The sequence below is a fragment of the Etheostoma spectabile genome, chromosome 1 (genome assembly GCF_008692095.1).
Source record: "Etheostoma spectabile isolate EspeVRDwgs_2016 chromosome 1, UIUC_Espe_1.0, whole genome shotgun sequence".
Classification (NCBI taxonomy): Eukaryota; Metazoa; Chordata; class Actinopteri; order Perciformes; family Percidae; genus Etheostoma; species Etheostoma spectabile.
Window position 1 is genome coordinate 3,232,914 of NC_045733.1, and position 72,089 is coordinate 3,305,002.

At 38.7% G+C, this 72,089-nt stretch overlaps 2 long non-coding RNA genes across 2 annotated transcripts; one reads left to right on the forward strand and one right to left on the reverse strand.

The window, feature by feature from the left end:
* Window positions 1-507: 507 nt before the first annotated feature.
* Window positions 508-22,947, forward strand: LOC116688559 (uncharacterized). The gene is made up of 4 exons (XR_004331806.1): window positions 508-517; window positions 16,466-16,478; window positions 19,071-19,073; window positions 22,826-22,947. It is a non-coding gene; the product is annotated as an uncharacterized LOC116688559 (long non-coding RNA).
* Window positions 22,948-56,276: 33,329 nt separating this feature from the next.
* On the reverse strand, window positions 56,277-62,046 carry LOC116688921 (uncharacterized). Its single transcript, XR_004331889.1, has 3 exons — window positions 61,840-62,046; window positions 56,790-56,793; window positions 56,277-56,287 (listed from the first exon to the last, which is right to left on the reverse strand). It is a non-coding gene; the product is annotated as an uncharacterized LOC116688921 (long non-coding RNA).
* Window positions 62,047-72,089: the final 10,043 nt, after the last annotated feature.

Here is a 72,089-nt window from a genome sequence, read left to right on the forward strand (position 1 = left end):
TCCAGCATTCAAATTCACACAAATTATGCAAGGCAAAAATTATCTTTGCTTTCTGTCTGAACACACCTTTAGGAACTTGCTTTGGTGAGCTCATGGTAAAGGACAGGCAGAACAACAGTAAATACATCGTACTAGCAATAAAAAACATATTAATAATAACATTTAAACCTGTTAACATCTACCAGGTTGCTGGCGGTTACCTAACTTGCGTGAGTTCCGACATGTTACATAGTAAGCATTTAAACACAAAAGTTCAATGCTTTTGTCAATATGGACATAAACAGTACAACATTTAATTGGTACAATTCTCTGCAATTGTATCATTCAGTTCATTTTACTGAAATCATAAGTACCAAAGCATTATTCATAATCTTAGTGCTCATGCTATTGAAATAAGGACAAAGGCTGTCCTAAACGCTCAATTCCCGTCTATTCCTGGCTTATTTATATGCATCTATTCTATTAGTGTCTAAATATCAAAAAGATAGCATGTTTTTTTTTCAAATGAATTAATCCAGTTTATGAATATTGTCCTGTAGAGTTCATGCTAATTGTTTGCTAACTGTCTGCTAACTTCATTTGCCGATCTCGTCCAGTCTGATATTTCTCCTTTCCCTGTACCGTGTTGCAAGTTGTGTTTATTTTTTTTCAGGTTGCTGCCAACAAAATGAAACTATCCCCACCTTTTTTCTGTTTAGTTTTCACCCCAGGACGGCTTCCAATATCCAGCAAGCGCTCCCGCTGCGGAGCGTCAATACGCTGCGTCATCTCTCTGAGCAGCCATCTTAGAAAAAGCTGTCATTGGCTATCAACCCATCAATCGTGGCAATTGTAGCCAATCACATTCCCTTTCCAACGGTATATAGCATGATAGGAACATCCAATGGGAAAAAAAGGTTTTGTAAGTCATTTTAAGTTTGGTATTTTTTTTTTCTAATAGCATAGAAGTGAGTAAAAGCATTTAGCAAAATGTACAGAGGATGTAAATAATTAGAAGAGGAGAGCAGAATTGAGAAACAAAGGTGCATCAAGAAGCAGGAGAAGAGGAGAAAAAAGAGAAGAGCATGAGTGTAGACTGGAGAGGAAAGAAGAGCAGACAGTCCCTAGAATACCAAGCACTTCCCTGGTGAGAGAGAAAGAAGAGAGGAGGGGTTGCAGTGAAAGATGGAGAGCATTCACAGAATACCAAAGAGAGAATAAATGCTGGGAGGCTTTTCAAGTCATTTTCACATTAATTGCAAAGTCTTTGCTAGTGAATGTAGTTAGTGGTAACTAGTTGGTAGCTGTTTTTCTTTAATTAGTTGTTTTGTTAACATTGCTTCAAAGTAATTAAGAAAATAATAATCATATATTACTTTCTTACAGTTTGTCTGTAGGTTGAAGTATTTTAGATTGTTTACAGCTGGTGCCACAGCAAAAAAAAAGAATGAATAAGAAAAGTAATGAGAGGAAATATGCAGATGAATGAAAAGGGAAAACAAGAAATGAAAAGAGCGACGATAGTAACAAAAAGGAAGAAGACAAAGAGAAAAACGAGAGAACTGACTCAAAGAATCATGTTTGCTTGGCTGAACTTGTCCCTTTACCACACACACACACACCCACACACCCACCCACACACACACACACACACACACACACACACACACACACACACACACACACACACACACACACAAATTCAGAGACACATACAGTACCTCTCCCTAGGGTGGACTCACTGTCATGCACACTGAGACATACTGTATACATTGCAGACAAGCTACAGACAAGTATGTAAATATGTAAATAAGTGAAGCATCAAATTGTTTTGTGTTTAACTAAAGGATAAAAACAGAAAAAGGGGGTTGGAACAAAAACGTTTTGTTCTTCCTACTTATATATATATATATATATATATAATGTGTATATATACTGTATATATATACAGTGTATACATAAATATGTGTGTGTATATATATGTGTGTGTGTGTGTGTGTGTATATATATATATATAGAGAGAGAGAGAGAGAGAGAGATATCTTAAACTAAAACTGTTAGATTGTAGATAGACTGTTAGATTGGTACCACAGTGTAGCTGTAGACACCATGCTGGTTACATGATGCTACTGGAAGCACACTTACAAAACTAAATGCACACAGAAAGGGTCTGAATCAAAAATCCTTTCTTATCCTTAAAAAACAACAAATAACTCAAAATGTTGCCAAGCCTATATGTACAGTCAAGAAGATGAGACAATTTTGTGAGTGAAAGTTAAGTAATGCAAAAGTGACATATTTCATATAACAGTGAGTGGGCTCATAACACATTTTGCACCACACAACTGGAGAGCTGCAACATTAAAATGATTCAACTTGTTTCAGGTTTTTAAAACAGGCAGCAAAACAGAAGAAGTAATTTTTGGGATCTTTTGAAAAGAAGAAAAAAGTCAAAGCAAATTCATCTCTTACTGTAAGAACTTGATTGTTATACTTGCAGCAGGAACAGGTCACATGATTGAGCTTTGACCAGAAGTAATAGCTTTTCTTTATGATAAGCAGTGGAGAGGCTGCTGATTGTCGTGTGTGTGTGTGTGTGTGTGTGTGTGTGTGTGTGTGTGTGTGTGTGTGAGCGCACATTTTCTGCTCTTACTTTCATCTCTGTAAAAGATTTAACTACATTCTCATGACACAATTGAACTACGTTTGTACTTAAAGAGACCTTACTGAGTGAGAAGCAGTGAGACATTTTACAGAAGTAGTACTGAGGGATATTCATTTTAATGTGTTCTTCTTTAACCCTCAATATGTTATTGTATCCTACTCTGTCTACCCCGCTGCATGGCACATTTTACAAGTAGTGTAGGTATTTCGCCAACAGTGGAATATACCGGGGGAATGTCAAAGTGCTGTCCTGTTTTGGGGCTGTGGTTCCGTGTTGACCACAACATCAACCGGATAACAAAATAAGAAATTAAATAGAGGAGTTGATATGACCCCAACTGAGAATTTATAAAAACAAATCCCTCATTAGTTCTGTGCAGGAGTTGGACCTGTAGTGACATCAAAACTTCGCTTTTGTTGTCAAGCTAGTTTCATTGACACACCTCACTAAGGAAAATCCTGCTCATTTAATCTGCTGTAGCTGAGGACTAATTCAAAACCATAAATCCTGTCTTATTCATCATAACTGTTGTGGGATGTTGGTTTACAATGTATCGGTTTGTTTTTAAATAAGTCCTACAGTCTTTTGACTGATTATAACACTAGTTGAGCAGGTGAGGATGTGTAGTGCCTTGCTTCAGGACACTTCAACAACACATATAACTGTGGTTCAGATCAGAGCAGACAGCACTCCAATTCAAGTTAGGGCTGCACGATTATGGCCAAAATGATAATCACGATTATTTTGATCAAAATTTTGATCGCGATTATTCTCACGATTATTTGTTGATTTTAACCAAAACAAATGTTAACGTCACAGAGGCGTTTATAACTGCGAGAGGGAGTGTGATGGACGCTACTCACCGAGAGACGGCTGATCATTATGAACGGGTCCAGCAAGGGTCGAATGGCGGAAACACACGTTGTGTGTATGAAACGTCTGTATCGTCACTGCACTGCATTTTTATGAACTATGATATTCTGGCCATGGGTCACATCTCTGGCCCAGGTCCAGGTCCAGCAGCTCCGTCTCACACGCTGTTACTCTACCAACTGAAGTTAGTTGCATTCAATAACTTCTTCTGTGTTCTTCGCCGTGGCCGCCGCAATAGCAGAGTTATCCGCGGAAACACTGGTACAAATACAGGTTTGCCCCTCATATTTAACAATATACAGCTGTGTTAATAAAAAATTAAAACTGTAGCCAAATGTCAGAAGCGTGGACCAGCGGCCGCTGTGTGGCCGGGCTGCGCGGAGAGTAAGAGGAGAGATCTCACACGGGCACGGCTTTACAGACGAAATGGGTAATGTAACGCAAAATTAAACCATATCCATATAAACAACATTGCAGCGGATGCGAGGACATTAGCAACAGTGCGTCCTAGAGGAGCTAACAGCTAACAGACGCTACTAGCACCGACTGGCACTGCTCACTGCTGTTGTCTGAAAAACAACAGACGGGACAAATGTTGCGTTTACTGGTAAACTGGTAAACCTTGAGACCGACGTATAACGACTGCTATCTGTTGAGTTTTCCTCCCGTTACTCTGTCCTCTGTGACTGTCTACATCTAGAAACTAAGCTGCACGGGGTGCAGGGAATTACTCTGACTGGCTCATGATCAGACGGGTTGACGGAGCGGTAGATTGGCTTTGCAAAAAACCCGGAGCGTTCTATGAAATGACGTTTTAAAAAAATGAATCGCTCGATCACGCAAATTTGATCGTGGGAAGTCAAAATCGTGATCGCGATTAAAATTTGATTAATTGTGCAGCCCTAATTCAAGTGTTTGTATATGTGCAGCGATTTTTGGCAGAGGCCATTTCTCAATGTGCAAACTTGCAACACAGTTCCAATCTAAAAGTAGAAGTAAAAACATTTCTGGAGTAATATTCAGGAAGATAAGTGATGCAACTTTAAAAAAAGGGTTTTGCTCTAATCTTTCAGTTTAATCTCACAGATTTTTTTTTGAATGTATAGAAAAATTTTGACCTCAGTTTATAAAAGCAATGTATCCCCTTTTATGATCTCTGTGTTGTTTTAATCTGTTCTGTTTTTATCTGCCGTTTTTTCTTCTTCTGTAAAGCGCTTTGCTTGTTGAGATTAGTGCTATACAATGTTTATTATTATCATCATCATCCTCCTCATCATCATCATTATTGAAATGCAAACTATATATGATTATGTTCAATGAGATGGATTTTTTAAGGCTACAAACATTGTGACAAAAACCTCCTTATTAGAACTATTGTAGGCTTATGTAGATTTCAAACTTTGATAAACATCAAGACTTACTGAGAGATGTTGTGAGAGAAATATACATATTATGAAACTAAATTGTGTAAAGAAGGTAAATAGGATCTAAAAATGTAGGCCTAATAGAGAAAATCGGCCCATAAGAAGCTTATAAATGTTCACACACACACATACAGACTGAAGACACTCATGTTGTCTCACCCTTACTATCCACGTTAACGTTTTTATAGAGAGAGAGAGAGAGAGAAGGGGCAGGAGAGAAGAAAGTACTGGTAACCAGACATAAAATGCCTCATATTGACACAAAATAAAAAAATAAAATTAAATGTAATGATTGCTAAAATACCAGCAAGGCTACAGCCATAAACACAGACCGGCATTTGTGGAGTATCATGTGTGGAGTACATAGACAATTTAGTCATGATCACACTGAAAGTAATCACCTCACTGGTGTCTAGCAATGCATGTGAAGTACTTTGCATATTGTTGCTGTTTGATTCAAATCTTGTAACTTGTGTTAGGTCATTTTCATGCTTTCAAATTAGCGGAGTGAGTACTTTCTCATACAGAGTTGAGACAAATTTTCAGACCCTCAGGCGAATAAAACCCTCTAAAAACATTTAGTATTTTGCCAAAACTGCACTGTAATCCATCTTAAAACAAGGATGTTTTTCTTGGTGCACATAAATTGACATTTAAGAGATACATGAGTTTCACCTGACAACAGTGCTATCTTCCAGTGATTGTTTACTCCAAAGGAGAGTATAATTGCGCATAATCACTGCATGTATTTACACGGATCCAGCTTTACTTTCATGTTTGCTTAATCACCATACAATCACAGTAGTTTGTGCATGCTATTTTCTAATCAAGGCTGTCACTTTTTAACACCTTCTAGTTTGGTCATGGCGAATCCACATCTACTTCAAATTGCGGGTGGCAATAGTTCAGTCCTTAGGGATATGGCTTGGGAACTGAAGGGTTACTGGTTCAAGTCCCCCTGTTGACCAAGTATGGCGTTTTGGCTGGTAGACTGGTCTTACGTCTCTCCATTAGTGCATGTCCTGAGCATGCATGTGTATTCCAGGCCTGTGTGTAATAACTTACAACAGAGTGAAAAATTTAATTTCCACTTGTGGGATCAATAAAGTATGTCTTAATCTTAATTGAAGACAGAAATTTTTGATGGTGCTCAATGTACAGGTTGATATATTATTGTGGAAAATGTCTTGAAATAGACATTATCAGTACATAGATTTTGAAGAACCTGGCAAATGCTCTCCCTGCTCTTTTTTCCGTTTTTTTCTCTCCCAGCAATATTATCCACTTTGTTGTTTCAGGTTAGCTGGCTTGTACTGCTGTAGCTGAAAGGCAACCTTGTGCCCTTTAAGCTCCTGCTGTGTCTATTTGTGTTGAATAACTACAAATACAAAGGAAGAAAGTTTTGTGTATGATCACAGCTTATAGACACCAATCAGGACATTTATGTACTGTAATCACAGCTCAAAGCCAAATCATGATCATTGTTCATGTGTTATCTGGCTGTGTCAGGGACAATGGTACTGTATTTCTTTGTAATTCCTGCAATAAACAGATGACACATGTAGGTAGGGTTGTAGCGGGAGGTTTTACTTTAAAGAGCCATGAAAATGGCTTAATTGCACTCATCATTTGATTAATAATAGTCCCATAATTGTGCATGAGAGAAAATGAAAGTGAGATGAGCGAAATAGAGCAAAGAGGTCTACTTCTGTCTGCCTGCAGCCTTTTTGCTGCTCTTTCTGCCTTTCTCATATCTTTCATAAGCTACTCGTCATCCCTCTATAACACATCTCTTTCTCCATCCTATTTTTTCTTTCTTTCACTCTACTCCATCTTCAAGGGTCTCTTATGGGGTGAAGATAACTGGTTTGCTTTATTACAAGTCTTTCATGCTGTCAGTCCAAGGCCTATTTGCTTTTACAAATTGCGGCCCAGCTCATGAACTGAATGTACGGTAAAAGGTTGTCTTGTTTTGTAAAACCGGTTTGGGTTTGATTCAATTTAGAAGTATGTGTGCCTAGTTGCTAAATTCACTAATTACAGAATATGTTAATGCTTTTGTCTTGGTGTACACATTTGTGTCTCGGTTAGACAGTTACAGTATTTCAGGTCCAAAACACCAGAGCCCAGTTAAAAGACCAACCAAAGCTAATCTGTAATACTTGCGTATCATTAATTAAGCACACAGCCACAACACCCATTCCTTAGATTTTTAATCCTTACTACTTTGATCTGTTGCACAGGCTTACTCCAATCTCTCTTCTCCTCTTAGAGTGTTAGCATGCTAACATTTTAAACACTTAACAAAAAGTACAGCTGAGGCTGATGGGAATGTCATTTGTTTTGCAGGTATTTTGTCATAAACCTGTTGCTGTAGAGACATTTCACTCAAAATCACAAATCTCAACCTCATTGCGGCGCTAGACGAAAAGTCAGGTAATGACACATTCGTCCGCTGGGCACAATGAAAATCTCTACCGAATGTCATGGCAATCCATTCAATGCGTATTAAGATAGTTTGAACCAAAGAGCCATGCTGTTAGCTTGGTTAAAACATAGTCATAAAACACATTTTGAGAGAAAGTAAGTAGCCTCATGCAGCTGTTACTGCCCTTCACAACCAAAAAGCAAACTGTTATAGTTTGGAGAAGACATGTTGGTTTTGTGAGACAAGTGAGACAATGTATGTTTGAAATTAGTTGAGTTAAAATAGGATGTTTTTTTGCATTTGATGAGAAGTTGCCCTAACCCTTTCAGTGTGGGGAGTCCTAAAAAAGAAGATATCTGAAGCTATGCTGTCAAACCTAACTATCAAACTTGATTTTGGAGATTTTGTGTATTGCTGGGAGGTTGACCTTTCAATATCAGCAAGTTCTGCTATGTAACAGCTTAAGCTATTTTATCTCTGTCACAGTGGACCATTTTCAAAACGGAAGCTGATATTTAGGACTGATGAATTTTGAGAAGTTGCCTTAACCTTGTCAATGTAATTTGAAAACCTGGCATTCCTCTTGTGGCACATTATGACAACATGACATATTGTGACAAACATTGACTTTATTATTATTGTTGTATTATTGTTATTCTGACAGTGGCTCTGATGGTGGCATTTATTGAATTGAGGATATAAAGATTTAACTTTTCTTTCAGAGATGTGTAATTTTCAGTGTTGGGAGTAACGGTATGAAGGTAAATATGGTGCACAAGGTGAGAGCTTGCGTAACAAAAAATTCTGAACTTGTATGTTAAAATTTGCACTTGTAAAAAAAATGTGCACTTGTAAAAATAAAATTTGCACTTGCAAAAAACATTTGCAGACATGTGATCTGAATTTGAAGTCACACAAAGAAAAAAACACGAGAGCTTGTAAAAAAAAATCTGAACTTGTAAAAAATAAACTTGTAGAAAATAGTCACAAATGTGTAGATTGATATTTGCATGAACACAATGACAGCTGCAAGCGTGTAGTGCAACATTTACTCATGTACATTTTCACAACCACAACGCTCATTGATTTTTGCAACACTTCCTGCGATACATTTGGTGCAAAACTAATTTGTGCCTGTGGACTTAGTCTGTGGAGCTCTGAGCCAACAGGATGGGGGGGAAAGCAGGTTTCTATCGCCAAATGAGAGACAATTCTGTCTGGCTTATTTATGTAGCATGGGAGATTTTCCTCGCCACTGTCACACTGTTGCTTGTAGGAGGGAACTACTAGAACTGTTGGGTCCTTGTAAATTACGGAGTATGGTCTAGACCTACTCTTTCTGTAAAGTGTCTCAAGATAACTCTTTTTATGAATTGATACTATAAATAAAATTGAATTGAATATTAGAAGCACTTTTCACTTTTTAAGTGACAGCTGAGCATTACTGCGCAGCCTCCAACTGGGCTTGAAGATGTAGATATGACCTGACCAACCTGTCTGAAAGTTGTAAGTGTTCTGGTAGCTGTGCCAAAAGAAATCTCAATCATTCCAAATGGAGAGACGGAGCGCATACGTATATGTTAGGAGATAACACAGACACAGGCTAATTATTGCGAACTAAAATGCTAGTTAACAATAGTAATTAAATGTAAACAGCTAATGTAGCCAAAGTCGAAACTGCCTGCGAGCTTATCCTGTACTGTTTGGTAATTCCTCTATTATGCGACATTAAGTCGCGTGGTTGTGACACAATCGCCGTAACGTGAGATACAAGGTAATGGAGGCTTTTATACATTGTCATGTTTCTTTAGAAATAAGCAATGGACAAATAGAGTCTTTAAATGCTTCAGATGTAAAGTTATCCATTGTCAAAGTGACGTCAAAATGCATGGCAGTCAATGGAATGCTAACTACAGGTGATGGCTTGGCACCTTTTTGCATCAAAATGGTGCCATAGGAGGTATGCATTGTGGAGAGGCTGACCCCCTTGCATTCATCTTAAAGCTAGCAAGAGTACACAACAGGTAACGTCCGTGTAGACTATTTCAAAATAAAAGCACTTACTGTTAAACAAATAAAGTTGTGTACCTTTTAACATATAAGCTGTCAATCAAATCACTATAAATAATGTAAATAGTGAGTTTTGATCACACTATAATTGAACATTTCCTTTACAATTTATTAACTAAATAACATGAATTTGTGCAGGTATGAAGTGCTTTTATTAAATAAACATTTTACAACAATGCAGTACTTCAATACAACTGTAAGGTAGCCTACTTTTAATTGAGTATTTACATTTTTTCCTACTTGACTATTGTGCATTTTACTTATCTATTTTATAACTTTAGTTACTTTGTATATTTATATTAATTAAACAAAATATGAATAATGTATGATGTATTGAAGTGGATAAAGAGGAGACTTTATTGATCTGGTGGTGAAATTCAACTTGCATCATGTACTACCTTTCAGTGTAACAGGTGGTATGGCCCTAAGAGAAAGATGTAGAAATTGGTTTCATAGGTAGAGGATTAGATTTTTTTTTGTATCAAGAATAAAACGTAAGTTGTCATGATGAATCTCAAAACAAAAAAAAGTCAAATATTTACATTTTCTGTTAAAGTAGAATTCAATTTTTATGTTGATCTTGATCGCTATAAATATGCAAGTACTTTTGATTACACCAAGCTTCTTCCCTTGTGAAGAACTTTGTGAAGAACTCCGCTCTTCACTTTACACACACAATATGCACACTACTGTTTAGTTACCTTTTCCTGCTACAACTGAATTATCAGGAGACAGCATGAGGCAACGGCTAGCCTTCAGTGCCGTTATTAGCTGTTAGCTGCTAGTGATAAGTATGTTCAGCCAGGCTTTTGTGAAAATCATAACGCAGCAGTTCCGTGTGTATTTGTAGCTTATCCATGTTGTGATCGATCTGTTTTTGGTGAGTAGGAGGCTTGGCAGTGTCGATCTGTGTGCTAGTTCCCTTAGCCGGGCAGGCAGCCTTTGTCCCTGCATTCCTCGCCTCACGTAGCCGACAACAATTCCCGGAGCGCACGGTGGTGTGGAAAGAGGCACAAAGGCACTCTAAAACTTGCCCCGTTAATTTCCGTTTTAGCTCAGTGGAAGCTTGTACACGTAGCTGCAGCTACTCTGTATTGCCTGCACTAATTCAGATCAATTTTTTTCAATTAAAAATACTCATATTTATAGTGATCAAGATTAACATAAAAATTGGCCGGAATTCTCCTTTAAATTACCAAATAAATCCTGGATCATGGAATTGTAATTTCCCCATTGGGGATTAATAAACAGATTTAAATTAAATTAAAATTAAATTAAAATTAACACAGATGTCGTCAGTATGATTCACCTTTAAGAAAAGAAAACAAAGAGCAAAACAATGCTTCCCTAGCCATCATCCTCTTGTTACATCTGAACAATCACCTTTAGAGCAGCTTACGATACGCAGCCATTCAGCCAGGAGTCACATCCAGCTCTCGCAATGTCCTGTCCTTTATCAACCAGCTAGAGCCAGAACATAGTTTGATTTGGCAAGCACAGCCAGTTTCAGACAGAGTTGGAGATAAAGCAGTTTCTCGATGTTTGGCTCAACAACCTATATAAGTAGTATTAGCATCTCCATTGCCAAATATCTGTGCATGAAGTACAGTAAACCATAAGCATTATAATTATCTAACAGGTGTGCAATACAGGTCACTTCCTGCCTACACAAATGTCGCTTTCTCTCACCACCAATTACTCATGCACACACACACACACACACACACACACACACACACACACACACACACACCAACAAACATACACGCACAATTGCACACACACACACACACACACACACACACACACACACACACACACACACACACACACACACACACACACACACACATATATACATATATATAAAACATCCTACTCCAGGCCAAGAAATAGTCCTGTACATAACACCCAGCAAATGCCACTGTCTTTACACAGCTGAAACAAGCAAGATATTAGATAAAAGCAAAACAGTGAGCTTTAGAGGTGTTGGCAGGACGGTTTACCTTTGACAGAGCCAGGCTGGCTTTTCCACCCTGTTTTCAGTCTTTATGCTAAACTAAGGTAACCTCTTCTGGCTTTAGCATCATATTTATAATACCAACATGCAAGTGGTATCAGTCTTTTCATCTAACTGTTGGAAAGAAATTAAATGAATATGTATGTCTTAAAATGTCAAACTGTTTCTTTAACAACATACTTCATTATCATCATTTATTTTTTTCCGATTAGTTGACTAATCTAACAATTCATTTTTGAATTATTTTCCTATTGCTCAGTTATTAACAATTTACACAAAACAAATTTCAATAAGGTTCAAATCTCTATTTATTAAAATTGTTTAACACTACACTGTTCAAGTTGTAAAAATACTGTTACATAGTTACTTACATTAGCTGTTTATGTTTAATTACTAATGTTAACTAGCATTTATAACACAATAACACAAATTAACATTTCAAGTCATTTTCAGGAAGAATACACAAATAAATAACTTTTTCTCTCTCCTATCTAAGGAAATGATGAGCCTGAGTGACAATTTTTTAGTACATGGGCCATCATAACTGACCTTATAAAGAACTCATGAGATATCTAAAACAACCTGGCCTGGTTTTGCAATTATTGAAGACAATGCTACAGATGAAGGAGACGCAGGACAGTTTACCGCACACTCAAGTCAGTGAAGCACATACGTACTATACTATGGGGCGGCTGTGGATCAGTGGTAGAGCGGTTGCCTGCCAATCGGAAGGTTGGTGGTTCGATCCCTGCCCCTGCAGTCATTGTCGAAGTGTCCTTGGGCAAGACACTGAACCCCGAGTTGCCCCCGGTGCTGCGCATCGGAGTGTGAATGTGTATGAATGTTTATCTGATGAGCAGGCGGCACCTTGTACAGCAGCCCCGGCCACAGTGTATGAATGTGTGTGAATGGTGAATGTATCCTGTAGATGTAAAAAGCGCTTTGAGCAGTTGTTAAGACTGGAAAAGCGCTATATAAATACAGCACATTTACATTTACATTGATGAGCAGGTGGCACCTTGTACGGCAGCCCCGGCCACAGTGTATGAATGTGTGTGAATGGTGAATGTATCCTGTAGATGTAAAAGCGCTTTGAGCAGTTGTTAAAACTGGAAAAGCGCTATATAAATACAGCACATTTACATTTACATTTACTATATACGGGTGAGCTACGGGAGGCATAGATGAGCACAACTTCCGGTGCTTTGCTGCTGTTATCCTGACTCAGGGATCATTTTACAAAGTCTACAGACTAACACGTGGTTGTTGGCATTACGAGTAAAATACTCTCACACTTTAGAAGACCGTGTGCAAGCCTTTTTCTCAATGTGCTGTTGCGAGGAATCCATACTTGCGCTGTTGCGGCAGCCATGTTATTTTTAGACGCAACATATATTTACATAGTCGATAACTTTGACTATGTCGACAAGATGTCCCAGCCCTAAGCGTATATCATTTTTGACTCATCATTTAGAGTATGGTCTGGCACTGTTCATCTATTATGGGATAGGGGGAAAACGCGACGGTTCTCTTGCAATGTAGACATCCGGTAAGCCAGACTAGCATGTGACAAAAAGAAGATTAAAAGTGTTAATAACTAACTGTGAGCTACATGTTTAAAGTTGACATTCCCTCCCACTGCTGTGTACACTACTGAAAGGTGTAGTATTTTCAGCGCTACAGAGTGGCAGCTCTCCTGCCAGCTCTCCTGCCAGCAAGTTTATCTGATTACCTTAATAGAATTCACCACGATGAAATTTGAACTCTTTGCTGCATCTTCTCCTTGGCCAAAATTCACTCAAATGGCACTGGGGGTGTGATGCTCTGAATAAATGAACAGGATCACTGATAGCACTCTGTCAGAGTGTACTCAGTATTTAAAAACATATTTTAAAAAGTGAAGACCTGGAACACTTCAGGCCAAAAATAGATCCTTCTGTTTAAATGTGACCAACATAATTATATATCATTGTCCAGGCCCATAAAGAGTTGTTGTTTAATCAGCAGTTTTAATTGTCTGTACAGTGAATTTGAGTGTTTGACAACATGAAAATGGCTGTTTCTTGTTGAAAACACACCAGTTGGCACAGCAATTTTATTTCAGAGAAAAGCTCTTCTGAAAGAATGTAGCCATCCTGAAAAAAAACAGCCCCCACTCACTTGCCCTGTCTCCTTAATGCATCTGTCCTTCCTCACACCTTAAGGGACATACCCAGTCAGATACATTAACATGGCTGACTGCATGGATGCATTGCTCATTGATCAAAACACAGTCTCACACACAAGGTAGCATTAGGCAAAGACACAAATAAGTATTTCTCCTTCCCTCCTTTGCCTGGTCTCTCTCTCACTCTGTCTCCTTCATTTCAATCCAAAGCTGTTTCATAAAGCAGACAGTCCAGAAGACAGTGCTGACAGCACCAATAGAGGATCCATCAAAACCACCTAAAGGTGACAGATGGCTCAACTAGAAAGTGGATGATTTCTTTTGACCTACCCGTTCTTGTTCACATTAACAACTTGTCTACACAAAAAGAGTTTCAGCTGTGTATTCTGTCATACGTCTCGCACACATTTGATATAACAGATACGCTTCTATTTTAAGCTAACCCTCTTTCTACACCTGCTGCGTAACGGCTCACGTTTCACTCACACGTAAACGCAGCCTGAATATTGTTAAGCTAAAAGTCTTATTTCTTCCTGCATGTAACTTCAATAATTATGTGTTGGGCTCTGAGCTCTGCCAAAACAACCTTCACTCAATACTGTGCCTGAATGCACCCTGTGTAGATATGAGGGCACACTGAACTGCTGCAGCTAACATAAGATATGCGTTCTGTACAAACACGGTCTAAAGCTCAATCGTTTAAAAAAAAAAAAAAAAAAAAAAACTTCTTTCAGTTAATGTGTTCAATTTATTATTATTATTTTAATTTTAGAAAATGATTTCTTGATAATTCTTGTTGTTTTATTTCCTCACAAGCTCCCATGCACATACAGATCCTTAAAGGTCTCATGGCATGAAAATTTCAATTTATTAAATTAATTTAATAAGTTAAACATTAATATGCTCTCCTCCAGCCTGCCTATGGTCCCCCAGTGGCTAGAAATGGTGATAGATGTAAACTGAGCCCTGGGTATCCTGCTCTGCCTTTGAGAAAATGATTGCTCGGATCGGCCGATTTGGAATCTTGTTCTATGAGGTCATAAGGGGCAAGGTTACCTCCCTTTTCTCTGCTTTGCCCGCCTAGAGAATTTGGCCTGCCCATGAGAAAGAGACATCATGGCTTTCTCATGAGCAAACTGGCAGTTGGTCAAGGCCACACCACCACCTTCCACTTTGCCCAGACAACAAACAGACAACAAAACAAACAACAAAGTTAAGTGTCCTCTTAACAAGTAGTTCCCAACCTGGGTACCCCAGATACAAGATGATTGAACAAAAAAGAAAGACAAATTGATATTTCTGTTGCATAGAGTTCTCTAAATGATCTTTTGCTTTTCTTGGATTCTTTACCTTGGTTCTCTAAAAGTTTTTCAAATGAAAGAAGCTGAGAAGTAAAAATCACTCTTTGATTGAACTGCAGAATACAGATATGATACATATATTAAGATGAAGTAAACGCTGTATGTACTGTAAGTACATCAGGTTTTTTCATGCAGAACCAGACATTTGTAATGTACCTGCAGCCAACGAGAGGCAAAGCTTGGCCTAACAATCAAGCAACTACATTTACTGTTTCTCATTCCTCCTGACAGATTTTTTGACATTTTGGTGTGGTTCATCCAAGCATGGATTTACAAATTGTGAGACAAGAACACAGGAGTGTGTGTGTGTGTGTGTGTGTGTGTGTGTGTGTGTGTGGTGTGTGTGTGTGTGTGTGTGTGTGTGTGTGTTTGTGTGTGTGTGGTCATAAGTTGTGTCGCTTCCCGTCTGCAATACAGGTCACTTCCTGCCTACCCAAATGTCGCTTTCTCTCACCACCAATTACTCACTCATACACACACACACACGCACGCATGCACACACGCTTGCACACACGCTTGCACACACACACACACACACACACACACACACACACACACACACACCACACACACACACACACACACACACACACACATTCCCTTGTCTTGCCTGGGGCTGCAATGAGCATATCAGCAGTCAAATTCACTCCACAACTGGAGTGCAACAAAATCACTGACCACAACAGACTCACAAATACAACCACACACACATACACATTCACTAACACTCTCCTGCTGGTTAGCTTGTGGAGTTGTGGCCTGTGTTGACAGCTTTCCCTGTGAGAACTGAAATCAGTCAAGGATTATTCTGCTTCTGTGTGTGCGTGTGTGTGTGTGTGTGTGTGTGTGTGCGTGCGCGTGTGTGCGTGCGCACGTGTGCGTGCGATTGTGTGAGTGAGTGTATGTGTGTTGGGTTTCTGCATCTGTGCATGTGGTAACCAAACCAGCAGTTTGCCAGCAGTCGGTTGGTTGTTTTCTGCCTCCTCATGCAACAAATCCAATTCCAGGCAGTCAGCAAACCAGAGATGTCTATGTTAAAGAGTTCTAAAGTTCAAAAAGTAAAAGAAATTCAAGCCTTATTGTGGTAGAGAGGTTTGTGTGTCCCTATGAACCAGAGGGCTGTGTTGCCGGGAGCTTTGTGCTCCTGGTAGGGTCTCCCATGGCAATGTGGTCTCAGGTGAGGGGCCACATAAAGAATGGTTCAAAAAACCCCATGAAGCACTAAGAGGGAGATGGAGTTACCCTGCTCGGAGGGAGCCTGGGGCCCCCGTCTGGAGCCAGGCTCAGACAGAGGGCTCGTCGGCGAGCGCCTAGTGGCTGGATTTGCCACGGAGCCCGGCCGGGCACAGCCCGAAAAAGCTACGTGGCACCTATGTCTCCATCCCATGGGCCCACCACCTGTGGGAGGACACCGGTGGTCAGGGAAGCCGCGCAACTGAAGGATTCTTTCCGGAATATGCTATCCTGGAGGGATCCAGAGGCAGTTGCAAGGTACCAAAGGGCCTGAAGGGCTGCAGCCTCTGCCCGTGAAAGAGGCAATGGTTCAAAACGCCTCTTCAACATTGCATGGAGGTCTGGGATGGTGCTTAGAGAATGGCAGACCGGGGTGGTGGTTCCCATCTTCAAAAAAGGGGACCAGAGGGTGTGTGCCAATTACAAAAGTATCACACTTCTCAGCCTCCCTGGTAAAGTCTACTCCAAGGTGCTGGAAAGGAAGGTTTGGCCAATAGTCAAACCTTGGGTTGAAGAGGAACAATGTGTATTCTGTCCTGGTCTTGGAACAATGGATCAGATCTTCACTCTTGCAAGGATCCTGGAGGGAGCGTGGGAGTTTGCCCAACCAGTCTACATGGGTTTTGTGGATCTGGAGCAGGCATATGACCGGGTCCCCCGGGAGATACTGTGGGGGTGCGGGAACATGGGGGTCCCTTCTCAGGGCCATCCAATCTCTGTATGACCAAAGTGAGTGTCCGGGTTTTCGGCAGTAAGTTGGACTTGTTTCAGGTGAGGGTTTGTCTCTGCCAGGGCTGTGCTTTGTCACCAATCTTGTTTGTAATATCTATGGTAGTGATGGTCGAATGAAGCTTCATGAACCAGTGTCTTTATTTTCTGAGCCCACTAGATGGCGCTCTCTGTTCCAGAATTGGTTGAGAACATAGTGAATTAGAATGCCTTAGGCCTTTTTCTTAAAACCAAGAGCGCCATCTAGTGGGCTCAGAAAATAAAGACACTGGTTCATGAAGCTTCGTTTGGCCATCACTAATCTATGGATAGGATATCAAGACGTAATCGGGGTGAGGAGGGGTTGCAGTTCGGTGGGCTCGGGATCTCATTGCTGCTCTTTACGGATGATGTGGTCCTAATGGCATAATCAGTCTGTGATCTTCAGCACTCACTGGATCGGTTCGCAGCTAAGTGTGAAGCGGCTGGGATGAGGATCAGCACCTCTAAATCTGAGGCCAGGGTTCTCAGCAGAAAACCAATGGTGTGCCGTCTTCAGGTAGGTAATGAGTCCTTACCCCAAGTGAAGGAGTTTAAATACCTTGGGGTCTTGTTCATGAGTGAATGGACAATCGAGCAGGAGATTAGTCAGAGAATCAGCACAGGGGGTGCGGTATTACATTAATTTTAACGCACCGTTGTGACGAAAAGAGAGCTGAGCCAAAAGGCAAATCTCTCTATTTACTGGTCAACTTTTGTTCCTACCCTCACCTATGGTCATGACCGAAAGAACAAGATCCAGGGTACAAGCGGCCGAAAAGGGTTTCCTCAGGAGGGTGGCTGGCTGGCATCTCCCTTAGAGATAGGCTGAGAAGCTCAGTCATCCGAGAGGAGCTCGGAGTAGAGCCGCTGCTCCTTCACGTCAAAAGGAGCCAGTTGAGGTGGTTCGGCCATCTGGTAAAGATGCCTCCTGGGCGCCTCCCTAGGGAGGTGATCCAGGCACGTCCAGCTTGGAACTGCTACCCCCACAACCCGATACCGGATAAGCGGACAAAGATGGATGGATGGACGAAGAAATTCATGCACCAGAGGCTTAAAATGCTTCAAATCCCTCTGTGTGACCCAAAGAGGTAAAATCAGCGCCAGAGAAGTAAGTTTGGTTAGATATTTGCTTTTGCCCCCATAATAAAGCCATGCCCCTGCTGCACAGGAGTGTGTCCAAATTGTCTTTAGTTGTCAGGTTATTTCGTGTGATTCCTTATCAGAGTTACAAAAATGTTTTTGTCCAAAAAAGTCTGTGTACAATATGAGCTTGTACCCTCTTTTCTTCCCCTTAGCGCTTCATGTGTGTATTGAAGTGGAGTGGTTTAATGTCCAGACAGATCAGCCAGCAGAGGCCAAGTAGAGCTCTGCTTGTTGCTACTTTTCCACTCCACTGCCATTGTTAGCTCTGTACACTTCATTGTAACAGTGCTTCACTTGTTTAACTGCAGTTCTCTCCAGTATGTGAAAGAGACTGTTTGGGGGTGAGACCAAGAGAAAAGAAACAAGGCTATGAAAGTAAGGGAAGAGTTGGCAAAAACTGTTGAAGCTTTATCTCTAATGTGACAAGTGCCCAGTAAGAAAAAGTAACAAATTCAACATGCCATTGTCTCCCACGCAGATGAACACCAGGCAACTGCCTATGACATAAATTGCTGGTAGCAGTATTAATGACTCTGTGGTAGTGTCAGCGTGGCAGAGCAGTAAAGAGGATTTATCCAGACTTGAATCTGGAAGGTTGAAGAGGTCAGCTATCAAGTGCTCCACTGCAAACGTCGGCTCTATTTTAACCGAAACTCAACACACCCGCCACTTCAATTATTTAACTACACAACTCTGTGAAAAGCAGGGCAGGTGGAGAGCGAGACCGGGGAAGAGAGAGAGACAAAAGTAAGGAGTCATTGTAGAAACCTTTGCTTTACAATACTGAAACCTGGTGAGTAAAAAAAATAGTTTCAGAATAGTTTATCAAGTTGCGATATCCCTTCAGATGAAGTGCTGAATCCATGACGACTAAATGTTATTACATATGCATGGAGAATGTTAATATTAATGGCCACATTGCTGCCAGCTGTTTAATATTCAGAGAGAGAAGGACAGAAAGTGGAGGGCGAGAGAGGTCAAGTACTGTGTATAACAAAGATCTGTGCAAAGTGAAGCTGTACTCAACATAACACTTCATGCTAAGCATAATATTTTTCATCAATTAATCATTACAACACTAATTTTGGGACATTTATACATACTTATCTCTTAATAAACACAGCCATCTGCTGACCTGCACAAACTATTTTATGTTTAATACAATTTTATGTTTTATATTTGTAATCGTCTAAATTTCACAGCCATTGGATTGCTAAATGGCACAGACCCGAAATTAAGCAAAGTATAACAATTTTGTCTGCCTCATACGTCATATATGCCCTTCATCTATATGTTTGTGTTGGTTTATGGGTAGTTGTTAGCTAGATAAACTGTAATTGTGCCATCGCTAAAGTTATTCTTCAGCTTCACATTCCCTGGACTGGAATAGGACTGACCTTATTTGCATGTAACTCCGGAAACCAAGCAATCACATTTCATGACTTTGCCAACAATGAAACATACTGTACTTTGTCCAAAGTCTGAGTATACTTTCCTGTCAACATCTACTCTAAGTTTACCTTCAGCCTTATTAAAACCTCATCTAAGTAGGTTATGTTTTCAGTTTTTTTGTTGGTTCGTTTTTCTGTTTGTCAGCAGGATTAGGGAAAAACTACTGGCCCAATGGTTGGAAGGGTGTAGGATGGGCTAACAAAGAACACACATTACATTACATTTTGGTGTGGATCCTTATCATGGGGCAAACACCTAATATTTTTTTTCACTTTAGTTAACATTGCAGGATAGTTTTATGGCCTGGGTGGAGGTCCGCATTCTCCAAGTTACCTTCTACTTTAATGTGTGTCTACTGTCATCAGTGTCTGCTCTGCATAGCCCTGCACTACCAACCTTGATCTTGTCACTCACAAGTTTTCAATAATTTAACGAGATAAGAAAGAATGACAAGGTTTCTTCTTCTGCTCAAAGCTGCTTGCAGAGCTGCAAGGTAGTGTTTCTACATCAGCTAAAATGCAGAAACCCGGGAGGAAAAACTATTATGAATTTTCTAAATTTTTTGGCATTAAGACATTTTTCTCTAATTGCAACAACCACTCAAAGTTGTTCATGATTCCCTGACATTTATCTCAAAGTATTTCCAATTTTGTCTTTCTGTCGGAGTAGAATTAGCTCAGGTAAAATTCTTAATTAGAGTAATTGTGGGCCCAGTTAAATTTCTTTTCCTCTAAAATTAGTTTTTACTCAGAATTCTCACTTAATTTAACTCTCCCAGTTGTATATCCCATTTCCTCTCTCTCTCTCTCTGCCATCAACTCATGTCTGATGTGTCAGTCAGGGTCTTAGCAAATCAAATTTTGTGTGTGTTTGGTGTGTGTGTGTGTGTGTGTGTGTGTGTGTGTGTGTGTGTGTACGTACGTGCTCTATCTAGTGGAGCCAGCCTTGTGTTAATCTGACGTGCTTGGTTGGCATTCTTCAGTTGAAACTATGCATGACTCCATGACAATCTCTGCTTAAGCTGGAAGACAGGGCAAACGTGTGTGTGTGTGTGTGTGTGTGTGTGTGTGTGTGTGTGTGTTTTAGAGACAGACATACAGACACAAAGAGAAAATGAGAGGCAGAAGGCAGGAAAGTGAGAGAGAGGGCCGCACGAATATTAAGTACGTCTTCACGAAAAAGAAGGAGAGACAGTAAGCCTTTGAATTTGTATTGGGGTTTGTGAATGAGGGTTTAAACTAGGCCACTGTAGGATCAAATCTATATATGTGTGTGTGTTGCAGTGCAGGTTTACATTTCTTAGAGAAAAAAACCCATCTCTTTAAATTGCATTGTCCACTTGAGAGAGAAAAAAAGCAAATGAAACTGAAATGAAAACTCCTAAAGCATTTTTCTTTTAAAAGTCTACCTGTTTTGTCAGTTTTTTTAATTTTTAAAATATTGTAAGCTTTTATTTATATATAGGACAGCTGAAGATATGAAAGGGGAGAGAGAGGGGGTATGACATGCAGCAAAGGGCCGCAGGCAGACTCAAACCTGCGGCCGCTGTGTCAAGGAGTAAACCTCAATAAATGGGCGCCTGCTCTACCAGGCGAGCTACCTAGTCACTCAGTTCTGTCAGTTTAATTCAAATGTAATGTTTTGCGTGGTTGCTAGAATACAATCCAGCAAGACTATATTATTGTGACAAATTTAAATTAGCTAACTAAACTGCACAGTACACAGCAGAATAGCCCGAGATCAGAGCCCATATTTGTCAAACTTCTAAGATTTGTGTTGAAGACCCTTGACGTAATAAATTCACCCTAAAATTAGAACTAATTCACTAACCCACTAAAGGTGGTTTCATAGGCAACTGTTTAGGTAGTTGGGATCAGAGATTAAAAATTAAAGAAACTGGCTTTGTCATTAAATCTAAGTCTTGCTTTCCTTTCAAAATGGTGTACAAAGTAGACATGGGGTTTCAGTTTAAAGACTGACTAACCTAGTTTTCACCCAAAATCCCCAAATGTCAGAGGAATATGATGCAATGATAGAAAATCAGTCAAAACAAATCAATAGAAGGCTGCTATTAATGTGGGATTGTGTGCTTGGCAGCAAAGTGTATATTTGCACCTGAAGTGAGTTTTCAGGATTGGCTTGTAGGCAGGGTAATTCTGGAGAATCATTGCACTCCAGCTGTGAGAGAGTAAGCGTACCTCTGTTTAATTGCCCTTCAATTCTGACCTCAACTGGACGTCCCAATTCTTATCAAACATGCTTGACAAGTCTTTGGTGGTCTTCTGGTTTGAGCTGTCAAATGAGCAAAACTGTCACACCGGTCAGCAATTACTCTGGGTAAGGCCAGTAGAACACTACAGACAAACAAAGACAGACTCTTCTGGTACAGCAAAATCGGTCATCCTGTCATCCAATTTGTGACATTGTATCTGTTTTGTTTTGTATTTTGGTCTTTCCCCACCACCAGTATTACCTTTCAGACCTTGAAAAGGCCTTATCCATTTTTTCTGTTCTAGAAGCAGCTTATGTCAGACAGAAAGGTGCTGTTCCTCTTATTAAGAACAGAGGAACAGGATTTCTTCAAATCCTCCATCACACACAAACCCACACAAACACTGTCACGCTTCAGTGCTTTGCTCGGCTTCAACTTAGCTTGATCTAATCGAGCCCAGTGCATGACACACATGTACACAACAGAATCAGAAAAAGATTTATTGCCAAATAAAGTAATACTTACAAGGAAGTTGCCTTGGTTGTTGGTGCATACATAAACATATTAAACATTAATATGAAATAAACAAACAATAAATACAAAAACAAATATGTGCAATATAATATGTTTAACAATAAGAAAAAAGAGTTTGTATGGATTAGTGCAGGGTGTGCAAAAGTTCAGGATATTCATATTCAGGCCTTTTAGAATGTGCAAACAACAGGCATATAGTCCAGGATTGTAGGATTAAGAGTCTATGTTAATGGTGGTCCAGGACATGTTATTGAAGCTGACTGCAGAGGGGAAGAAACTGTTTTTGTGGTGTTTTGTTTTGGTCCTGATGGACCGTAGCCTCCTGCCAGAAGGGAGAAAGGTGCAAAAAAGCTGAAGGTAGTCCAGTTTGTTGCACACTGAACGCATGTTGGAAAGAAATATCCCAAGTAGCGTTGTGCAAAGTTCCTGCCGAACAAAGAAGCACATTAGCCTGACTTCCTCTCCCCTGGCATTTCACTGCATGGGCAAAGGTGAGCACAACTTAGAATCTAAGAGTGGGAACTAGGTCCGCTGGTGTTGTTTCCCTGATGTTAATGAGCTCATCTCTGGTGAAAGAGCTCCGGGTACCGTGGCAGAAAACTAAATTTACAATAAAAACAAGAGAAAACAATCCAACACACAAAGGCGAACATACGTGGCATCATCTTGGTAAGTAGCCACATAAACACACAGCAGACATGGGGAGCTGGAATGGTTTGCAGCTTTATTAATTTTTCATGAATACAGAATGCATTCTTTAACACTGTGTGTGTGCATGCATGCGTGTGTGTGTGCGTGTGTGTGTCTCCCGCTCTGGGCTTGATCAGATCAGAAATTGAAAAAAAACATCTGCTGCTGTTTTTTGCTGGTGGCTTTCAACAGAGTTTGTATGTGTCATGCATGGGTCTGCCGGGCATACTAGCTAAAAAAAAAAATTTAAATTAAACATCTTTATAGTGTTGTACCCTTTACAGGAGCAGACTGGACAAGATAAGATAAAATAAAACTTCAATAAAATGTGGGGAGAAATAAAGTCATCACAGTCGCAAAAGCAGGAGGCAGACAAACGTGAGTGCACACACACTAGCAATAAAACTGTACAAAATTAAACGTCAATAAAAGGAAATAGAAAATAATAAATATGTGTAGTTGTCAATTCAAAAACATGTTAAGTAGACTGCGTTGGTTGGAAATGTGATGGAGATTTTGGATAGCTATGGAGGTGTGGATAAAGTTATTACTGCATTTAAATTCTAAAAAAGCAACTGCACCCAGGAAATTATCTTTGGTGTGCTGCTAGCTGGTGGTGACAACCTGCTCTTCCCCGACACTGCAGCTGTGATGTAATTTTGCACTTTAGTATCATACTACATCGGAGATGCATGTGGTCACGACAGACACAACATCATGGTGTGGTCAGCGGTTCAACAGACTTCAAGTGTGAAGTTACTTTTTAAGGAGCACCTCCAAAAGAGTAAAACAATTTAAAATAATGATAAAAGAATGATAAGTCCTTGGGTTTTGAAAACATGTAGTCAAAAGTGCTTGAGAACATGTAGGTTTTCAGTCTGGATTTAAAAACTGCTAATTCTAAAATCATGCAGCAAGCATATTTTGTTTGGTAAAAGTACACTACACAGTTGACTGTCAAACTCCCGGAAACACACTAAATTTGTAACAAAAGCTTCCTGTGAAGTCTCCAAACCCAGACTAAATTAATAGTGACATCAGAATGATTTTATCAGATTTTAGAAGGATACTGAGAGAGCCACAAATGTCATTATACAGCTGTTTTCTCAATTTGAGTAGTATTCCTCATGGTGAGTCAACTGAACTTATATAAAATCTGTTGAGTAACCCTTTAGAGACAATAAATACAGTTATCATTTCTTCTATGGTTCACAATTAAAAATAGTGATATATATTTATATTGTCATACATATACTTTACAGTACATACCAGTGTGGCACAAAATTATAGAAGTTAAAGCAGTACACATTTTAACAATATATGTAAGAGGCTAAACTCACAATTTCCTTGTCATGTCATGTAATGTCATTTAGTGGCCGATGGAGTTTGAATGGAATCAAAAGTAATTTATCAATGTCCCAATTTTGATGAATACTACAAGCACCACTTCCCACACCTGGTCCTCTATTAGCATTTAACTCCTGATCCTGACTTGCTTACCCTCATCTTTCTACTGTCTCTAGACCTTAACAATTTCAACAAAACATTTGCTGGGGAAAATACAAGAATCTGGAAAGCAACATGGCATGTCATGCTCTCTTGCTAAATTTTGTCTTTTGCTTCAGTTTCAAAACAAAGCAGGAAATGTTGCTGCAGAGAAAAGCACTTTAAAAATTTGTAATAATGTTGTTACTAGGCTAAGCTAACCTTGGCTTGTTGAAGAACAAAACACAGCTACTAAAGGCTAAACTAGCTTGTAACATGAATTATATTGTCTTCTCTCCCTGCGTGTTGCATTTAACGTGAGAATGAGACTGAGCTGGCAACAAGTTCATACTTTCCTACCTAAGAGGGGTTGTGCTGTGTTAAACTGACTCACCCAGCCGCCATGTTGTTTTGCGTTCCACATTCCAAAGTTGGGCTTGTGTGCTCCGAGCAGCTCAACCATATCTCGCTGACTTCTTTGCCAGCCTGCTCCTTGGTGTGTATTTCAGGTTTTAAAAGGTGTATTTACAAAAGTTATGTTGTGGGAAACACAAAACCTTTCTCTTATTGTCTCTTCAATAGTATTTTCAGAGTGGTGGCGTGGCGTTCCAGCGTCAGCCTGCAGCATGCTCACTTCCATCTTCCTCCTTATGGAATCAGTCTCAATCCAAATCTCTCAACAAGTCTGTAGTAGGGGTTATTTCAGCTTTTACAAACTCACACCCCTCATGTGTCACATGTCAGTACTGACCCTATTGCTGCTAACTACATTTACTGAAAGACCTGTTGTAACAATGGTCATATCCTACACGTGCCTACTGTGTAATTGTTTGCTCATTTATGGGTTGGATATTTGTGTCTACACATCAACCAGTTTAAGAGTAGAGCTTTTTGCTAGTTACTGCAGGGTTAAATAGACTTGCTGAAGCCCTTAGGCTCAGCTCATTGGGAATTGAACTGGCAACCTTCAGGGTCACACAGACTGAATCTTTTCCTGGCCGTTCTAAACGATCTAGATAATGAGTCCGTTGAGAGTCGATGAGTGTGTAGATTAGCATACATTAACATAAATTAGAAAGGCAATTAATATTCTGTTCAATCTGTTCAAAAGTCATCTGACTATCTAGAGGGAAAGGCAGAGAGAAAAAAAATCAAGAAGATACAGGAGAACCACAAGAAAGAAATTTGGCCATATCTAAAAATGTGCTGTCACAAAGATGTGATCAGATTAAATGATTTAATTGCTTGTTTTGTCGTCAAATACTTGTGAGTAGGAAGAAATACTATAATGTAATATTAATTCAGCCGACCTGACTATTGATCTGACAATTTTTTGAACGTCTCATGCTTTACATTCCTGATAAATAAAATCCATAATGAGCTGTTACCCCTTTTTTATTTTAAGACCCTTTGAAAACAAGGAAAGTTAATCATAAAAGCTCTTGTTTGACCTCAGAAATAGTAGTTTGACAAAAGAACAAACACACACACAATTCAAAGTTTCCTTATGTTCTGTATAACACAGTGTTTATCAGCAGTTGGGCGGCAACATGGATAAAGACAAGAAGTCCTAAGAGACTATTAAGACTTATTATGCCTTCAAAGGGCTATGGATGACATCATAACATCATAAGGTATTAAGCTATTAAGATCAAAATAAAAGCTAGTAAGTGGACCTTGAGTTGGGCTTGTTTTGTCAACTCAAAGGTGTGTCCTTTCATCATTTTCACTTATTGGTGGTTTTGGCTACACATATTTTTTATCTGCATCATTTTAATTAACCTCATTGCTTCTGTGTCCTTTGGTGGGTATCAGTCACTGGATTTATTTCACACTTTAAAACATCTCAGTAAATGTCAAACAAGGTTATGTAAAACGGCTTCCACTTTGAAGATAAATATATTGATAATGGTTTGACTGACTTTACTGAAATATGCCTTTATATTAATCTGTCCATGTAATCCTATCTTTGTAAGGTGTTTGATTGTGCACAACAGACATTTTCCCTGTAACATCTACAATTCTACCGAGGGGCATAATGTTTAATAATCAATACAGCATGCTACTGATCACAGCCAAGAAGCTACAAGATGGCTATACAATTTCATCTAAATTAGTTTACACACACACACACACACACACACACACACACACACACACACACACACACACACACACACACACACACACACATACACACAAGACAGTACAGTCGTTAAAAACAACACACATGCAGCATGCTACAGTAGGAAGACAAATATCAGTACCTAATTTAAAGGTCCAACCGAGAACATTTATCATAACTAAGTTCTCAGTTTACCCTGACCTGTTTAAGCACCCATGTAATGCTCATTTTCAGGTTCATAATTGTATTTTGAGGTACTTCACATAGCTGCAGATCCTCTTTTCACCCTGTGTGTTTGGGTTTCTGTTTTAGCTACAGAGTGAGACATCTCACTTCTATACTATCTTTGTTGGGAGTCGCACATGCGCAGTAGCTAGGTAAGATCACATCAGCTAGATAGTCTTTCTCCAACACTTTGGTCAGTACAAGGCAGGATTAGCTGGGAGACCGCAAATCCAAGAAAAAGTAATTTTTTTTCATTATATGGGCACTGGGGATGGGGACTGTAAGTTTGAGGGGGCAATTTCTTCTTTATTAGACAAAGTCCTGGTAAGGTAAAGGACAATAAATACTGTATAATGGCATAGCAAATATACTGTACCTCCCAGCAGGTTTGTAACTTTGATTTTAGCTGTTGTTATGTGATGTGGCATTTCTAATGTGCTCCTCCGTAGGGCTGAATAGATGAGAAAGGCACAGAGTGAGAGGAAATAATGAGACAACACTCAGAAGAACACAGATTTTCAGCTCTTATTGCCTCGATATGTATAAAATTCAGGAATTTCTTTAATGTATTATGAGCGAAAAACACTGAAGGTTCTTACCTATTCATGCCTCATCTCTTCCTTGCTCCTCCTACTAAAAACCCATGGGAGAAATTCCAGGAATCCCCCATTTTCCTACTGTAATATGCTTGTCCAGTCAAGCATAATTTTTAAACAATGTAATTTATCTATGATGCTGTGCTGTATCAGCTGACACAGAGCTCTTAACGAATTGCGCTGTTGCGTTTAGCCACAGAAAATGTGATGTTTTGCTGTTCTGGATGCTGTTTTCTCTTTGAGTCAATGCAACACTCACATACTTTCTCTTTCTGAACAGACTATTGCCATTGTTTCCATTTAGTTATTATTCTCACAGAATATGAAATGAAGCATATCGTTAAAAATGTCCCATAGGTCCACAAGTGCACAGCAAATCTATGGATTATATGTAAAACACTTTTCCGAGTTGATGAATTACTGTAACTTGGCCACTCAAAAATTAAGAGTTCAGACTTTTGGTATGCAGGTGCAAAAATCTTCCTCTGGGTACCACATTAAGATTATAATTATGCATTAGAGTATTCAGTCTAGTTTACCCCTTTGAGGTATCTCATTTGTTTTTCTCTGCATGAGGTTTTCAAATGTCCCTGTAAAATTAGCACCAAGTGCATAAAGTATGTTGGTCAGTTGTTATCAATAGTCAACCCATTGATAATAATTATCATTTGTGTTCTTGTGTATTTGACAGTCATACACCATACTTATTTTATTCTATAATGCTATAATTCATCATTGTTCTTTATTTCCATGTATTTATTTCCACCCTCTGTGCCATTAAATTGAATACACTATAAAGGTTTGGCAATCTTGAACCAGTAACACAGCAAACACTTATGAACCTGCAGTCTCCAGACTGGTCGACACGCAGCCTGCAGCGCCTGTGCACCACCTCAGGGGAAAACAAATATTTTTAAAGAAACCCACATTTCTCCTACACTACAAATAAATCTCCAAGTTCATTCTCACTATTACATTTCCAAAGTGGTTTATTTAATGGATTTTATTTTCTTGTGCATTCCAAATGATAATTAAATGTGGAATTCATTATAGATTAAAAGGTGCATTGCAGAATTTGCACTTGACTGCACCCTGTACCTTGGCCCCTTAAGAAAACATGCACGCACACACACACACACACACACACACACACACACACACAAATTTTCATACTGGCCAAAAAGGATTGTAACTATCATAATTCAGGCATTTAGAATATGTTTATCTATCAATGGACATAGGACACAGATAGGCAGACAAACTGCAAGTAAAAATATTGAAAAAATAATTGAATGCTTCGAAATAAATACATTTTGTGCTGTATGAAAAGAAGAGATCAGATGTATGTGTGAGGGCCGTGGATATATCACCTTGGGACTTTAGTTACTAAGAGACCATTTGAAAGCCAAGCTTTTGAAAAGCTATTTAAAAGGTGAGCAGCAGAGAAAAATAAATCAAAAGAGAGAGGAAACAAAATTACAAAGCATGCTTATTGAAATGGAAAAAATTATGTATATGGGACATGGAATTATTATGGAAATTATGCTGGGATATGATTTCAAAAGATGAATAAGGAAAAAGTTTACGATGACAATATAAAAGAGCAGATAAAATGGTAAATGAGAGAATAAAGTGTGACAGATGGGGTCCATGGAGATGACACTCTTGTTATTTAGAAATGCTTTAAAGGGAAGAACTGGAGGTAAAGTGATGTGAATGCAAAAATGCTAAGTGCTAGCTAATACATAGAGGCAGTTTACAAAGGGAAGATGGGAAACAACAAAGAATGGGAAGATAAAATAAAGCTTTCAAAGATTAATGTGGATTCAAAAAAGAAAAGGTGGATGGTAGGCGAGGCATAGTGAGTTTTGCGGCACGGCTCCACACCGTGGAATAAAAATGGTATGCTTCTGTAGCTAGCCAGCGCTCCATAGCTGGTGCGGGCCAACATACTATAGCTTCTGTTAGCAGTCTCCCGACAGGCCCCAAGCAGCCGGGCGAGTGGGTGCCTGTCCAAATGAAGAGTAGCGCTAGCTCATACCGGGACGTGCACATGGCAGTGTTGGCTCTAAACCGGAGCATATGGCAAACCACCAACATATTCGTTTTTCTAAAAGCCAACTCTGGTCATTGGGATACCTATAACGTGGAACGTGAATTTGGCGGCTCCAGCGGTTGTGTGCGTCCCTGGGGCCAGAGCGGATGATGTGGAATCTTATCTATAGCTGCTGGCTAAAAATAACCGTAAGATCATACTTCATGACATGTACAGCCGCATGTCATCCTTCCACCGCTGGTTGTCTGGGTGGTGCCCAACTCATAATGTGCTACATAGATAACTGGAGGGCATTCTGGGGAAAGTTTGTTCTGATTAGGAGAGATGGCATTCATCCCACTTTCTCATATCAAGAAATCTAACCAAGTCTATTATCGGTCATAAACCATGACAACCTACTAGTAAACGATTTGATATCAGATAATCAAATTGATCTATTCGGTCTTACCGAAATGAAGATGAATGAAGAATGAAGAATATGTTAGTCTAAATGAATCCACTCCTCCCAGTAGGCCAGTGCGATTAATCATTATAAAATCACGATCTCGATTCACCCTGTTCACAATTTTTAAAATGACTGATTTAAAATGTTTTTTTAATAACTTTGGTTCTCACTTAATTTTACGAGCCAAATGAATCACCAACGCTACTACTTTCTTCTGTGAGTTTTAAACAGACTGTATGAAATAGGTTTTAGTGCTCCCAAGCGCTGCAATGCTCTCCCTTCTCTTCACTGAGGCCTCTATGTTTACAGGCTTGTGGTGATGCGCAATGTGCTATAGACGCAAATAAAATGTTTGGTTTGGTTAAAATTATTGAGTAAATGTCCTTAGTTTGCATCTTTATCAATGTCTTTCAAAGAGCAAATAACGTTATGTCTTTCCGACCGTGACATTTCCCGTAGAGGTGTATAGTTTCTGACTGGGAACCCAGAAATTCAGACATTCCATGTAAAATTGAACATAACAAACAACAGTCCGTGCCCCTCGCCTGGCGTCATGGTGGTACCAAAATCCGGAAGAAAGCGGAAGAGTCCCATTTAATTATGACTGTGTCAGATAAAAGCAAGTGCCTTGCTGTGGAAGGTGGTAAAATATGTGGACAGTGTATTACAGCAAAACATCCCATGAATTTAAAAGTAAAAAGGAATAAAGGAAAAAGAGAATGCCAAGCCCCTTTTCCCCAAAACAGAAGCCAACCCCGGTAACGTTACGGGCATGGATGTATAGATACGAAGGGCCAGTGGAGACAACAGCAGCAGGACAGAGAAAACTACAGGCGTGCTTTCACCGGCGACCCGATAGCTGGTTAGTAAATACGCAGGAACACCAAAAGCGGGAGGGAACTCAGAAAGGGGACTTCAGAAAGTTCACCGCTTTACTCGAACCAAAGTTCAAAACACCTGTTGATGTCTGTCTTCTTTAGTGTTTAGGTTTTTCTCCTGGAATACGTCAAACACATTCTGCACTCACTGCTGCGTCTTGTATTGACTGTTTACATATCTATGCTCATCATCATATGTACATTGTATGTACTGGTGTTATTGTTGAATACATTGTGAATACATATTTCTAAAATTGTATTTTGTTTTTGTTGAGTTATTATTACACAATACGTTTTCTGACCTTTTCGAATCCCCCAACAAATAACCCATATCACAAAAAAGACTAAACTAATAAAAACTAAACTAAAAACTAAGCATTTTCAAAAAATAAAAGCTAAACTAGCAAACCTGCTTTAAAACTAATTAAAACTAAACTGAATATGAAAACAAAAAAATCAAAACGATATAAAAATAAAAAAATGCTAAATTATAATAACCTTGGTTTGGTACTGTCAATTTGTTTTGTTTTGTCATGGTAAAAAAAAATCATGGCAGAGACTCGTGATATCAATTCTAAGCAAATACAATTGTGATTTATATTTTTCCCCGAATTGTGCAGGCCTACCTTCCAGTCATATTAATACTCATATTCCTCAAGATTCTGGCCAAGGAGGGGGATTTGCAGTCATCTCTGATTCAAGCCTGTTAATTAATCCTAAACCTAAACTAAATTATAATTTATTTGAAATCCTTGCTCTTAATCTTCTACATCCAACATGGAAAACATTAGCCAATTATATGTTTTTGGTTTACCGAGATCCATTCTGAATTTGTATCTGAATTCTCTGAGTTTTTATCATGTGTAGACCTAAATCAGACAAAGTACTTATTGTAGGTGATTTTATTATGCATGTGGACATTGACAACAATAGCCTTAGTATTATTTTCAACTCACTACTAGATTCAGTTGGTTTCAGTCAGAGTGTGCATAAGGCCACTCACTGTTTCAACCACACCCTCAATCTTGTGCTGGGATATGGCATCAAAATGAAGATTTAATAGTATTTCTGCAGAATACATTTTTTATCAGACCATTCTTTAATAACTTTCAAATTCTTACTACCCGATTATACATAATTAGATAAATGCTTCTACACTAGATGCCTATCTGACAGTGCTATAGCTGTATTTAAGGAAGATATTCCAACAGCATTTAATTCAATGCCATGCCTTAATATAACAGAGGACTTTTATGTTAACTAAATTAATAATTTTGTAGACGGTGTTATGGCCTCGTTACAGATGACTTTAGACTCTGTTGCTCCTCTCAGACCGAAGATGATGACGGAAAGGAACTAGCCCCTTGGTATAACTCCCAAATTTGCAAATTAAAACAAACCTTGCGAAAACTTGAAAGTAAATGGCGTTCCACCAATCTGGAAGAATCTCGTTTAGATCAGCAAGACAGTCTGAAAACATATAGGAAGGCCCTCAGAAATTCCAGATCAGACTATTACTCATCACTAATTGAAGAAAATAAGAACAACCCAAGGTTTCTTTTCAGCAGTGTAGCTAGGCTGATAGAGAGTCACAGCAGTAGTCACACCTTCATAAGCTTCTTTAATGATCCAATTATAACAATTAGAGATAATACTCATCACCTCTTGCCCTCAACTTCTAACAGTAGACCTTTAAACTCAGGACCGCTAGAAAGAATGACAAGACCTGACATATACTTAGACTGCTTTTATCCTATAGACCTTCAACAATTAATGTTAAAGGTCTTTTCAGCCAAGCCATCTACTTACATGTCTCTTAGACCCCATCCCAATGAGGCTACATAAAGAAGCATTACCCCTGGTTAACACTTTATTACTAGATATAATCAATATGTCTTTATTAACAGGTAATGTACCACAGTTAAAGTAGTTTAAAGTAGTTTAAAGTAGCTGTGATAAAACCTCTTCTGGAAAAAATAACACTCTCAATCCTGAGGTCTTAGCCGACTATAAACATACATCCAATCTTCCCTTTCTTTCCAAGATTCTTAAGAAGGTATTTGCTAATCAGTTATGTGACTTTATACATAACAATAGATTATTTGAGGAATTTCAGTCAGGATTTACAATGCATCATAGCACAGAGATGGCACTGATGAATAGTAAAAAACTTCTAACTGCTTCAGACAAAAGACTTGTGTTCGTATTTGTTTTACTAGATCTTAGAGCTGCATTTGACACTGTTGACCATACCATCCTATTTCAGAGACTGGAACATTTAGTTGGCATTAAAGGAATCTCACTAAGTTTGTTTAAGTCCTATTTATCTGATCGATTTTGTTAATGTTAACAATGAATCCTCCAGGTACGCTAAAGATAGCCATGGCGTTCCACAAGGCTCAGTGCTTGGACCAAATACTATTCACCTTATATATGTTTCCTCTAGGCAATATTATCTGGACACACTCAATTAACTTTCACTGTTATGCGGATGACACACAATTATCGATCTTCCGGGGGCACGGCCAGCCGTCACCCCTGTGCTCACCATTTGTTTGTCTGTGTTTTTTAGACTCGTTTTCCATGTGGTTTTATAGAGCATTCTTTAAATTGGATGTGTAGCCTATATCACTTGCTAAAAATAACATCTTACTATGGACTTTATTGCTATGAAAATTACTTTTCTATGGATACTACTTTGCCTATTGGCATTTGGAACTGGGAATTGTTCGTCAGGCCGCCAAGACTACCTCACTTACACCCGTGAGCACTTGCTCTCCCTACGACCAACTGGTGTAGCCCCACCAACTCTTCCTGTCGACTGTGTGTAAATTCGACGGCCTGCTAAATGGCCAGAGAGGCAGAAAGCAAGGAAAAAGCGAGGCTAAAAGCGAAGTGTGACCAACGTTCGATCGGTAAGCAACAAACACTGTCTTGGTATACCACCATAACCGCAAATAGAAATGAGCGTAGCTCACGTAAATCTATTGGAGGGGGGCTGTGTTTATCTGTTGACAATCGCCGCACTAGACAGTATTGTGTTCAGGAGCAGGTGTGCACACCGGACTATGAAATATTGACTGTATCCTTCAGATCATTCTACCTCACGCAAGAGTTCGGTCAAATTACTGTTATTCTTGTGTATGTGCCAGGACCGAATGACGAAGCAGCGGGGGGGAAAACAACAGAACTATAATCATGCACTCGCCTGCTCTGCAGACCAGCCCATCTTTGTCCTCGGAGACTTTAACTCTTGTAACTTGTCTATACATCTGCCCACTGTTCATCAATATGTTGACTGTCCTACACAGTCCTATCGGACCTATGACCGCTGCTACGGAAATATCCCTGAGGCATATAAAGTGGTGTGCAGATCACCCCTCGGGAAATCCGACCATAATGTATTTCACCTCCTGCCTAAATATAAAACTATGCTCAAAAGGACGAAACAAGCCATCAAGCAGATACATATGTGGTCTAAAATAAACAAAGATCAACTCAGGGACTGCTTTGACACCACAAAAAAGGACACCTTGGAATCCTGCCAGGATAGGATCGAAATTAAGGACACTATATCATCATACATAAATCCTGTGAGGACTGTGTGTCGGAAACAAAGACTATTAAAATATTGCCAAATAATAAACCCTGGGTTTCTAAACATTTGAAAACCTGTATTAATGAAAGTAAAATTGCATTTTGCTCAGGCAATATGGAATTAATGCAGAAAAAGGAAACAATTAAGGAGGGGTATCCTCAAGGCAAAAATTGAATAGAAAAATAAGATAGAGAGTAAATTTTTAAGCGGTAACATAAAACAGGCCTAGGAGGGTTTAACACTTAAATGGGAAAAAGTTGCTAAAAAAGTTGACAGTCTTGTAGCTTGCAGTCAAAGTATTAGATGAAATTAATATGTTCTTCTGCAGGTTTGATGTTGTGCATGATAAGGGTCTGTGCGATGACATCTTTAAGAATCTCCCTACAGGTTCACTAATATCTATCACAGAAAATGTTGTTGCCAAAAGCCTTACCAAACTAAAGCCGAATAGGGCCAATGGCCCAGATGGTCTGAAAGCCCGCTTACTCAAAGATTGTGCCCTATAATTAAAAGGTGTATTTCAAAGGCCTTTTAACTCCCCTCCAGTTGCAGGTTTACCCACGTTTTGGACATTTTCTTTAATAAGGCCGATACCAAAGAAGCCTGGTCCAAGTAAGCCTGACGAATTCCGACCCATAGCTATCACCTCCAGATTGTGTAAAATAATGGAGAGAGTTCTGGTAGATCTCCTGACCTCTCAAGTGACCAGTGTGTTAGATCTGCTGCAGTTCACTTATAGAAGTGACAGAGGGACTAATGATGCTGTGCTGGTCCTTCTAGACTCTATTTCAAAACAGCTTGCACTCCCTAAAGGGCATACTAGAGTCTTATTCGTAGACTTTAGTGCAGCTTTTAATTTCATGAAGCTACACATTCTCCTGCAAAGACTAGCCAATATTAACATAGATAAGTGTCTGATTCTCTGGATCAGAGACTCTCTCCTGTCGCCCTCAGAGGGTGTGTGCAAAAAGCATTTTGTCAGGAGTGCATACCATTAGCACAGGCTGCCCACAAGGCAACATTCTTTTCTCCATTGCTTTTCTCTCTATTCACAAATAGTTTTCTATAAATAATAGCACCTTTAAATTGATAAAATTCGCTGACGACATGGCCATAGTAGACCTCTTACAAAAAACTGACCCCCTTGGCGAGGCCTCCTATCCAGCACACATAAAGGCCCTTGAAGCATGGTGCAATGATAGCAAGCTTAAGATTAATGTGGCAAAGATTAATGTGGTAAAGACAAACAAGTTACTCTTTTGCAAACAAGATACAACAACAGACCCAGTTTTACTTAGATTTTATTTTTAAGAAATGCTCACAACGACTCAATCTCCTTAGAAGACTGTATACGCCACACACATTGAAAGTGTTTTAACCTTTCACCTTTCTGCTTGGTTTGGCCATTTAAGGTGCAAACACAAGAAGAAGCTTAACAGGATAGTGTCAATGGCTAGCAAAATAGTGGGAAAACCCCCAAAACAAAACTTCAACTCTCCTCTATGATAAAGCTTATAGTTAGGGAGTGAAGGGTTGCAGCGTTCACCTAGACCGGTGGGGGAGAGTGTATAGCTACAAACACGGCACCCCTGTTCTTCTCTGCTTCTCTTCATATTCATTTACCAACCCTTATAGAACTGGCTCAGATTTGGCTTGCACCAGCTCTTTACTATGCAGTTATAGATTTAGATTGCTGGGGCTCCTCTCTCCTCTCTCTTTCCATCTGTGTACATCCATGTCCCAGAAATGCATGTTACTAACTTTGCTATGGGGAGCTTATTCTTCGGAGTCCTTATGTTGTTGTTTTTTGCCCACCAGTTTTCCTCCGATTAGGGTGGCAAATAAATCATGGTTGCAGCTGTTGTCGTGGTAGTTGTAGTAGTTACAACTACTATTTCTAATCATAGTTCCATTATCTTTATTGTGACTGTTATTGCCACTGTTCATCACACCCCTGACCGGCACCATCAGACAGCGCCTACCAAGAGCCTGGGTCTGTCTGAGGTTTCTCCCTAAAAGGAAGTTTTTCCTCGCCATTGTCGCAGTAAATGCTTGCTCTTGGGGAATTACTAGAATTGTTGGGTCTTTTGTAATTTATGTGTGGTCTAGACCTACTCTATCTGTAAAGTTTTGAATATGTTGAGATAACTATTGATATGATTTTATACTATAAATAAAATAAAATTGAATTGAATTGCTTTGAATTGAAATAAATAAAATTGAATAGGAGACAATAACACAGCAAGCGGTATTTAGGGATGGCAAGAAAGGGAGGCAGAATAAATAAATATAGGAAGAGAGAAAAGACAAACGAAAGAAAAGAGTGCTGCTCTCATCCTTTTTCTTCCATTTAATTTTTTTATTTATGATGAATGATGTGCATTTGCTTCTGTGTGAGTGTATGTGTATGCTCGTGTGTGTGTGTGTGTGTGTGTGTGTGTGTGTTGTGTGTGTGTGTCTGTGTGTGTGTCTGTCTCAGCTATGTAGGTGTGTGGCTATCTGTGTGCATGTTAGATGAAAGTGTTGTGTGGTGTTTACGCTAGCCGAAGTCATGCCGCAAACAATAAGAATCCTTGATCATACATCAAAGACTTCACCTTGGCACTCACACTCACTGTGACACACACACACACACACACACACACACACACACAAGTACACTACACTCACATATGCTGCCTCTGAAGGAGGGGTAAGAAAGTTTATACATCCTGTAAACGTGTTGTGTACTTCTCATGAGTACAGCATTAGTGGCACCTCTGACAAACACAAATTACAGGCCATCCTTACACTTAAAATTCACATAATTCACAAGTGTTATACCAACCTTACGCAGTCAATCACATATGCAGTGAGTTATCTGCAACTAACGGCACAAAATCTCAAGGACAATTTAAGGACTGTAAACACCTATATGGAAGCTTTAAACGTACACTGCATGCTTTGCAGTTACCATTCTGCTGCAATATCTTTACATATATACAATATGAGGCGATGTGATGATAAAGGCAAGACAAAGTTGTCCAAAGAAGGTAAAAATTCTTCCTTTGATTTATAGAAGGTGTATATAGAGTTATACTCAGTAATCCATTACGGAGTATTAATGCTCTTTTACAATTGTCATGAGATTATTTTACTCATTAATTAACATAAGCTATGAAAGTAGCACAAATTTCTTCCATTTGTTGGCCATCTTAACAGACTGAAAACACATTACTGACATATTACCTCATTATGTTTTTATGGTGCATCTGCCAATTGTCATTTTGACATAGACATTGCATTCATTACTGTGTGAAACACGACTTACACAACACTCTCTCCACTTGTCTTTCCTATCCTATAGAAATAAAGAACAGAAATTTTCTCTTTAGCAGTGCATAAAATAACTTCAACAGTCAGTGAATATAAAGAGCCTTTATCCATCAACTGCTTACTGTTAAAACGAAGGTTAACTACTGCTACATAATCTGATTTAGTATTGTTGAAGTGCATTAAATTAAAAAAATTAAAACCTTCATCACTCACAGATAAATAGTCATTTTATTTATTGTGGGCAAAACGTAACACGTTTTTTGTGTCTTGGTTCCTTTTCACTACCGTTCACCCAATATTCAAGATCTGGAGCTGTGTGCGCTGTTGAATTCCATTAAATTGAAAAGCCACCTGCGGAAAAGGTTGTAAGAGTTTTGTTGTAGCTGATAAGTCATAACCACTTTTGTGATCATCAGCATTGCTACAGTCTTTTTTCTTTACTATGATAAATTGCCTGCTATGAATTACATTGCCTGGTGAAATATTCTGGCTGCTTTGACCTGGTGACAAATTAATTAGTTGCATTCCCTTGACAGAAATGAGACACATTTCAGTCACACTAACAAGGTCCAGTCACTGTTGGCATTGCCCACTGAGCTACTGACCCATGGCTATACAATTTAATTAACAGAAAAATGGGATGAGGATGATTTTTGACCTGTGCACTGTGTTTGGTGGCAATGTCACAGGGCTGCTCTGGCAGTACTGAATGGCTTCTGGACTGACTCTACAACAGACAGTTATGATTAACAACAGCTCTGTCAGTCCCACCAGGCTTTGGATTCACCTCAGCTGTTTACCTTAGGTACACAATGAATTGTATGTGATTTGCAATCCAGTGACACATTGTGGCACACAGGCTGCTGGTTAGTCTGGCTGAAATATAACCAGCAGTGGAAACGCAAAGCCACAAATCAAATGAAATACACATTCCCTGGGTCAAACTACGTTTTAGTGGAGTAATCTTCAAAAAGGCCACAAAAACAGCTATGGGTCTCTGGAAAAGTTAAAAAAAAATGTAGCTTTTGAGGAGAACCAGTAAAATAGATAACTGTAAAACATGTAGCTGAATGGAATTGTCCTTAAAAGAGACAGTAGTATCACTGGCCTTAAACATCCTCAGACAGACTCATTCACTCAAATCACATATTTTGTAGTGGTAGCTCTAAGTGTTCTGATAAAAAACATATTTAACCCACAAATACTTAGTAGGACATAAACACCAACTGCTGGCCTTCAAATTACAGTCATGCATATAGACTCCCAATGGCGTTCACAAACATGCACCATTTTTAAAAACTGAGCTCTCTGTATCCCAGAAGTGAAGATACACATTTGTCAGTGAAGATAAATATCTCTACATAATGAAACATTTGAAACACACAAACACACACACACACACACACACACACTTATTTACAGATGTTCAACTCATTGTATTTACTGCTATGTTCTGGCTCAGCTTGTTTAGAAAATAGCATAGTTGCCAATCAAACCTATCATTGCTATGGAAACAGAATAGAAAACAATAAATATTTGGTACAGCCAAGAACACAGTTCATAGAAAAGAACGGTGTTGCAGTTAAAAAAGTTGACTCGTTCTGTATGCACCACAGTCTGCAAGGAGTGCAGATAAACAACCAAAAACAAAAATCTTTTCCTTCCTAAAGCACTGAATTTTAAGATATCACATTTCACATCCCCAAGAGCACAGAGCCAGCAGGTCCTCCATTCTAATGGTGGATGTAGTTTTGCTAAAACCAAAGGTTTGTGCTCAGAAAGCATGTTGGCCACCCCAAGATGTTGTGTGGGAAGACCTTCTGTGATCTCTTGATACATATTCTAAACTGGTTGTGCCCTAAATCTAAAGCAACAAACCTATGTCAAGTCTATCTGTTGTGTACTAGCATGATGGAGTCATGTCTTAAACTGACAGCCAGCAGCTTTTCAGGATAATTATACATTTGCCAAAATATACATAAGAGAAAAATATCCCACTTCATGGAGGCTAATTACCCACTGATGTGGAGCAGAGGGAGGATTGCCTCTGTGCATTGTTTTAAAAGCCACTTGGGTCAGAATAGACTAAATCACATTTGCCATGACTACATGCCAGCCATTATAACACATATGTTGTATATATAGATCATATCTTGAAAGATTTTTTTTTTAAACGGTAAGTTTGTGTTAGCCCTAACTTTCTCAACTTTCTTTTTTGAGAACAAGCTATACATACAAGTAAAACAAAGAATCCTCTGGGTAGGAGTGTTAAACAGTTTCAAACTGTATTGTGGCTGGGATGTCAAAGCCATTAGGTATTGGGAAATTATGTAATAATATCATGTTGTCTGGTTGTAAATTATTGGTTGTCAGATTTCTCTTCTCTTGTTTTTACTCCTTTACTGTCCAAGCTATGTGCTTTTATTAAAGTAAGCTTGCCATGGTGCTTTTTAAAAAATAAATCCAATATTTAAATGGGAAGCAAAGAACAATACGTAGGTCAAAACATTCACATTCAAAACAATCCGAATGTACAGCCCAATGAAAAAGCACGTCATTTAAAGTAATGGGTAATAGCACTAGTTTGTTTTACACTACTGACACACACTGTACACTTAACAGCCCCCAGTAACACAATGGAACAATTCTGATAAGTTGTGATGTTATGGTGGCACTTAATGGCACCTTAAGGTGTAGAAAGTGTAGATAAATGGAGTTGAAACACACAAACAGACAACAAAAACCGGATGGATTTAAAAAAAATAAGGATGCGGTGTAGTTCATTAAAGTGTTATTGCCATTCACAATTTATATATGCAGCCTCTATGAGTTTTTGCAGTGTTCCCCTTAAAAGTACTGTACAGTAGTCTGAGTTTACTGCTCTGCTTTACAAAGAAGAGCCAGTAAAAAAAACACTCAATATTGAATAAATGATATAATAAATTATTTTACACACTCTTACTTCATTTTTATTACAGTTTTGTGTTTGTTTATAGCTGTTGTGAAGTTTATTGCAAAAACAATTACAGTATATTCTGCAGACATTGTTATTGTTATAAAATCATAGCAAGAGGACATTAGCAGGCTACGAAGTGTCCAAGTAGTAGCTCCTTTTGTATGTCTGTTTTTATCCTGTCACTATTATGAGTAGTAGAGTCTTTTCTCATCAGTCTGATTTTGTCAGAAATGTAATCTGCAGAGAAACATAAGGGACAGACTGTTCTTGTGTGGGCTACAAGCACAGTTGATTTTAATATATTCAGTTTGGTGGGATTTTTTTGTCACATGTGGGTGCATGTGTATTGTTTGGATGAGCGTGAAAGCTGGTGGTTTTCTGAGATGTTTGTAATTATTCTTTCCCGGTTGTTTCTTTACGTGACATCTTTCACGCGAGAACATCAAAAAGTTTCTCCCCATTGCTCTCCCCTCTCACATTCCCTCAGCGTTCTGTCTCAATGCGCTCCCTCTCTTCATTACTTAAAGGTTTTTCCCATTGCTCTTTTAGTTTCTGTTTTTTTACATTGTTCTCCTGTCATTCTCACTCTCAGCTTCTTACTTTAAATATTTGTATTTATTTCTTGAGGTTCTTTTCTTTCAGCCGTCCTTTACCCTCTGCTGAAAGATAAATAGATTGAACAAGTGGTTAATGAATCAATGAATGATTTTATATGTGCATATGTGACAGAAAGAAAGACAGAGGTTGAATGAGAGAAAGTGTGAGTGTTTGTACTCTGCATATGTGTGTCTGTGTGTTGTATGCATGTGATATAGTAGTGAATGATTGTGTCTGTCATTTAGCCTACCATGGCATGCCGTCAAAATTATTCCATTTAATAACTGTGTGTGTGTGTGTGTGTGTGTGCGCCCCTAAGAGTGCATGTGTGCACACAGGTATGCATGTGTGAAACAGGATACAAGTTTCTCCAAGCGTAGAAATGGTTTTCTCTGCATTGAACACTATTTAAATGGAAACACTGTAAAATGTTGTAAAAAGCTGTAAAATACGGTAAAACCAAGGTCCATTCAACATCGAGTAGTTGCACGGTTCAGGCTCACATCATCAATCTACTGAGATGATCTTGACTGCTGCAAGACACACACACACACACACACACACACACACACACACACACACACTAAGAAGTATACTTATGGACATACTTGTACAGCTGCACAAATGCACTAATGTGCTGGTTTCTTTTTTTAAGGCAACACATGCACACACATTGACCTTTAGTTTCATATTGTTAAAGTACGCGTGCACACACACACACACACACACACACACACATACCACTTATATGCTAATACACAATGATCTTTTGTGTTAAATTACGCTAACACTGCCATGCCTGTGTAGAGATGACTAATAGTCACTGCTCTGTAGGATAATGAACTGTAAAATATATTTTCATTAACTATGTTTTGTGTGCGTGTGTGTGTGTGTACATGTGCATCATGTGTTTTTTAACTTAAAGGTCTAGAAGTCCTTTTCAGGTCTACTGATTGTAATTCAATGAAGTGCTGATAGTAAATCCCTTGTTTCAGGCATAGGTGTTAATCTTTGTAATCCAGTGTGTGAATTAGCATTATCCAGTCAAACCTTACTTTAAGTTTTTCAGGTGACTGACTTTAGAGGCAACATAAAGCAAACCTGAATGCATGTTTGTTGTATTTCTATTTGCCCTCTTCCACCAAAAGCATTTTTAAGCAGAGATCTTCAACATGAGGTCCGGGACCCCTAGGGGGTCCTCAGAGTAACTGCAAGGGGACCTTCAAATTATTGTTAATAATTGAAAGTTTTTTTCAAAAATTAAAATGTCTTAACATGAATCCAACACATTATTAGCAAATATAAAATCCCCACTGATGATAGGCCTACTGGCCTAGGTAGTTAGTAAGATAGCCATTAACAGATATAGTTAAAACTATGCGTTCACTGTGCCACATGCATGTTTAACATTAAAAGCTGATTATAAAATCATGCTGACAATTATTATTTTAATAGCTTAGCATTCTATGCACTATGTATAAAGGCTTTAGACTGCCCTACACTTTATTATAGGCCCAGTTTGATGTACAACTTAATTTTATACAATATATGACCATGTCTCTTTCAGTTAAGGGGTTCTCTGTGTAAAAAATGTTGAAGAACCCTGTCTTAAAGGATAACTTAAATTGGACTTGATGGTTCATTTTATAACTTCTTCATTTTCTGCTGGCCGTTAATATATTGCTTCTTAATGTGATTCAAACGAGATGTGGAACAAAACCAAGCCCTCATTCGGTGCGTAACCGCATTCTAAAGTTTGACCAACGATAATATGAGGCTTCAGAATTCCAAGTTAGACAAATCAAGAATTGTGAAAATTCCCTCTGGCAGGAGTGTGGAGCTCTAAGGTTTTCTACACATGATCACTGACTGAATTGCTTGAGAATTAGTCATTGTAAACAGCACAGTTATATGAAATGATGACACATCTGCATTTATTAATTAGTGCAGAATGGCACAAATTTATTAAGACAGGGCTAAATTACTATATCATCTTCATCATGCTGTTTTTGTTCTCTCAGTAGTTTTCTTTTGGAGAAACGCTTTTGTTAAATCTTGCATGATGCATAATTACTATGTTTTCAGTATTGTGCGGGTAAACGGATACTTTAACAGCCATTCGTTGTTTTCAGAGCACTATGACAAGTCTTATTGTAAAAACAAAAGCACAACTCAAGTGGGCACACTTGAGTGGTTTGGATGATGCACTGGTGTCTGGAGAGGAGATGGAGTGTCATATCATTGTCATATCAAGACAGTTTTCATGACAAAGTGAAATGTACAGTACATTTAAGTAAAATTAGCTGAAGATCTTCAACACTAAATGGACTTACAGCGTGTAGGTCTGTCTTTCTGCTAGATTTTAGTTGTTTTTGGGATGCAGTCACAAGAACCATGAGTCAATCTAAAAATCTGGTGTGTTCTGGGTGACTGTAGGTAGTCATATGCAACTAAAACACACACACACACACACGCACCCACGCGCACATGGGGGTGGCACTAGCTCAGCCCATAGGGAGTTGGGTTGGGAACTGGAGGGTTGCTGGTACAAGTCTCCTTACGGACCAATGTTAGGAGTGTGGATTGGTAGCCGGAGAGATGTCAGTGTACCTCCTGCGCACTGCCAGGTGCTCTTGAGCACCGTACCCCCCCCCCCCAGGCCTGTGTGTAGTGAATTCTAACAAAAACAGAGTGTAAATTGTAATTTTCCCCCTGGGGATTAATAAACTGTATAAATTATTATTATAACACACACACAAATACTCTGAGCTTATCTCAGAAACACATATGCACATTCACAAAGAATCAGAACTACAAACTCTTCACCACAGTCACCCATTGATCTTACAAATATGTTTGAGCATATAGCATAGAGGGCTTAGTTCATGTGTGTTTGTGTCTATTCGGTTTGCATGTGTATACAGTATGTGTGTCTGTTCGAGTATACAAAAGAAAGCCCTAATGGGGCTATTTATTTCCCCAAACACAACATGTATTGATCCAGGATACATGAAACGCCCACACTGATTTAACACAAACAGACACAGTTTCTCACTCACACAAACATACAAACACACTATGGTGTACACAGGTCTTTATGAAATTTCTATCTCTTACTTGATCTCTTTCCCACACACAACAATTGAAACACACAAATTGAGCTGAAATGAGTGTTAAAGTTGAAATATGGGAAGGTTTAACAGGGCTTACATTGTTTTTTATGGTTAACACCCACAGAGAACACACACACACACACACACACACACACACCACACACACACACACACACACACACACACACACACACACACACACACACCACACACACACACACACAGGTAGAAGAAGAACAGGAAAGCTGAGGATAAGCTCTGTGATTCCCCACACACACACACATACACATGCGCACACACACACACACACATACATACACATGCACACATCTAACAGTATTTGTTGAGCAGAAAAGAGCAGAACCGTTGTCAAAGGGTTACACATCATGTTCGGTGAACAGCTAATGTTGTCACATACTCTTGTCCAGCTGTACACCACCAGTACTAGTGTTTTGAATTTGAATTTCTCATGTAAGGGTGGATCTTAAAAAGCAGGGCTTTCAAGTAGGGAAGTGGAGTTTGTGTCCTGGAAGAAGGTAAGAGGAGAACACAAGACTTAAGATTTTGGTAATGTCATATTACCAAACTTATGACGCTGATACAGTACCTGCCTAAATATCTCGAGACCAGTCCGTTACTCACCAGTGTTAAGTGTTAGAGATCCTTTCATCTATAGTGCAAGCAAAGCGCTGCACACAAACACTTCCCCACTATCGCACATCGTCATTCTTAAATACAGTAGTTCCTAATAAAATGGGGTATAGTACCAATTTTAATGGCAGGATATCGCAATATCTTTCTAGTATCGATATATTGTGCAACACTAGTCTGAGCAGGTCATGTTATTGGCCCCTGGTTTATTATTTTATTTGAGACAAAACTGCAAGATTGTGTTCCCCTGCCAATTCATTTGGTTTGAAAGTAAAATAGTATGGTTCATTTTGGTATAATTTACCAAGGCCCTGGCAGGTCCTCATAGGGCTTCCAGAGGGTCCACAGCAACATCAGCAAAAGTTTCATTTCACTCTAATTTAACAGTTAAACCCTGAAGGCTCACTCTTACTGCTGGTTGTTGAATTTGAAATTCCTTCAAAACTGTAACATGGTCTCATCTTTACATAATTTATTCTAACATTTTAAATGGGTGCAATTTCAGAGCAAATTTCTGCAGTGGTATCCAATCAAAACACCCTACACTTCACCAGAATAACTGTAACTGTAGAAAATTATTTAGCATTTAGATCATGTCTACATCTAAATGTTTGGATAGATTATTTGAACCCTTAAGCATTTACTCTTTAATTGTTCAGGTGAAAACTCTGCCATCCTGATCTTTCTGACTGCATTTACCTGGACTCTTAAAGACCAATACCAGACATTATTGACAGAAAATAAGATGGAATGAGATACAATAACTTGTGTGCACTAGATTATCACTGTTCATTATTTTTGTACATTTATTTTGTTTTAGCTGCACATCATTAAACTGCTGTTTAATGTTTTGCTTACTAAAAAAAGACTGCAGTCCTAGTGTCCTTCGTGTATTTGTTTTTCCTAAATAGTTAATGAGCCACATTTGGTCTCAGATACAAAGTGCAGTTCATTGACTTTCAGGCAACAAAAACCTGCAAGACATCTGCCCTTAACATGATTATTGGGATTTCCACCTGTATCAACTTCATATTTTCATCTAAAGGGAAATTTTAATCAAAGGCCCGGCCATCAATCAAGATAATCTGGTTGTGTGGGCATATAGAGTCAGCTTTTACCACTCTGATCAGTTACTTAGATGCCCTCATATTTACATGTGATATAACTGTGTGGAGGTTTTCTGCTGTAAATGTTTTAATCTTTAAACAGCAGGCTTTTAAATTATGATTAGGTGTTGTTAGATCACCTTGTGTAGGTTTACTGGTATTGTGGAGGGACACAAACAGTGCTGAGCAACTGTGAGCAGCCATTTTCCCAAGCCAAGTCTTATATCTTTATCGCATGTTGGACATTTTGCCCAACAATAAATAAGCTTGTACACACAACTTTCACTTTATGTGAGGCTAAAATGTAACATCAGTTATTTTTGGTCCTTTGCTGTTAGAAACCGAATTCCCAACATAAGCTAACCTTAATGTCATTGTCAACATTTTCCGAAGACGTTCTCAAGGCCTATTGCTGCTTTAAAATTTATTGTGAAGCACATGCAGGAAGTGTTGAGTTAGTCTCAGCAGCAAATTTGAACCAAGCAGAACAGAAAACAATAGGGCTCCTGCTGTGACAGTGTTGCTTGAGTGATAGAATGACTGGAAAACAGTGATAAATAAGGCAATAATATACACTGGGGATTGCAGTGGAGTTGAAAATTCAGGGACAGAAACACTGGTTTGGGTACTAAACGGGTTGGTGTGAGGGATCAGACATGTATTCCAAGTCTACAGATGCCAATGTCCAAAGGCAGCCACATTTTAGAGGGGTGAGGTAAAGTCCTTAAAATCTGGTGGTCCACCTTCATTGTCGGTCTGATTGATGCCACACATCATGAATTTGGAGGTCAAATAATATCACATCAGTGAATTATTCGGACGAAACAGTGTTATCTTATTATGTCACTCCATCCATACTTTGTTGCATTAGGTCAGATTTTTTTTCTTTTTTCTTTTCTTTTTTTTTACAGCTGACAGACCTATAAAAGTCTGTTATGCATAATGTATGGTTATTTTTCGAGTGACATGGCTAGGACATGTTAGTGAAGATTATTGTAAAAGTGGTAGACATGTTGGGATGTTGATTTGGCATTGACAGTATTTGTAGCTTATAAAACATTTATTTTATGGCCAGACAGATTTGTCATCTTGTGGTGTGCTGATTAAGCGTTTTAGTGACTGCCTCCTATAGTATGTGGTGACTGTACAGTAACAGCATATGTCCTAAGTGACTGACCAATTAACTCATTTAATTTCGCACGTATGAAAGTGTACATTAAGTTGTGAAGGAAAATTGTAATTTTAATCTCCTATGTTCCTTTTTTTAAGTGAACAAGCAAACGTAGGACTAGGCAAGTTGGAAGATTTAACTTTGCAACCCCAAATAGCCACATATTGTAACAACACTGACATCCATCTAAAAACAAGGTTATGTGGACAATTGTCTGGGTTTAGTATTGTATTATACTTCATAAAACTGTGCACACAGTAAGTGGGTATATAATACATGTACGTGTGTGTGTGTGTGTGTGTGTGTGTGTGTGTATATATAATATATATATATTTCAAATTATCTGAACAATATCTCTTCTTTCTCTTGACATTTTACTGGCGAAATGCAGTGATAGTAAGGAAAGGTAGGCACAAGGATAATGACACAGCATTTTTAACCATTATCCCAATTGTTCTGTCACTCAGTTACAACCCACTTATGGGAAAGCTATAGTGAGCTCCCGAAACTGCCCTTCAGATGATGTTCCTTGACGTCATCTGGCAGCAGAGACAATAGACTTTAAATCTCCCATACAATGTCCTCTTTATGTAAAATCCTGTGGACTGAGAGTAATCTACCCTCTATTATAATACTTTGTAGGATAAAAAGATGAAATATTGAATTGGTTTTTGTATTTCTGGCAGCACATTACTGTGTACTGCAAGTGTAGGTGTAGAAAAGATGCAGCAATTTAGAGACATATAATCTTTCCATCTTTCCTACCTTTTAGTTTTCCCCATTACGCAACTTCTTATGCTTAAAAATGGCAATAAAGCATTATGTCTTGTGTGTGTGTGTGTGTTTCTGTGTGTGTGTGTGTGTGTGTGTGTGTGTGTGTGTGTGTGTGTGTGTGTGTGTGGTGTGTGTGTGTGTGTGTGTGTGTTGTGTGTGTCAGTGTCATTTGGATGATATATGGGAAGAGTTGTGACATCAAGTTTACCCACAATTCTGGGCTGCCCAGGGGACCGTGAACTGTCACTTAGCCTACCAATGAAATTGAATGTTTTGCACACAGACACCCACACTGTATGCATGCACAGACAGGCAGATACAAAAGCAAATATGCATCTGCTCATGTACATACCAGAAGACATCAAGACACACACACAGGAAGACAAATTGATTCACACATACATCATGATGAAATACACACACACACACACACACACACATGCACGCATGCACGCACGCACATACACACACACACACACACACACATCCATCCATTCTGTTAGTGAGTTGACAGATGTAAATGTGCTCAGAGGACAGCAGGACTAAATGAAGATACATTAGACGTGTGTGTGTGTGTGTGTGTGTGTGTGTGTGTGTGTGTGTGTGTGTGTGTGTGTGTGTGTGTGTGTGTGTGTGTGTGGTGTGTGTGTGTGTTGGTCTGTCTAGAGCCCGACTAATAAAGGATTTTAAGACCGATACGAATATTTGGTTATTTAAAAATCCAGGAAACATAAACAAATTAGTTATTTGTAGGTATTTATGTGTTCTCACTAAAACAATATATTAAGTTGTTTTATTGTCACAACAGAACAGAGGAACATCAAAATATATTAAAGTTCTTATAAAAAAATGTATAAAAATATAAACTTATGATATGAAACTTAAAGTCCTTTGAACAAAAACACATTAACAAAAAAAAAAAAATCAGTGTTGCCAACAGGGACGTTATAGTAGTGCCCTCTGGTGGACAAACTATTTAACCCCAACGCTCATAACATGGTTGACAATCCGTTTTTATTTTTTGAATATTCATTTATCAGAATCATTTATTTGTCATTATAAATGATTCTGATGAATTAATATTTAATTTTTAATTTTTATTTTTTAATAAATTGGCCATTAAAAATGCCAATACCAATAGATCTGGAAAATCTAATATAGTATACCGTGTAATATAGGCCTGCCGATAAATCATTTGGGCTCTAGTCTGTTCTGGGGGGGCAATAACTTCTGGCACCAGCTCATACGCTTTTAAACAGTGCTGTAGTACTCGAGTCTGGTCTTGGACTTGAGGCCGGACTCAAGACCGGTTTTCTATGGTCTCGGACTCGCTGGTATTTGGACTTGGACTTGTCTCGGTCTCGGCCACTGGACTTGCCAAATATGGCTTTTGGTCTCAACCAAGTCCAGATGTCTTTATTATGTTTCTAATAATATTGGAGGGAAAGTGAAACAGAGTTTAGGCGGGGGTGTTGTTCGGCTTTTTAGACAGCTAGCTTAGCAGCAACCTCTGCTGATAAAAGCAGTAAACCTGCAGTGAAGTTTGAAATGGAGATACACATATTGTGCCTTTTGAAGGATATACAAATAATTGTACTGTTGAGTATAGTGTGAAAAACGGTTCTCATGAATTTCTTCGCTAATCATAATCTGTAAAAAATATTGATTTGGCTTCAGCTCCTTGAGTGCAGAATGTGTGTGTGTGTGTGTCCCAACCTGCTCCTTCCCTAAACTTCCTGATGTATTTATTTTAAACTTCTGCACATTGTCTCAGATAAAAAGAACACGTTAGATTACACCCTGTTCATTGTTGTTTAACCAAACTTTAACGTGTTCTATAAATACATGTCTTTCCTATTAACCCATGTCCAAATATCAATACAATACAATATTTTTTAGGGAAGGCATAAACCAACCATAGGGGTACACTCTGTATCACTGGTCACTTCTTTTCTACACTACATCTGGAGTGAAGCTATATTGTCATTTAGTTGCTCAAATGTTCAGTATTTGTACCTACTGTAGCAGTATCAGTTCTACCGCTGCTATTATGAGGAATCACCATATGTCATTCTGTTTTCTTTAGATTATGTGATATCAAGGGTAATGGCTATACTTACAAATCCTGGGAGTTGTGAGTGACAGTTTTTTACTTTTAGAACAACAAATAACCCAAAATGATTGTCTTGATAATGTCATGCATAAGACCTTTTTGTCTTGGAACCTCTCGACCAGTCCTGGTCTTGGATTTGACAAAGGTGGTCTTGACTGCAGCCCTGCTTTTAACACAGCAGACTTGATATTTACGTAGCTAGAGCTATCCTTTTCACTCAAAGATGAAAAAGCTTCCTGTGCTCTTCCTGTCAGCACACACTGAAGCATCAATGCACAATCTGCATCAGGCCAACCCCTAACCTGAACACGCTCAAAAAACAACGGGATCATTCTCATTAAACTGTGGCAGTAGTCTTAAATTATTAATATCAAAGGAACGCACAGCTCCAGACAACTGCCTGCTCTGATCTCCACTGGACCCCTTGCTTTCATTTACTAAAGATAAGTGGTGCCCTTCCAGATCTAATTTGGCTTGCTCTTTTTCTTGACAAATACTCTCCACCTCAATCTGCTTTTTAATTTGCAATTCATGTTTACATTTGTCATGCTCATGCTGAATCAACAACAGTTCCTTCTGTTGATCAAACGTTAAGCCCTGAGTCTGAAAAAGCGCACCCGTGGAAACCATGGAGACTGTAGAATCACCTTCCATGTCCACAGCCAACACACCTTTCTCCCTCAACTCAGACTTCAAAGCTATCCTAATGTTCTCTTTAAGGTGTTTTTTTCACCTACCACTACAGAGAAGTGCGCCGCAATCTTCAGCAACTGCTCCTTAGTACAACGCCCCAACACCTCTTCAGACAGAGCTGCAATAAACCAGAGATAGCAAAAGTACTCACTTCCCGTACTTAAATAGAAGTACAGATAGTTGTGTTAAAAATACTCTGGTAAAAGTAGAAGTACTGACTTAACTTCTTCACTCAAACAAAAGCAACAAAGTACAGGCTTGGAAATTTACTTGAAGAATAAAAGTTAAAGTAACCCTGTGAATGACAACCATTTTTTATGCAAAGCTACCTGTACCACGCAAATGTTACTAGAGTGCACGCTGAGAAACTTTAGTGGACATGGAAAAAAGGCTCTTTTTGTGCCATTACCTACATTTTAAATGGATGTCTGTCAATAGGCCTAAAACATCACATAAATGATTATTGTGACAGAGAATGAGACTCCAGGCTAATATGATTATTATTATTATTATTTATTTATTATCAATACTAATATAGACGGAGTAGTAAGATATGAGTTAAATTGTCAAATTGATGACAAATCTGTGAGAATTCTCAGATCCATTTTGTCTTTTTTAATCTTCCCCTTAACATTTAAAGGAATCTGCATGTATGTGTGTGTGCTCAAATATGGCTTTTGGAAAGAAAATAAAGGATAAAATATGAATTACAAAACAGACTTTAACAAGTTCCCCAGCACATTGGCCAGGAGTCATTCTTGAGGCCTACTATCTCAAACATCTTTCTCAGATAAGGCCGAGGATGATTTGAAATGTCTTGCTGCTTGCACAGATCCAGCAAGACAGTGCATCGTCCCCATGCGCACTAAGAGGACTAACCCTCCCCCTGTATGGAGTTTCCCGCTATCTAGAACAACCCAGCTAACTAACTCACCCCTAGTCTTCATGCAGCTACTTGTGTTGAGTATTTATGCACTAATGACCGCTGGCTTGGGAGATCAATTAGCACATTAGCAACCCTCCGAAAACCACGGACATGCTCCCAAGCTAAAAGCTCCACCTACGTTTGTCACAACCCTACAAAAGAGCAGCTCAACAAGCCCAAAAGTGGACCGTCGCTACAGCCTACAAGAGAAAACTCCACCCACTTTAATCATCAGTACGCACATGAGGACCCACACCAGCCACATGGATTACCTGTGCAGCAACAACAAATAATTTGTAAGAAAACAAGACAAATAGCACCACAACACTACCCCAAATGAAGAAATTAGCAAACAAACAATTACCAAAGTAAAACAAAATCTTCTTACCATTCCAACAGGCTCCCAACGAACTAAACTACAATACACACGAATCAAACACATTGCTCTCCAAACACAGTAACAAGCAACACAAGCTCAGTGTATGTTGCCTTACCAAGATGAATGAGCTCACATCTTATCAAGCTATCACATTCCTACAAGAACAACGGACCCAACTAATGTTCCCCAACTTACCAGGCTACAACAATACTAAGGCCACAACAATCCCATTTCTTACCAAATATCCTAAACCGGCACGAGCCCCCATTTTGTCACAACCTGGCCAGAGGGCCATGAAAAAAGAGGGAACGAGGCAGCTTAAATGATCATAAGTGATTTATTTAACAAAAGAATAAACTAAATAGCTTTTGTAATGTGCAAGGTGTGTCTTTGTAACTTAAATAAACCCAAAGCAAGATGTGGCAGTTGAGTTGATCAGGCCATGGTTGATGTCTGGATTGCAGTGAAGAGAGAAGAGAATGTAGTCCGACCAGGTGGAACTTTATCCCCACTGGCTCACAGCTTCCAGGTGCACCAGATCTGCCATCAACTCAAGACAAAAATGGTTAAGACCAGTGAGGTATCACTCGCACAGAGTGGCCTCAGTGGATCACACAGGGGGCGACACACCTATTAACTTAGTTATCCACATAATTGGATTCAGATACTTCACAAATGTCAAGGAAAAACCCAATAGTCACATGTGTAAAACTTACGATCACTTACACTAGTCTGTCTTAATCTTATCTCTGCACACACAGTTAGCAACAATGTATTAAAGACAAAAAAAAATGTACTTTGCATGTGCATGCTTATGTTTATGCTTTCTGTATGTATTTGAGCATTCACGGAAGTTGGCTCACACACGTGTAAATGTGCGTGTGAGTCTTGGTGAGGCAAGTTATGATATTTTCTCCATGTTTTTGTCCCCTCTGTTCTGACATACCACAGCCTCAGGGCAGGTCACTCTTTCTATGACAAGGCACAGTCAGGTCAAGGTTGTCATAGCGATAATGACAGGAAGGAAAAAGAAAGAACAGAATGTGTAGACAGTAATCTTTGGAGAGGAAGGAAGAGAAGGAGAAGGATCAGCGGGGGGTGAGTGATGAGGGAGACTAGGAATGGATATGGTTTTAGATTATTTTGAGGTTTCCTGGCTGAATGAGATGCTATTATATCTGCCGCCCCCTTCTCCTCAGGACTGCCTATCACCGTAAGGTGTGGGGACCTTGAGGAGTTATCATGGAGGGCTCATGAAGCTCTTAGCAAAGTTTGTTACATAGAAAATAGACAAGTGAGCAGAAGGATGGACAAACTTCCGACATTCCGTTTGCTGACTTTGTATTTTCTTTTTGCTGATGCCATTTCTGTAATGTCCTTAATTCTATTTAGTTTCAGTAATGCAATACTCAGAGAGTAGCACATTTGAACTGCTGCTTCATGCTTTCATATTAACTAAATAGTTTAGGCCTGGAGTGCAGTATGAATTGGTCAGAAGCACAAGCATTAAGCTATTTTTGGCCACATTAACTTTTAGAATTATGAAAATCTTTAAAACTTAAAGTGATCATTTTTACAATTTTGTAAGTAGACTACACATTATTCTATCTTGACTTTAAATAATAACGAAGTATACAAGCTTTTTTCAAATTCACATTTAAGCTGTGGGGTGTCACACTGTCATCCTTTCTATGAGCACTTCAGTAATTTGATTTTAAAGTTAAAATGTTTATGTTACAAAAAGTAGAAAAACAAAACAGTAAAGCCACTAGTCGGCCTAAACATGAACAAAAGTAAAGGCAGTAGCCAATACTGATGCTGCAGCGCTCTAAAAACATCAGAGACTGTCTCTGATGTGTCACAGATTAAAGTCTTGGGCCTTCAGATTATCATATTGGAAGTTAGTTGCACAATTTTAGGCTGAGCTGTCCCTGATTAAAGTCATTGTTGCAGGGTTCATTTTCCAATAAGTTTGCATAATTTGCTTGTTGGTAATAAACATTTAAACTCTTATCCATTGTATTTGATGTTGTTGGGTATCACAAAACGGAATATGATACAAAAAAAGTAGGTACTATTTTACAGCGGTTTGCAATTATTCTCCCTTCCCCCACACTGCATTGCATTACGTCACGTTGGGGAGACGACAGACCAAAGCCCAAGAGAGAGAGAGATGAGAGACAAAGCGTACAACTTTAAAATAAAAAATGTTTACATTTGTATCCAAGATATTTTGGGAAGTTGTTTTAAATTCATTCTTAGAGGTTTTAACCTATAAAGATTCCCCTCTGTCCCATAAGTACGTAGTAAGTAAACTCATGTTTTGTCCCTCAGCAATTTCTTTAAACTTCCCTCCCCTGCTGGGAAATGTAATCTTTCCAGCCCGAACAATTGCCCACAGTTTCCTTCAAGTCAGTTTTGGCCCAGGACAATTTTGGAGACAGTGTCCTCACTTGGTATCTGAAAACCTTAATGCAAATAAGCTGATTTAGCTAAAAATGAATCAGGGGTGGTATCTTACTTGAACTAAACTATCCTGTCTGCACAGTTCTATTACAGCTGTTAATAATTGAATGTCAGTCAGTTTTTACAGCTTGCAGCAGCACTCAAGTGGTAATTATGGGCCCTGGACATGCTTGTTCCAACTTTTACCAGCTGTTGGCACATTACAGCTAACCTACTGCTGAGAAGATTGAACTATTATTGATCTGAATCTTTATCCGGAGCCCCATTATAAAAGGCTTGTTCACTTCAGATTTGTTTCACCTTAATAATCTCAACAATAAGATCATTCATTACTTTAAGTGGCACTCACCCCTATCTTCTACAGGCTCTCTTTATCCGTTGCCTTTTTCTAAATCAGAAAATGCTTAGCACAGCATTGCTCTTATATCTCCCAAATGCAACTGCTAGACTGAATTTTAAAACGGGGAGACATTGTTAAGGAAGGTTGGTGAATGGTGGACCCAAAATGCAGAGGTGGAAACTGAGGATAGTTAAGATGATTTAATGAAAATCTAAAAAATGCACAAAAACTAAAGGAACCCAGGAAACAAGGAGGCAAAAACTGGTAATACAAAAATAAGGAACAAGTAAAATAGAAAGCAAAGGAACACTAGCACGAACCAGGAAGACTAACAAACAACATTACTAACTGGAGACCGCACATACACAGTAACACTACAATGCTCTGACAACGGACAAGGGGAACACCAAGACTAAATACAGAGGGTAACAAGGTAACAAAAGGCAGGTCTGGGCTGGGAAACAGGTGAAAGACATCAGACAACAAGACATCAGACAAGGGTGGGAAAACTAAGGCAGGAAGTAAAACTAAACAAGATGACACAGAAAACAAGACTATCACAATAAAACAGGAAATATAACAGACAAGACCAAAAATTACATAATCACAAGACAAGACAGAAAACCAGGCTAAGAAATTAAGACAGGAAAACAGACTACCACAATAAGACAAGACACTCAAACCATAAAAGACATGATCACATTCCTACAATTTTAATTTACCATTGACCACATCAACGTGGGGGTTTCTGTAGATGTCTTTGGTCTACCACAATAATCAAAATTGATGCTCAAAGGTGTTGTAGTCCTAAAGTTGAATACGTGGAAACTCCCATTGTAAGTGTATTAGAGGAAATGCACTCAAACTCACGACTAGAGAATGAGCAAGGGAGTACAGGACTGAGGTAGCAGTGCCAGAGAGAGAGAGAGAGAGAGAGAGAGAGAGAGAGAGAGAGGAGGAGAGAGAGAGAGGAGAGAGAGGAGAGAGAGAGAGAGAGAGGGAGAGAGAGAGAGAGAGAGAGAGAGAGAGAGAGAGAGAGAGAGAGAGAGAGAGAGAGAGAGAGAGAGAGAGAGAGAGAGCGCGCAAGTTTTAAAATCCTCAAGCACAAATCCCTCAAGCTTGAGTTTAACAGGTTGTGTCTTGAAGTAATTATTCCCTTTGCAATATTGTTATTGCCAGGAGATAAACCTCTATGCTTTGTGTCTGAAAATGTTGAGAATATTTCTTTGTCAACTAACTGATCTTAGTAGCCCAGAAGAATTGTGCCAAAACACTAGAGCTCTGGGTTCACTATTGTGTAGTTTAGTAAAATGTACAAAATGTAGCAGAACACAGTAATGACTCGCTCTCTAGTTATTAGGTGTAGTGTACAGTAAAAGGTTTTGTTTGTAGTGACACATTTTACAGTAGGCCTGTGTTTCTACTTCATGTCTCCATGGCTGGTGGTCTTTAGAATGTCATCCTTCAGAGCGTAGGGATGTTCTATATTAGCAACCAATATTTCTTGGTTCCTTAGTCAAGCTGGAAAGACTGGGGAGAGCTGGTGTTTAACGGAGTGTAGCTGCCACAGTGATTACTCTGTTTAGCAAGTGATTGATTAGAAGCACTGCTGGAAATGTCACTTGTCCTGCTAATATATTTTCACCAAGGGAACATAGCAAAGGCGGTGTTAATACATTTTAATGTTTTCTCCAAGGAAGCAGAGCAGAAATAGAACTTTTAGGAACCGTCTGTACATAGAATATATTTTGCTATTGCAATGTTTGGTATTACATTCACACGCAACTTCTAATCCATTGGTGTTGTTTACTATGTAACTTATGATTTAACTACTGATTCCTATCCTGATTGATAGGCTGTGGTTTATTCTGTGGTGTTCTGTGTTGTAGAACACAGTAAAGTCTGTATTCTGATTGCCGTCCCTCTCTGGTGATTGTTTTCAATTACTACTGCAAACATCACTGGCTGGCCCACTTAAAAGGAAAATCCAACATCCGACCTTGTCAAGCAGAAAAAGTGTGTTGTCCTTGTTATCTTGAACAATGCTGTCACTATTTGAGATCATAAACATCTTTCTGTCCCAATGCAATAAATAGATAAAAGCTCTGATTAATAATATCAGTGATGGACATTACATTATGCTGCTTTCAATATGAACCAAATGAACTGTGACCACACAGTATTTGTTTGAGCTTTGCCATACTCGGCATCCCTTGGTTTATACGGCTGTATGCCAGAAAACTTGATCATTGCTAGCTCCCGAGTGATAAGGTTAGTGCTATTAGAAACTACTGTAAGTGTTAATACATATTACTGCATGGACACATATACCAACTATTAATGCTTAGTATACTAGTGTAGGTTGTATTTTGTTGCAAAATTAATTCACACTGCTATTTATAAAAGGTGAAGTAAAAATATAGTACAGCCTGTATAGCCTGTTTAAACTTGAAATTGTGTTTAAAGAATGAATTTGTTATGTGTGAAACTAAAGTTGAACCCAAATGTGGACAACAACGCAGAGCCAAATGAAAGTTTTACAGATTTATTGCAAATGTCAAGGAATGCAATAGTGCAAAGGCAAAGCCCAAATTAAACAGATTTTAGATCCAGGTTACAGAGCGGGAGTGGTACCATAATGTAAGGGTGTCCATGTCCAAAAGTCCAGAGATCCAGTGTAGAGAGAGCAGGAATGGTGGATGGCAGGCGTGATGGGGCAGTAGGAGTCAGGTTCCCAGAATTGTGGCAGAAAGAGAACAAACAGGGTTTGCAAAAAACACAAGCGCTGGATTTAAATGGGTAGAGTCTGCAGTGCAACTAACATGGTTGTCTTGACTATGATCTGACGAAGAGTGGTGGGTTGACCGGGTATTTGAAGCAGAGGTGATTTGTGTAGATGAGCTACAGCTGGAACCCTGACTCCCGCACACCAGGCTTCACTCCTGCAATTAAGGACAGACAAGGGGGAGGGGGAGAGCAGAGACAGAGAGATACCTAGCAGCAGCAGCAGCAGCAGGCCTTACAAAATTATATACAGAGAAATCATTTCCTCCTTATCCCCACTAAAACGCTATTATTTAGTAATTTGTCTCAATATTAAAGATAACTGCTTCAGCTAGCAGCCAACCTATTTGGTAACTCTCCTTAAAGGGGCATTAACCTGAAAATCAATGCTCCTCTTACACATATTGGAAACAAAATAGTAATAAATATATTTAAAGGCCTCCATTTGTTGGAGCACGTATATGTTCTGAAGGTGGAATACCCCTTTAATGTATTTGATTAATGAGTTAGCTGTTGACACATTAAAACTCGGGGAGCACAGGATGTGGTCAGGGGCCTCCGTTCAGCTTTGGCCCTGGGCCACAGTTGGCCAAGAGCCCCCTTAGTGTTTGGTTGGTTAGAGTTATTATGTAGAATGTGTCAGTGAAGCTGTTAATACATTTACACCATGGGAACACTTGCGGTGCTGGGGAGTCCATTTACCTCAGGGGCTTTGGCATCTTTCCAACAGCAACAACTCTCCATCAAGAATCACAGATTAAAGGAGTATTGCCGATTGTTTTGGTAATACATGTACACCATGGGAACTGAGTTGAGTAGTGTTAATGGTTTATGGATTACACCCATTGAGAGATGCTTTCAGTGTGAACTCTGGGTCACGGTAGAGATGTGTGTAGATTTAAAGGATGGGGAGTGATTTATTCAGACTCAAAATTGTGGGTGGTGGGCAGGTAAAATAATGGTGATTGCATACGCTAATACTAGGGAGTTGAGTATATCAAAACTGTAGTATGGTATAAATGGACTTGCTTGTCTTAAGATTTATTTTATATACTCTGAAGCTTACTGACCAAGGCTTTTGGTGCATTAAAAAATGACAGTAACAGAATTTTTTTAAATGTATTTAGAGGATGCAGAACATTGCTTTGCATTTCCCCAACCTGCATTTTGAGTCAAGCTGCAATAGATTTCAGAAATCCTTTCATTTAAAAAAGTTAACTAATCTTAAAGTTTTAATCACACTGTAAGATGAAAATTTCCAGACAAATTTCAAATGCTAACATCTGTTTAAATCCCTGTTTGGCAATATCTGCACACGGTTTGACATTTGTTCTGGTTCCGCTTGGGTTTAACTATACAGCCCCCTGGAAACCAAACAAGAAATTAGTGATTTTTGCCAGGTATAAGGAGCTAGAGCTAAACATCTGTTCCAACTTTGGCTTGTGGCAAGTTACATGCTGTGGATGCAAATATAGTTCACTCCAGTTGTTTTGTTACTCTCAGGTAACTAGGGGTCATTTTCCACTCTCATTCCATGTGTTTTTAAAGAAGTGAAACAGCATCCCTCACATGAAATGGTGAGAATTTGAAATAAATACATAAAATACAAATATCACCTTGACATTTAGTTTCAATTTATTTTATTTTAGTCTTAAAGCCTACATATTTTAGCAGTCTTTAGTGACTGTCATGTTAATGCGAGAAACATTTTCTGTAATTGTTACTATGAATCCAGTAATTATGATGATGTTTAATTTGATTAAACGTCAATTTATTTGCGTATACTTTTCTGTATAGAATGGTGTGTCTGTATCTAGTGTACTACATTTAGACGACAGAGAGAAAGCAAGAGGTTATGGTGGTTGGCTTTTATCCATTAGAAACTGCTTTAGTGCATCCATCAGATTCAAGGAGCTGTTTGCTTTGCTATTTTTAGTGGATGGTTAGCTAATATGCGTCACTGCATATTTATACAGTAGGAGAGAGCAGAGGTAGTGTGGAGGACCATGCTTAAGAAACTTTATTTCAGCAGTAGCCATTTTAGGCCTGACCTCTGATATCACACATTGACAGATGGATACATGACATTTTCGATGTAGACACAGGTCTAACTGAACAACAATTTAGAAAGACAGACCATGTCTAGAGTTAGTGAGTGTAAACAGTTTGCAATGTGAGCAACAAGAAAGTGTCTTAGGTTTTATCTTTGTTCATATGTCTGTCTGGACAAGCTCTTTACAAAGGCTAGCAATGTGATATGTGGAGTGTAGAGTTGTCTTTTCAGTAGGGTCCTGCTACATCTTGTTGTGGTTGTGTTACCATTATAAAGAGACAAACTAATAGTGGATGAGCAGAGATAAGAAATTAGAAAAGATCAAACAGATAATAGGATACTGTTTTCTATGTACAAGATTTTAGCAAGAAACTGATAGTAATTTATTATTATTCCTAATATTAATTTATTTAGTAAAAGCCTTTATCAACACCTCTCTCATCCACCTCTTCCTGTCTTCCTCACTTCCTCATTCCTTCTGGCTCTCATCTTTTACTGCCGTCATCCTTTGTTTGTTTTTCCCCTGAATACATCTTTTCTATCCCCTCTTTACTCTGTCTGTATTCTTCCACTTTGCATTCTCCACTCTCTTTATCCCAATTTGAATGTTACAGACAGTGCCTAGCCAAAATCTGGTCACCTTTTGCCGTTGCTCACTTCTGTTTCACTATTATATATCACCATTATGTATCACCATAGCAACACACTGACCTGCCCTAAGAGAGAGAGAGAGAGAGAGAGAGAGAGAGAGACACACACACACACACACACACACTCACACACACTCACACAGCAATGCCTATACAAGCACAGGCTTGTAGATGTTATTAGAACAGGAACTGTGGGATTCAGCTTTTCTGCAGACAGAGATAGACAGATACTCTCTAGACATCAGGTTATGAATGGACAGAACAAGCGATGTGTAGGTATTTAAAAGCCACCAGCTAAGGTTAAGGATGAGGGATGTGTTATGACACATGTAACTTCACCTTACTCTTTCCAGCCTTATCTTAATTTGCAATTGTGAAACTTGTTTATTGCAATAAAACTCCTTAAAGACAGATGCTCTCTGTGGATTCATGTTTTGTTTTTATAAGGCTAAGAGAAAAGTTTCCATAACATGGTGCAAGTCGAAAGTTCCCCACCATCACACATACAGCTCAAACTGGGATCCAATTCTCCAGTCAAGTTAATGGCTGAGAAGACGATGACAATATCAACATGGCTTACCCCAACTTTTTATATACAGTTGAGCTTTCCTCTCTGACATGTGTATTGAAGGTAACACATGGCTCTCTGCACAATCACTAGCACAGCACCTGAATACCACCCTAGCAACACAGTTTTGATTTAGAATTATTCAATCTATTTATATAAAAAGACATTTTCAGTTATGTGCGAATTTTTGGTGTTGTGCTTCTGTGTTTGGAACATTTAGTTCTCACCAAATTAGCTTTAATGAGATAATGAAAACCATGCATTGTCCTCAGTTCTCTTTATGACCACACAGCATTCAGTCCCTTGTACACAAATGACCACGTTTTGTATTATGATTGGTCCAGAATTATAATGCACGCCTTTTTTTGTGAAATGACCCCAAATGCACTTGACTTGCATATTGTTTGAATAAACTGAAAAACAAATTTTAAGTAATCACATTGATTATGCTATTGAATACAATTGCAAGCAGCTAATTTGAACTTCCCCAGCCATGAGGTTGAAACTAAACAATGTTGTATAGTACTGATTAAAAACAAAGCAAACAAATCAAAGCAATGTGCACTGTGTGGGCGATATGACCTCACTTTTTTTTTTGTGGTGACGGTACAGTACAGTACATTATAATAGATAATCCAGTCAAAACAAGATTCCAGCTTTGTTTGCTCTATTTTAAGGGCAATGTAAGGGAACATATCTTAGGACGGAAAAATTAAAGAAAATATTTCAAAGTTTTTTCACCTCAGAAATAAAGGTGTTACGTCATTTGGGAATACAGCCTGTGCACCAAAATACAACAAACCACGATCCAGCCACTCACCGACAAGATGGTTGGGCGAGGGGGTGGAGGTTAGTGCAACACTTGTCTGTAATTGGCTGGAACGTGGTTTGATGTATTTTGGTGCACAGCCTGTGCCCCTAGTGTTTGTTTGACGTTTACGACCCCTGTGTTGTCTCCCGAGACTGGGCTTTTTCCCAGTCTATTCAGGGGGAAGGCAGCTAGTGGATCAAGGAGAGGTGCCTACCATTTGAGACAAAATGAAATTGGTCTGAAACCATGCAGGAACTCATAGTACACCTTTAACCCACATAAAGAAAGAGTTTGGAAAAAACGCTTTTCTTCTCGATATTTTGTCATGCTGATCTAAATGTAGGCTGAACCCCTAGGTTCACCATGGATGCGGAAGTACAGCAATATACCTGCCGCGAGTAGTATCCTCGCTGTTAACACCAGAAGCGCATTTCTCTGCTTCTTCCAGCTGACAAATATGTTGAAAACATACTCACAGACAGCAATGCTACATGGCCATTTCATCAAGTGTTGGGTTTAAAATGGGGGGGGGGGGGGGGGGGGGGTTAACCCCAGAGAAACAGCAGGGAGAGGGGCAGGAATATTAAAGAGTTGGCAAAAATGGGATGCATTTGATCATGTATCAGTATCAGAGAATCGGTGACGAAAACGGTATATTGCCCACCCCTACAGAGTTTACAAAGCCAATATTCCTCTCTCAATCTGGATTCTACATAAATTACAGGGACCCAGAATAATACTGATTATTGATGGCAAATTAAAACAAGCAATCTATCATTTGTAATCTGAATTTGTAGTGAAATAACAGACACAGTGAATATTACTCTAAACATTGTAAACAACTAGCTAACAATAAGGTCAGATGGAAACAAAGACAAAATATATTTTGAATTAATTTGGCTTCTAATATTTTTTTTAAAAGACAGTAAACACCTAGATTTGTGTAGGTTAATGTTTGAAATCTTCTTGCCATGAATGCAAGTCCTGGCCTGTGTAACCCTGCTAAGAGCTACAGTATAGCCCCTGTACTATACCCAGAGGAATTTGACATTATCTGTCTGATCTATTAATTACATATGCCATTAAACTAAGCTACTGTAGGACACAAAAGTATTATGTTACTTTTATTCTGCAATGTGTCTTGCTAGCATTGATGCTGGTTGTTTTAGAAAACATTTCATCATGATCTGTTTTTGTAAGATGCAAAACAAGATAATTAACTGTACACTGAATTTAAAAAAAGATGCATTAAAGTGAAGCATTTTCATTTTTAACTGTAATTATTTTGGTAACTTTAATACATTTAATTTCAGCACCAGGAGCTGTCCATATTAAACAACCCCATGCATGGTGCAAAACAAGTCACTTTCAGCTTTTCACAATGGATATTGACTTTAGCTAAAATGGTGTAATTTTCAGTAGAATTTATCTACTTAAAGGTAAACATTAATATCCTTTAGTATTGAATCCTTTTAAACACAGTTATAAATCCACCACCTGCACTATGCGTCTACAGGAATATGAAGTCAGCAGGAGATGCCATCTGCCGGATCTTGTTAAAATGAAGCTACAATACACTTCATATAGACTGTCTCTCACATCCATCCTACATTAGCACTGCCAGTAATCCACCGTTGTGGACATAGAGCCAAAAGAATATGTTATAGATGTTCGAACATCTAATCCCAGCAAACCAGATTCTCCTGTTCAACATTTAATGGTGGAAAAAGACAACAAAACGTTATTGCCAAAATTTTAATGCTTTCTAAAAAATGCAGCTGTTGTTATCGATGAGATTGGCTTGATACAGACAATACTGGTGAACACGTTATTCCTCTAAAATACCCCTTGATTATTTCAGACATCAGTCTAAATGAGGGAATGCCTCTGTGTACCAACCTGGCTTTAAAACATGGCAGCCTGGTAGACACAGGACTGTACGGTCACATAAGTGTGACTAACGACTTGGCTTAAACGCATGATTCCTTTCATTCTCTCTTCTTTTCATTGCATCTTTCTCTCCTTCTGCCCATCATTTAGTCAGTGCTTTAGTTTGGGTTTTGAATTTGGTTATGTGCGTCACCTTGTTAAAAAAAAGCAGACAGCATGTTTGCATGATGGCATGGTCAGCTGAGTGTGAGTAACTTGGCTCTGATGCATGACTTCATACAATCCAAATAATGACTTGATTAGTCTAAATTATACATGTTTAGGGCCCACTGCAATGAGTTCACCTCTCTTTTTTTACTGTTTGACTGGAGCCTCTGTCTTTGCCCTTTCCTGTTTCCTCTCCTCCCTCCCTCCCTCCCTCCCTCCCTCTCTCTCTCTCTTCCTCCCCCATTCTGTCTCTTGTCTTTCCGTCTCTTCTTTCTCTTCTCTACTGTCTGTCTCTTCGTCTTCATTTTCTTTTTTCACTTCCTCTTCCTCTCACCCCCCACCCCTCTTCTCTCTGTCCTGGTTCTCAGGGTCTCATGGTGAAGCTTTGTCTAATTACCATGCTAGCGTTTAATCGGAACAGCATTCACAAACACACAGATTGACTGACTAAAAACCCTTACATGTAGACAATCTGATGCTGCACTGTGCATGCACATGTGCACACATTAAAATTAGCCATTTGGATACACATTACACGCACACATTACACACCCAGCAAGTTAACATGCTCCAGTTATACAAATACACACAACACACCGTACTCCAGGGTCAGATATGTAGTTCGTCCAGGTTTTACTACAGTCACTCTGCTGATGCCCCTTCTGTAGAGCTAAGGCGTGTTGGCTACAGTCATAGATTGATTTTGGCCTAGTTAGACCATGAGCTGCCTGTAGCTGCTCCCACTGCTAGAGCTGTGCCATCTAAGAACTGACAACAACATATGCACATTGGAGAAAAAATGCCACTTACGCATATTTTATTTTAGGTTTCAAGCAAAGCAAACATACACATATATTATTTTGTGTTTTTGATTCTGATGTGTTGTAATTGGTCAGTTTCCACTGTAGTGACTTTAAATAGGAACAATTCAAATATATATATATATATATATATATATATATTATATATATATTATATATATATATATATATATTAGTTTGCTATTATGAGATACATTTGACAGATTTAGTTTTGTGTGAATCATCACCTAATGGCTACCAGAACATTGAAGAGATGTTGTTGAAAGGTCTGTCGAAACATGTATCCTACTGTATATCAGTGGTTTTACACCTGGGAGTCAAGAACCCCAACAAGTTGTTAAATCCTTTAACAAATTAATTAAATCGAAGGGTTCCCATGATGCCCAAGAAGAAAACAAAATACCCATTTTCTCTTGGGAAAGACTTGATAGTTTAATCTCTTTGTGCAAGTAAAATATACTTTCATGAAACATTCTGAGAAGTGGAAATTTTTGGTTTGAATGTCTTTACCCAAGGGAACCTGCGCAGCAACCGGGCAAAATTTTAACATTGTTTGTTGAAAGGGGGGGGGTATTGATAGTCACCCTCGGGCATGTATGCCCAAAAAAACACCCATGATATAATGGGATGGGCTTTTTTTGTTGATTGTTAAGGGTGCTTGGCTTTTTGGTTTTTAAATTCATTCATTTGGTTTTTTTGGTTTTGTTTTATTTTTAGTGTAAAAGGTTTTTTTTGTTTTTTGGTTTCTAAAATTAAAACTATTTTTTTTTTTTTTTTGTGTTTCGTCTCCCCGCCACCTGGGGCCCCCCAGGTTCTCCAAATGGAGCATTCAGGTGCGGTAAAATGGGGGAAAAGTCCGATACAGTTGAGTAGGTTTTGTATGGAAGGAACAGTATCCTACATGTATTGTATACTGGCAGGGAGCAATGGGATTCCCAACTTTTTTGTGAGGAAAAATTTCTTTTTCTGCTTTCTTTTTTCTTCTCTCTCTAGTCTTTTAGTTCTTTTAAAAATGATCATAAAAAGTTGATTATCCCCAAATAAAAAGTGGCTCAAAAAAAATTTAAAATATTTTTAAAAATGCCCAGGCCAACCCCAAGAAAAAAAGAAAAAATAAAAAAAAACATCTAATGGTGGGGAGAAAAATTTAAGGACCACTAACATATGAGGTCAAGGTTTGAGAAGTGAGAACCCCGGGTTTGATTACTTTTTAGTACATGAGGTCCCTAAATTATTTAAAACCGGGTATGAACCAGGGAGCCCCAAAACCCCAAGCAAAGCCCTTTTTTTGGTTCTTTAGTAATCCCAAACAGTACAGATGTCCAGGTTTCAACAGGGCCAATAGAGGGGGAAAACTGCTCAGTAGGGGTTTGTATTTGTGACACATCTTGCAAAAAAAATTTAATGTTTGGTTTTGAGGTGTTAAAACTTTTTTTTGTTTAGTTTAAAACTAACCAATTCCCGTTTTACATATTTTAAAGGTTAAAATGTTACCCGAGTATTTTAAAATTGAAATGAGAAAAAATAAAGAGGAGAAAATCACAAAATTTTTATTTTAGTTGTCATTTATTAAAAAACATAAATAAATTTAAGATGAATGTAAAAAAAAAATGTTCCCTTTAAAAATAAAAAAAAAAAAAAAAAAACCCAATAATTTTTTTAACAATAAAAAAAAACCAAAAAAAAAAAAAAAAAAAAAAAAAACAAAACAAAAAAAAAACATAACCCAACAAAAAAAAAAAAATTTAAAAAAAAAAAAAAAAAAAAATTAAATTTAATTACAATCTAAAAAATAAAAAAAAATATAAACAGAAAAAAAAAAAAAAAAAAAAAAAAAAAAAAATAAAAAAAATAAAAAAAATTAAAAATAAAAAGATATAAAAATTTAAAATTTAAATGATAAAAGGGGAAAAAAAAAAGTTTAAAAAAAATTCCGGGGAGGTTGCTATTTTTTTTCCTTGTTGTGCATTTTTTCCCCCCCGGGGGGAGCATGTGGGGAAGTTACGAGGCAAGCGGTTTTAAAAAACGCCCAGGATTTCTGCAGAGTTTTGACAAAACGGATGTACATGGGCAATCCCCTCTGAAACCCGGGGGACACATAGCTCTCGCTTCAGATTTCCTTTTGAGGACAAATAGATTCCGGAAAACGGGTACAGAAGCACCAAGAAAAGGGGGATACATTTTATACGCAACCCCAAGATGAGTAGAAAATAGTACACGGGGCCAACATCTTTGTGACAATCAGGTTGACACACCACACGCTGACCAAAATTAAGCAGAATCACAAAACAGCTGTAGAGGATACCAAACACATACAAGACATCATAGCCTTTTTCTGAGCAGTCCATTTACCTTTTTAATATTAAAAGAGGACCAGTGATGTTGTTGGGCAGGATGGCTACAACTACTGATTGATTAGCTGCACAGGAGTCCTGTCGATTTTTCTGCAGTATTCAAATCCCACAGCGAAGGTGATAAATTGTTGTTTTCACTCCCATTTGCTATTTGAAAATTGGCACTCTGTTGTAACAGAACACACTCTGGTTTTTAAATTTAGAGCGCTGTTGGAATTCACGTTAGTTAGTTTTTTAGTATCACAAATCTCCATTTAAGGTTTAGATGTGTTTTTGCCGGGTTGGAGGCAGCCTACGGTTAGGCAGGCAAGGTTGTTGCTGGTTTAAGGTAAATTAAATCAATGTATCAGCATCATCTCAGTACTAGTTGGTGCAAAACATTTATTATATTTAAAAAAAAATGGAGAATCATGTTATCTTTGCTTAAAAAATAAGGCGCAATAATTCTTTCTCTGCCTGGTTTATCACTGCTGAAGTGTCTCAAAGGATCTGCACAACTGCGCACCGTAACATTGCGTTTTCAATTCAAGTTGCAATATAATTTTGGAAACTTTTTTTCTAGTCTTCTCTTACTGGTAAACATGATTACTAAAAATGCATTTATAGATCACCAAGTCCTGCAGATATGGTCTCCCATTTTTCAAATTCTCTTGAATTCAACTGATAGATGACATTGTCTTCCATGTGTAGAAAATTGTTCATGATTGTGGCGCAACTTGCAAAAGAATAGAATGGATAGGTTGACAGATAAATAAGTTGAGTGAAGAAGGCAGAGAGGATAGCACTCGAAGGAAACAAAAGGAATGGAGAATAATTGAACATTTAGTCCTGTCACCAGCAGAGCGGTGCACATCAACCATGGCATTCTCATGATACAACATGTGTGTGTTTGTGTGAGTGTGTCAGTGTAAGGTCTTAAGTGGCCTTCTGACTGTGTGAGCTGTTGATCGTTTCTCTGAGCTCTGACAGATAACACACACTCAAGTACGCACACACACACATAGCTTGTGTCTGACAGTATGACATTCAAGGACCACTGTCAACCCACCCTCTGCAATGCGGGGGGAAGTTAGGGAGTGTGCTGAAGGGTACACCTAACATTTTATCATATGGCAAAGAATGACTGCAGCCTGAACTGAAGACTTTTGACACATCCATTGTGGTTTCCTATGTTTCATTTGTTTTTTATTGAACAATTCATTAAAATGATTTCAAGGAATTTATTTTATTTAAGTAGTTACTATAGTAATGTGTAGGGATGCACTGACACCGATGGCAGTATTGGCAATATCGGTCCGATGCCGTGAGTATTCCATGTTATCATACTAAAAAAAACCTTATAGCAACGTGACATTAACTTCTCAGTCAAGCAGGTGTAGGAAGGCGAAAGAAGAGCAATGTTAGCCGCTTGGAGATTTTTGGCTGTAAAAATAACAGAGGCTCTTCACCGCTGATATTTGGATTAACGTTACCAGTATCAGCCCAATGTCTCTCATCAGTTTAACAGGCATACATATGAAGAAAGCAATATTTCAATATGCTCTGTCTGCATGCGGCCTCTCCATCGCGCTGTTGCAAAACCACAGTGCACTTTGTAAATAGCGAATTTTTACAATTGGGCTAAAACAAAAGCTGTCGATTTATATAGTTTGCCACAAGTCTTTAAATTTTGAGAAAATCTTGTGAATATAGCTGCTGGTATAAACAAACCAGCCACTCCGTTTAAATGGCTAATTATTATGCACGCAAATTATGTCATTGGACTTTGCGTTTTTATTCTTTCTACACTTGACTCAGTATTTTGATGTCAGGAATATTATTTATTTTATTGAGAATAGCTCAGGGAAATGTCCACCCCATGGGCACTGAGTTTTGAAAAGAAAAAAGGCATGTTACTGCTTAGATTTGGTTTAATTGTCAAGCATATCAGAGCATGCCAAAATCATCTGTTTCTGAAAACAACCTTGAACCCCAAATGGATTATTACGTAATGATTCGTATTTGTACTCGGTATCGGCAAGGACCCAAATGTTAGTACATGTACTTGGTCTAAAAGAAAGTGGTATTGGTGCATCCCTAGTAATGCGAATTGATATGAACTCCAAATTATTTTTGTGGATGAGAATAATAATTTACATCTCTAAATGTATAGGTTTACAAACAAAGGGAACTTGTTTTAATATTCAGTTGTACACAACTGTAACAGTAGTTGTGCGTAAAAATGTGTGTTTGGTTTTTGCAGGTTTAGCAGGCAAAACAGAGAGGAAGATGGAAAGGGGATATACAACAAACTTCCCAAATTGGAACAAAACAGATGTTGCAACTATATGGTTTGCAACTAAACCGCCATAGGCCACCCAGACGCCTTTTATATTTAATGAAAGTTCACTGACTCCAGGCTTCAAACAATATAATTATATAAAAATAAACCTAACTGGGCTTCGGCCGTCCACAGTCTAATACAATCCTTTTATCAGAGGTGGGATTAAGAGATGATTGACATTTTCACTGAGGCATATGGGCAGGTCATTGTGAAAATGACTGACACCTGACAGGACCACTGTGATGGGTTCTTCCTGTTTACTGTGAGCTTTTTGTGATTGGCTGTCCCAAAAGCAATTTCCTGTTTTATGTTCCTGTCTGCTAGCTGGCAGGTTTAATGTCAGGTTGCCTAGCTGTTACACACACACACACACACACACACACAAAAACACACACACACACACACACATTTTAATTACTGACTTAGTAATTGTGCCTGAATGATTTTACTTCACAAAGTGATGATTTGATTCCAGTATGTCACAATAGAATTACGGCCAAATCATGTTGTTTCATTCTTTGTATTTCTACTGGAGATGGACATTTTTATTCCTGCAGACAATTACAATGAATTGTATATCCTGTTTTTGGACCACTAAACTATCATGACATTTCTTAAACCTTTGTCTAAATTGAAAGATTATTTACTTGATATAGAGTTGTACCCAGTTTTCAAGCTTCAGCTAACCTTTGAAACCTGCTTTCTGGTTGAGGTCAGACTGGGTGCTTATGTGCACTTCATTTCATGGAGCTTATTTGTGGAATATAAATAGGACATGCAGAAAGGATGGGGGTAGAGGTAGAAGGTAGACAACTAGGAGACAAGATGAGGGGATGGGGTCAGAAAGACAGAAGACCTCCAGGCATATGTGTTGCTGGTGCCTACTGCTGTGCCTATTGTAGTCCAATGGTGTTATGTCACTGTATGGCTTATTTGAAGCCTATGTATTTCTTTAGATTTCTCTATTTAGCAATTGAACTGTCAACAGGTACCACAGCTGCTTCTGGATGCAGTTGAGGAGATCAACAGTCCCTCTCATTACATGTAATTTGCACATGTTTTCCATGAATCAATATAATGATCCAGATATTTCTGGGAAACAAACAATCTGAACAGAAAACTAAATAGCCTTTTTTTTTTTTTACATTTTTGTGTGGCGTTGCACCGTAGATTTTTTATTTGTCTATTTGATATGATATACAGAGGCAACTTTTCACAGCTTTTTCCGAGTCCTTAGTTCAATATACATGTTTATACATGATTTTGATGACCTAAATATGAAGAGCAGATATACAGCTAATCCTGAATAAAGGCTTTACATGGAACATAGGTTGATATCTGTTGTGCTGTTACAGCTGTTATCTTTAAATCTGAACAGATTTTCTTGACTTAAGATCATTATCTGTTTCATAATGTTTGCAGCAGGTCTTTCCTGTTCCCAAACCACGCACCTCCTTTCTACAACCTAACCTCCACCGTACCACCATTTTCTCCTTCCTTCCTCTATTCTCTGCACTCTCAACACTCCCTCTGGCTATCTTTTCTTTTCCTCTCTGTTTCACTCCCCCCTTTCACTCCCTCCTCTTTTATCCCAGTCGTTCAAAGCGCAAGACAAACTGAAATGCTTAAAGCTCAACAGCATTAGTTCTGTCATTTTCTTCGACTAAATGAATTCGTACTCCGCTATAGGCCATTATATCCATGGAGCACAATCTACAGTGCTTAATCATAGTTTGATGCTTATTGCTCACTATTTCCTTCACGTTGATTTTAACTCAGTTGCCGTTGGTGAAAACTCAAGCATGTACTGTAATGTATCATCACCATGATAGTTAAGGATTTTTAATCAGCAATAGTTGTTATGCTGATTTAAAGAGGCTGATGGAATCTCTGAATCTTCACATTAAAGGTACTCTAAGCGATGTCACGCGTGTTTTAGGCTACAACATTTGTTGTCACAAACATGTTGGTTGTCACTATCTGTGAGCTGCCTGTTCCTAGAACACACTGTAAAAAACGTGGTGTCTGTAGACAGCCCAGTGTCTACAAATGGCAACAAAAACAAACTGTGCCCACCTGCACCTCGAAGCATACACAAACAGTGTTCAGGCGTTCCAGCCAATAACCAACAAGAAGGATTTGTGGGTGTGGGTAGGGGGGTAGTGCTCGGAAGCACAGAAGGGAAGGGGTGGGATGGGATGAGGAGGAGGGAGGGGGAAGCTAGTCTTATTTTGTTTGAAAATACTTTGAACGTCAACAAAAAGTAACATCACCCAACGCCGCTTAGAGCACCTTTAAATAAATCCCTTCCCATCCTATCTTTTCCAGTCTTCTAACTTTGGCATATGACCAAATATCTGCACAGCTAATAACAATACCATCAGCCTAGCTGCATGTAAATAGCTAATGTTAGCATGCTAACACGCTAAACTAGGGTGGTGAACATGAGCATGCTGATGTTAACATTTAGCTCTGTGGGAAAAGCCTCACATGCCACTTTCAACATTTAACAACACAAAATAACTAATACATACAGACCACAGGCCAAGTAAACATGCAATTTCCTGCATGGGTCATAGACTAAGAATGTTTTTTACCTCATTTGCATTGTACTCTATTG